General features: G+C 43.8%; 2 protein-coding genes and 1 non-coding gene across 4 annotated transcripts; 1 reads left to right on the forward strand and 2 right to left on the reverse strand.

Annotated features, from left to right (window-relative positions):
- The first annotated feature begins 12,829 nt into the window (after window positions 1-12,829).
- Window positions 12,830-12,989, forward strand: LOC127318179 (U1 spliceosomal RNA). Its single transcript, XR_007861734.1, has one exon. It is a non-coding gene; the product is annotated as a U1 spliceosomal RNA (small nuclear RNA).
- Window positions 12,990-14,680: 1,691 nt separating this feature from the next.
- LOC127311595 (triacylglycerol lipase 2) lies at window positions 14,681-17,227 on the reverse strand. Its single transcript, XM_051342038.2, has 9 exons — window positions 17,003-17,227; window positions 16,778-16,897; window positions 16,563-16,703; window positions 16,368-16,481; window positions 16,137-16,280; window positions 16,008-16,048; window positions 15,592-15,671; window positions 15,399-15,494; window positions 14,681-15,320 (listed from the first exon to the last, which is right to left on the reverse strand). The coding sequence occupies exons 1-9, from the start codon at window positions 17,207-17,209 to the stop codon at window positions 14,998-15,000; spliced, it is 1,266 nt and encodes a 421-aa protein (XP_051197998.1). The 5' UTR covers window positions 17,210-17,227; the 3' UTR covers window positions 14,681-14,997.
- Window positions 17,228-23,360: 6,133 nt separating this feature from the next.
- Window positions 23,361-27,557, reverse strand: LOC127312787 (triacylglycerol lipase 2). 2 transcript variants are annotated; one of them, XM_051343336.2, is made up of 10 exons: window positions 27,033-27,557; window positions 25,694-26,601; window positions 25,456-25,581; window positions 25,235-25,375; window positions 25,056-25,169; window positions 24,826-24,969; window positions 24,690-24,730; window positions 24,256-24,335; window positions 24,058-24,153; window positions 23,361-23,963 (listed from the first exon to the last, which is right to left on the reverse strand). In XM_051343336.2, the coding sequence occupies exons 2-10, from the start codon at window positions 25,898-25,900 to the stop codon at window positions 23,641-23,643; spliced, it is 1,272 nt and encodes a 423-aa protein (XP_051199296.1). In that variant the 5' UTR covers window positions 25,901-26,601; window positions 27,033-27,557; the 3' UTR covers window positions 23,361-23,640. The 2 variants fall into 2 exon arrangements, with proteins under 2 accessions (XP_051199296.1, XP_051199297.1); XM_051343337.2 differs by having other exon boundaries at window positions 25,694-27,557.
- Window positions 27,558-72,089: the final 44,532 nt, after the last annotated feature.

The raw sequence follows: 72,089 nt of genomic DNA on the forward strand, positions 1-72,089 counted from the left end.
CGGTAAGGACGATGTTTAAAAGATTGGCAAGGATGCAATAATGCATAAGTATGAGATGCACTCGTTCTAAGCGTGACCTAACCCCGATGATTTAGGATCAGTGAGTTGTAATGATTGGTTCAGGGTGTGTTGCACTTTTAGAGTGATTCACAAACAGGGTTCTTATTAAGGATTGGTTGATTGGTATCATAAACAGGTGCTGCAATATATCATAACCATAACACTAATAGCACACAACAATAACATTTGGTATAATCCTAACATGTAATGAATAGTGGTTGGTTTTAGCACTATATGGCATGATTAATGATTAATTATCATATACTTCAAAAGAATAACTTTTGAAGAACATGTTCTTTAATAAAGAACAAGTATGATAATTAGAGTTGTGGAGTTCTATGGTTTATTATGGTTTCATCTAGTTTCTGGAGTAGGTATTAGATGGATCTCAACATAGTTGGATTCATCAACAACTAGAGCTTGTAGAGTTTTAGTGAAGCATGCGTATCTTAAGCATTTTAATTGCATATGGGTGCTATCAAGGTTGGTATACCTTGTTGTACTAGCTAGCTAGGGTTTATATGTCCTATAAGGCAGGGTTGATGACTATTCTGTGCTTTCTTCAAAAAAATAACTTTTGAAGAACATACTTCTTAAGTAAGAAGAAGTATTGTAATTAAGGTTGAGGTTATCTTGGATTAGCTATAGGATTTCTAAGTAGAGAATGGTTGTTTCCTAAATAGGATGGTTCATAAGTATCTCACACTAGTAGGGTTTAGTGGAGTAGGGAATGTAAGGTAATCATCAATCATGGTTACTAATAGGGTTCATCACAATGGTGTGATGCTAATCATGGATAGTTAAGGATGGTGGTCTTGGAAATAGGAACTAGGGTTTTACACTTGGTTGATCCTACTAGATCAACAAGTTTTATTTAGATGAGAACATAGCAATTAACTAGTGATAGGGTTCTTACATTTTATGTGGTCATGGCAATTATTTAGTTGCTATTATTATTCTATGTTTGAAAAGAAGGTATCATGATCACATGTTAACTTGGTTTTAGGGTTGGAACCATTTAGGGTTCACATGTAATAATGGAACTAGGGTCTAAATGGCATTAAGGTTTTAGGATTACACATGAAATTATGAAACCACAATGTTACTTTTATTGGAACTAGGGTTTCATAATTACTACTTAGTTCTTGGTTAATAACTTCATTATGAAGTTAAGGTTATTAACAACTTTGAATTAAACATAAGATTGGATTTTGGCATTTTATTATTTTTAATGAATTAATAATTAAGACAATTATTAATTAGGGTTTTTAAATTCCAATAATAAAGATTTAATAAGTTCCAGATAAAGAAAATTAGTTTTAATGTTTTCTTTATTTACTTTACTGGTTTTTATTTATTTTATACCTTTTTCCTAATTATTGAATTTTAATTGAATTTAGAATTAAAATTAAAGGCTTAAATAACAAGTATTAAACAATTAAATTTTTATTAAAAATAAATTTTTTATATTATTTTTTTATTAAATAGAATTTATTTTTATGAACATTTTGATATCTCATTTATATTTTTCCGAGTTAATATTAATTTTTTATTGATCTGCAAACTTTCAGTAATTATGAAATTTGAATTAAAACATGAATCTGCTAAACCTACCCGGGCTATTCCTACCCGCAGTCACTGTTTGGTGGGCCATAGGCCAGGTCATCTGCCACGCAGGCATTGACCAAGGTCAAAATCGCCACTGTGGCATGGGGGCTCACTACCGGTGGAATTGGCGGCGATCGCCGGTGGTATAAGGTTCCCGCGGGGGTGTGTGCATGCTTGTTGGAAAGAGGACGCCGAGGCGAACATTATGGTGGCGGCGCCGCTCCGGTGTGGTCACCGGAGCTTGGTCGGTGACGACGTGCGGCGGTGGTGGTCACGGCCTACGGTGAAGGGTATGCTAGGGGACGCTAGAGGAAGAGCTAGGATGCTCTAGAGAGTCAGAGACTCACCGTGAGCACGACGGGCTTGTCGGCGAGGCGAGAGGAGGTCGCATACGCCGGGATTGCTCGATGCCGGCGCCGGAGAAGACGACCTGGCACGGTCGATTGAGGACGCTTCAGCTTGATTCTTTGTGCACGGTGACCAAGTCGAGGACGGCGGTTCCGATGGTGGTCACGACGAGGCACGGGGATGTCCCAGTCGACGGCGATGGTGATGGCCGGGTAAGCTAGGGTTTCGGAATTGGGGAAATTAAGCAGAGAGAGAGGAAGAACTCGGGCCAGTGATCGTCTCTCGGCTTTTATACGGCGTTGGAGCACGCCTCGTCACGCCGTCGAGCAAGGGAAGGCCGCCAGCGAGAGGAAGAAAGGGAGCACGCCATCGTGCTGTCGTCCATGCATGGAGAAGAGATGAGGACGAAGCCCCCCTCGTTGATATTTTACGAACGGGTATGGTGGGTTTCTGGGTTGGCTTGTGGGTTGCAGTTTGGGCCGTGCTGCTGGGCTACACCATGGCTACTCAGCCAGGTAAGGTCCAGTTAGGTTTTTCTTTCTTCTCTTCTTTTTCTCTTTTATTTTCTATTTTATAATTCTAGTTTGAATTCAGATTTGAATTCATATTCTAACTCTTTTTCTATTTTGCATGTGTTTCAATTATGTTAATTTATTGAATATGTAGTGCAATGACTATTTCTTCATTCTCCTAATTGAACACAATGTTTTATATTAGATTAAATTTCATATATGTGGGCTTATTCAAAATAGCAATTAGACATGTGTTTCTATTCTCATTTTAATTTCCCTTTTCTTATTTGTAATATAACTCCCTGTTGAATAATTAGAGTTGATTATTCTTATTTCAAATGTTCTAGAAGTTATTATTAGGGCTTGGCTTCAGATTTGAGGAATTGGTCAATTGCACATGATTTTATGTGAGCTCCAATGTATTAGGGTTTTATAGTTTCTCTCATAACCCCACTTATTAAGGGTAATATTATCATTATATTTGAGATCTAAGTATGAATTGTTTCCATCATGGTTTATCTTGGTTACAAAGTTAAATGGTTGTTAACCACACATGGGTTTAATTATAGGACTTAACATTAGGTGGCTCTTTTGTTTTATATTTAAGCATGAGAGTGCAATGCTAGGGTTCTAATTCTATGTGCTTACTGACACATGGTTTGAAACTCAAATATGGCTTCATTGGGTTTTAGTTCTGCTCACGCAAATGGTATACAAACTAGGTTGTGATATAATTCTAGGTTGTAGATATGGGATGACACCATAGTGCATTAGCTAGGGTTTAATCTCCCCTAACCATGATAATATGGTTACTTGCTTCATATCTTATGTGCTTCTCTAATTACTAAGGATTTGAGAATTGGTTTTATCTTCTACCAATTAACTTCTATTATTATCCCCAATTTATCATTAAAGTAACTACATTGGTTATAGTTCTTTTTATAGTTAACTTTGGTCATATGAATGGATGGTTTCTCACCATATTAAGTATGGAGTTTTACTCTAGGGTTTTCTTATGTTTCTTAGGTGAAGAATAAGTGGAATGTATATGTGGTAGAATTCAACTTATGATCACCAGGTGGTTCACAAGTTAAGGTTGGGATATAAGCCTAGGGTTGCTTACTAGTTACCTCCCTATAACTTCATGTGTTGAATGATATCTACTTATCTTATTAAGGTTTAACTTATCCTCATATATCTAAAGATCATGATCAGGGATTAGGCATGATCGACTTCTTCTTAATATCTTTACCTCAAGTTCTTAGGGTTTATGATCATCACTCAATTTATAATGATCAAGGTTTGGCTTCCTAAGGATCTCTCATTAAATGGATTTCTCACTTCTATGATCAAGCATTGTCTTGATCAACTAGGATGTAGTACTTCTATTATACTTTCATGGTTGGACCTGGCTATGGTTACATCAGTAGTTTATATCCCAGGAAAATGCTTGGGGTAAATACTTAGAGTTCTCTCCAAGGTATGGTGATATAATCATCTTAATAAATGGATAGTTATCTCCCTAAAGTTCAGGTGTTACCTCAACTATTTGGGTGTAACCCATAGCTTGATCTCTCTCATATAGGAATAGTTATTCTAGGTTTTTATGGTGTTCTCCTATATCTCCTCCTTACTTTATCAATTCATGGATATGATATTATTCCATGTGATATTAGGTTATCTCACCACTCCTAATGCTTTAGTTCAAATGTTGTCCTTGATTCCTTAAACAGGTAAAGCTAGGATTAGTATGATTGGTCTCTCTCATTTGGGAAGGCCTTTAATACTAACCTAAGGTTAGGCTCCATAGAGATTGATGTGATCATCAATATCTATGCTTAACATAAATGGTTTCTCTCTCTAGGGATTGTCTTAAATAACATCCTAGGGTTTCTCTGAAAGATGATGATTTGATTACATGGATGTATATCCAAGGTTTTAGCTTAAGGTTTTCCATTGCTTCTCTAATAATTATAATAGAACTCTCACCTCTCTAGGTTTGATGTATAATAATTTGGAATGTAGAAGAATATATACTTCTTGAGTGGATCTCCTTGTTATAATTCCAATGTTGAAGTGGAATGAATACCATGAGGTTTCATGGTAGGATCATGGATTAGTTTTAAGACATGGAGAAGATAAATCAAGAATGGTTTCTCCATTTTATTGTTACTTGGTTTGTAATTGAACATATGTTCTTTTGTTATGGCAATGCTTACCATATTATGATCTGTTATAAGATCAAGCAATAGATCATTGATTTAAGTGTTGTTGTGTTAGATTTAATTCCATTTGATCTAACCCCTTAGATTAAATCTTCTCTACCCAAAACAAGGTTTTATCAAAGGTCACATTGAGATTTATAGCGCTTGACTTGATGAGTTACTTCAATTCCACCAAGGTCAAGTGAAACTTCAGTTATTGTGACTGTTTTACTTTAAAGCGCGAAAATTTCCTAGATTTTCTATGCATGAATGCAATGCACACATCTGTTTCCTCTATTTTTGTAACCCCAATACCTGGGATATTACATAAGCACACATGAGGTCATCATCAGGGACAAGGAGGGGCAACGAGCGGTTTCTAATGTGGAAGAAGCAAGTGTATGAGAGTGGTGTTTTGGAACATGGGTGCATATGCTCCCTATATTTTGAAATGCATCTTACACATGTTTTAAATTTCAAAAAAATTGAAACAAAAAATCCCCACGTACATCTTTACGTGCTACACGCTCACAAAGTTGTTTCATAAAAATTGACTTATCATGTGACGTGTGTAAAAAATACAAAATTCAGTGCTAAAAATAATGCTTTTCACAAGATAAAATTTCTCCTTTTTACATAGATCACAAAAAAATTAGTTTTTCGTGAAACTTGACAAACATTCATATATTATGGAGATGTACATGTAAAAAATTTTGTTCAAATTTTTCGACATTTCAAAATATGATTTTTTGGTAGAGGGAGCATACGCACCCGGGAGCCGAATTGAATTTCCGCAAAGGCTTGTGTGAAACCTATAAGCCGGCTTCTTCATAAGCAAAAGCCTAAATGAAGTGACCCTTAGTATACTGAGGTCCAGCCCATAAGCTGGGAAAACCGGAGGAGGGATGGGGCAGGGGTCGTTATCGCTCTGGGCACTAAGAAGGAGTGCAACAACTATTTTAAAGTAAATTAGTAATCACTATTATATCAACTATTACGCCTAAAACATCAGTATTATATATCTCAAAACAATTAAAATTCTCAATTTGTAGGGGAAAGTCCATTCCACATGCTTGGTACCACATAGAAACAAACCAATCTCATCACCTGCGGAGAGTTCAGTTAGGATGCACTAAAATTTATTCGTGACTATATTTCATGATTAATTTCGTACAAGATTGTTTATTCCAGGAACTTGTCGGAACACCCGTATACATTAGATCTTAGCAAGCACAATTCAAAACATATTAATTATACTATCACTAGTAGAAAACGGATCATTAGTTTTGGTTCAGGACGGATACTAGTTTCGGTTGCCCAACTAAAACTATGGAATAATCGGGACTAGAGGCCCACATTAGTCCCGGTTGCCCAACCAAAACTATAGAATAATCAGGACTAGAGGCCCTAGTCCCGGTTGCATTATGTACCGGGACTAATGACCCTCACCGTGGCTGCTGCACTATTAGGAAAACCATTATAGGTAGGAATGTATCCTATGGCGCATCTAAAAGTGCATGCTCCACAAAAATATTTCTGTGGCGCATAAAAAAAATATGTTCCACAGAAATTTCAACTTTCTGTGGCGCATATAGCACTGGTGCGCCACAGAATTGTGGCTTTCTGTGGCGCATGTGGACAGGTGCGCCACATAATTTTTTATGGGGCCCACGTGGGATCTAGTACTGCACATGGGCGAAGAGAATTCTGTGGCGTATCTGCCCACATGCGCCACAGAAAGTCAAAGTTTTGTGGTCACATAATTTCATCTTTCTGTGCCGCATGTAGGCATATGAGCTACATGATTTTTTGTACCTTTTTAGTGTTGTAAAATACAAAATAAATAGATAGAAATTTCAAAAAATAAAATCCTTGGAGATACCCATGTATTATGTCATCTAGTACCTTTGAGAGTTAACAAACATGAATTTCGACTTAAATTGCGCTGCAAAATTGCGTTACAAAATTGCGTTGCACAATATATCAAAATGACCGGGAGAAAATTCTACATCCGAATTCACCCGGGTTTACCTGGTAAGTCAATTTTTGGAATCTCCTAATTCGAAAAGAGTAAAAAAAAATCCCTGCAAAAATAAATAAATCGAAAAAAATTCTCTGGTGCACCATATGGACATGCGCCACAGAATTGTTAGCCCGAATTTAATTTCAGAGACGCCATTCTTCTCCTACACTTCTTCTCACTTCTCCTCCCTTTCTTCCCCCCTCCTTCTCCTACGGCTTCCTCCTCGGGCGACCACCTTCTCCTCAGGCGACCACCACCACCTTCTCCTCCTCCTCCGGCAACCACCACCACCACCACCACCACCTTCTCCTCCTTCGGCGACCACCACCACCACCTCCTCCTCCTCCGGCGACCACCCACCACCACCACCTCCCCCTCCTCCTACGGTGACCACCCACCACCACCACCACCACCTCCTCCTCCTCCTCCTCCTCCGCCACCACCACCACCACCACCTCCTCCCCCTCCTCCTCCTCCTCCTCCACCACCACCATCACCACCACCACCAGCAACACCACCACCTCCTCCTCGTCCTCCTCCTCCACCACCACCACCTCCTCGGCCTCCTCCTCCTCCTCCACCCACCCATCCCACCCACCCCCACCCACCCACCCAACCACTCACCTTCCGGTGAAATTAAAAAAAAAACGGTGAAATTCCGGTGACCCCAGATCTAGATCTAGATTTGGCCACCATTAAAAAAAAATCTGTGGCGCACCACTGCTAGGTGCGTCACATAAGTTTTCTGTGGCGCATTCGACCTGGTGTGCCACATAATTTCTTAATATTTCTGTGGCGCATATATATGCGCCACAGAATTCAAATATCTGTCGCGTGACAACTATGGTGAAAGGCATATACGCGACAGAAGTCCAAAAAGATGCGCCACAGAAAAGCTTTTTCCTAGTAATGCTATCTGGAGTGGGGAATGGAGGACCTTTAGCCCCGTTCGTGCTAAGACCCAGGACTAGAGATGTCCACATGTGACAACCTAGTCTCTTACTTTTATATAAGTATGGACACATAATATAATCCACATTGTTTCATGTTCATCCTGATCACTTTTAGCTATGCTTTTTCAATACTAAGCATACGCCATGCAAATGTTGTAAACTTATTTTTGTACCCACGGTAGCTTGTAGGACACGCTTGACCAAACATAAAAAAATTAAAGAATCATGCAAACGATTCAACTTATTTACTAGAGGTTTCAATAAATGAGGTTACCTAGCCATATACTAGAAACCACTATTAACATATATGTTGGGTCATATGCCTAGGAGATTGTTAACACAAATATATAAAAAATATGTACTCTACGCAATTGCTAAAATGAGTTAAAGAAGTAAAGAATTTATAAATTGTGTTTAAAAATTTATTAATAAAATACAGAAGTTTATTTGAACAAATACATTTACAACAACGTAATAAATAATTACAACTAGCATATAACAACGAGCTATGTGGTTAACTATGCCAAGAATATAATAAAATATACTTATTGGCACGATGTGGTACAAATAATTTTCTTAAATATATAAAAGTTTAGTACAAATTTTATTTATTTTAGTTTACCTGGGGTCTATACTTTTTCCTTAACCTGTTTGTATCTAGTAGAACAAATTCAGAAAGTGACATATATCTTGGAATCCAAAGGCAGTAATGCATGAAGAACAATTTAAATAGTGCATGTCATCCTCTATCTGTGTCGGAGCCTAGTCATGGAAAAGAAGTCAAATAATCGAGGGCTCAATCGAACATTAGATTAGTATATTTGTTTGATAGATAGATTAACATAGTTAGTAGAATGAGTAATGAAATTCATTGTTTGAAAAAACATGAATTTTGTATAATTAGAAAACTAATACACAACATAACATAGTGAAGGAAATTTCGTAGCTAGATATAATGAAATGTCTCTTTTTTTTAAAACAAACTCTCAGACATAATATACAAAAAATATGAGATACAACTTAGTATTTCAGAATTTAATTAGAAATTATCAGCCTATGGATGGCTTTGTATCTGCACCGAGCATCTCAAAGCTTTGAATGTTATCATGTAGTTAAGACGGAAGGAAAAAAAAAAGGCAAAAAACACATCCAAAGGTTGCACAAGATGCGCTCCAGCTGTGGGAGGTGTAATCAAACAAATGTCGAAAAATCTTGTGCTATTGAGCAAATGTGAAATAAACTCATTTTTCGCATATACGGGACCTCCAGCGCATGTTGTTTCAGTCGAGTTTCATTTAGTCCAATTCACGTGCAATTGATAAAAATTGAACGGTACTTGATGAAAGATAGCCACACGAATCTTAAAGCATACCGCGTTGTGTGTAGACTGCACCGTGTGATTGTCATGTTTCTTGAGGGCCAGGACATATATCTTCCGCTCTGTTTTTTTCGCAGTTAAATCCTGTAGTGATGGAGCACCAAAAAAAAAGATTACACCAATGGTTAATCTAACACGAGCAGCTAGCTACTCCAGACACCTCCGCAAGACCGCAACCCTCCCTAGGTGCGACATTTGCTAGGCTCGCCCGGCACCTCCAACACGCTCACGCCGACAAGCGAGCGCGTCCTGACGGTGCGGCGAAGAACGCGTGCGGCGCTCCCCGTGATCAGTGAGTGATCACAGCCAATGATTCATGCGATTCTCCAACTCCCCTCACGTTCTTCTGCAACCACACTCTCGTATTTTTAATCCACCTGGGGATCTATCTGTCTAGCTCCCGCTTTGGTAGCCGGCACTGATCGTGTGATTAGAACAAGAAAACAATGATCAGGAAAGCGACCAGACCAGCTGTGAAACATCACAAGTACGAGCGAAACTTTGTCGTTTCGATCTGATGCGTGTAAGAGCAGGTCTAACAGACCCCGTAAAAGGGGCAAACCCGTATAATAACCGCCGATTTGAGGGTTTCGGCTCTACCCGGCCGTCTAGCACGTCTCGTAAAAACGGCCCCCGAATCGTTTTTTGCTGTTTTCGAGTACGGGGCGGGTCGTCGCCCCCTACTTGTGCGGGGTGGGAGCTGGGATAGTGGGCGAAGCCAGTATCCCAATTCCGAAAGCGCGCGCGGACATTTCAGTTCCCCCCACCCGTTTTCCCCCGCGCGCCGCCGCCGCTATCCGCGCGCCGCCGCCACAATCCGTCAGATCCGTGCCCCTCCGCCGTCCGCCCAGCCTCGTCGAGGTTCGTCGACGCCCGCCGCACCTCCGCCGCACCCCCGCCGAAGTTCCGCGTCCCTCCACGCGCGCCGCCCGCCCTCCCGCCGTGGTCTTCTCCGCCGGTGAGTATTCCGCCGCGTTCTTCTTCGTTGCCGCCGGTAAATTGGTCGGATTTAGGGCTGATGTATGGTACACCGTGGTAGATGGCTTCGGAGGATGTGCACATGGCGGATTTGGACGCGGCGTCCACCGATTGGTCGTCGTCGGATTCCGACGATTCGGATATCGACGAGCTGCTCAACGACGATGAGACGGAGATGATGCTGCTCCTGTTCGGCTTGAAGCAAACGGAGGACCGCATGAAGCTGCTGGATCAGCGGAAAGGATCCGTGATGGGGCGTATGTGCATTCCGCGGAACCGCGCGCTCGGCCACGAGCAGCTGATGCAAGATTATTTCGCCGAGGTACCGACCTATCCTCCCCGCCTCTTCCGTAGACGGTACCGAATGCGTAGGACTTTGTTCGAGAAAATCGTCAAAGATTGCGAGGCAAATTGCGATTATTTCAAGCAAAGAAGAAATGCTGCCCAAGTCATGGGATTTAGCCCATACCAAAAAATTTCTGCCGCCATGAGGGTTATTGCATACGGTATACCAGCAGATTATACCGATGAGTACCTTCGCATTGGTGTGCAAACAACCACGGATTGCGTGCGTATGTTTGCCAAGATGGTGATCAAGTTGTATGGAGAGAAGTATCTCCGAGCTCCAAATGAGGATGATACAAAAAGGCTCATGGAGATCAATGAAAAGAGGGGGTGGCCGGGGATGCTTGGTAGTTTGGATTGCATGCATTGGACATGGAAAAATTGTCCAAAAGCATGGCATGGCATGTATTGTGGCAAAAGCCGTGATGCTACCATTGTTCTTGAAGCTGTGGCCTCTCAAGACTTATGGATTTGGCATGCTTTTTTTGGATTGCCGGGGACACTCAACGACATCAACATCTTGAATAGATCCCCTTTGTTTGCAAGACTAGTTAAGGGTGATGCTCCACCTTGTAACTACAAAGTTATGAACAATGAGTACACCATGGGGTACTATCTCACAGATGGTATTTACCCTAACTATGCAACCCTTGTCAAGTCCATAAAAGAGAAAAAGGACAGGCCTTTGACAAGAAAGGAAGCTTGCTTCACCAGAAATCAAGAGGCATGCCGCAAGGATATTGAGAGAGCTTTTGGTGTCCTGCAAGCAATGTTTGCAATTGTCAGGGGTCCTGCTAGGTTTTGGGACAAGGAAACTCTTGTTGATGTCATGACATGTTGTGTGATTCTTCACAACATGATCATTGAAGATGAAAGAGGTTTAAACTTGCCATGTTTCTATGACAATGTTGGCACCCGAGTGCAGCCCGAGAGGAACCCTGATCGGCTTGAAGCTTTTCTTGCAGCTCATCGAGGCATTGAAAATGCCGAGACTCATCACCAGCTGACCCAAGATTTGATTGAACACCATTGGCAGTTGCATGGCCAATGATTTATTACATTCATTTCCCATTGTTGTATGTGTGAAACATTCATTTCCTATTTGTTGTATGTGTGAAACATTTGTTATTTGTTTAATTCTTCCATTAGAACATTTGTTGACATTTCCGAAAAACATTATTGTAATAATTAAGACGATTATTGTGTGATGTAAAACATTTATTTTATGTGAATGGTGTGTTGGTTCTAATATGCAATTTGTCAAAAAACCCTGTTTTGAGGGGTTGAAAACTCGGACGAGCTAGCAGACCCCGACCCCGTATCCCACCCCGTAAAACAGAATATTCTTCTGTTTTACGGGGTGGGATACGGGGTCTGCTAGCTCGTCCGAGTTTTCGGCCGGCGAAAAGTGAATACAGAGCCCTCTACTCGCGTTTTAAGGGGCGAAAAAATACGGGGCCTGTTAGACATGCTCTAAGGTTCTGGATCGATCGATCCCACGTAGACAGCGCACGGACATTTTTTGTTTTGTTTTAGTCTTTGGCTGCTGATAGGAGGGGACGACGCTTCTTTGATTGTGGAAGGGGCAGGAATCCATGATGATGGCGACGAGTCACAGTAAAGAATCGGCAAGGAGGCCCTTGTCATATCCTTCGCCAAGCGGCCGCCAAGTCACCTCATCTCATGTGTTCGTTTATCTGTCTTCTTCTCCTATCGCACTTGACTAGGAAGTCTGGGTCGACAGAGCTTATCAAATTATCAGATTGTTAAAGAACCACTTTGCCTTTTGTTTTCTCAGTGGGGGTTCACTTGTTATCTGTTTGTTTTCTCAGTGAGGATGTCAACTGCCAAGGAGCGGCCATTTGAAGGGAAGAAGAGGGCCGAAAGCATCCCCTGGCGACTGAAGCTTTTGGGCAATAACTGGAATAGTTAATCAAACTATGGCTTGCGAAAGTTTCTGAACTAATAGACTAGAGCATTATATTGGGAAAAAAGGAAAACCTAAGGTCAACGACAAACACTAGTCAATGCCGTTTCCTGGCCCATTTGAGTAGTCACTAGTCAGACATCACGGTATAGCTAGTTTTTGGGCGGCTCATACAGAAATCTGACTCATTCCGTTGATAATCATAGGTGCCACTCTTTTTTGACAGTTTCCTCCTGGCAACAGATTATTCTGCAGCAAAATAAGGAAACCGCGAGCAATCTTACGTTTTTTTTTCCTGGGGAGCATCTATTCGGGCTACTGGGCCTAGGCAGAGCCTCTTTGGACTAACAAGCCCACTGAAAATCTGCTCACAATTCAATGCGCCACTGACTCACCCCAGCGCCCTTGTTTTGTTTAGTACCACATCGACGCCAGAAAGAGATTAGGGATGGAGAACTGGCTATATCAGGACGGCTAGGCGCTCTACTGCAACTTACTTACCTGGACGGGGTCGACGGTTGATCAAGAAGATCCGTGGCCTAGATCAATGATTCACATTGCACATTGTGAGAGCGTTGGTCTACCATCTCCCCAAGTGGGAGAGTGGACGTCGTAATTTGTGATAGAGGGGGTACGCGTTCGCGCGGCCCCTGTCAATTTAACAATAATAAAATTTTATCTATTACTCACTCTGTTTCACTCTATAGTGCCTTAGTTTTTTGGCACGGAAATTAGCGCAAGAGTATTTTGTACACAAGATCCCTAGCTAAATGATTTGAGATCGACGTAAAATTTGGGAAATCCATATCTTCCTAACTTACCATAATAAATTTGGGAGCTGAACGATTTGGAAGCTGAACGGGAAGGGGGTAATTGAAAAAAAGCTATGCTATACAACCTTATATTCTGAAACAAATGCTAAAAATCTATAGGCACTATAGAAAGGAACGGATGAAGTACTATTCTACTATGGTATGGTTTCTCAGTTCTTCTGACTATTTCTTATGGTTTGTTCTCACTCTCCCATATTATGGTATAGAAGGCAAGCATATGGTTTAGCTAGTACTAGGATGGAATTGCCCCAACTTTGAGTTTTCGTCACCTTTGTGCTTAGAGGAGAGAACTAGAAGGTGACTAGGACTGTTGAAATGAGAGGTTTTTGTTATCTGGATTGCAGGCACAGGTTCTGTGTGCGGAAGTGTTGTCAATGACCACAGTTGTTGGAACAGACAGGCATCGCATACACTTCCAATATTTCTTTTTGTGCCAAGATTTGATACTAGGACGTTTCTTTGGTCCTGGAAGGGCCAGAGATTGACGATGAGTCACTCATCATCAAATAAAAGGGAGACTCGGCAAAGCTAAAGGTATGTCAATTTTTGTTGTTTTTATTGACGAGGCATGGCAGCTAGCTTGTCATATTTATCTGATGGGGACGTTTGGATTCTAGCAATAGTGTTTTCATCACCGGAAACGTGGCTCTCTTTTTGGAGGGGGGAGGGCCAAATACATGGGGAAGAAAGTAGGGGTTGAAACTTTCTTTTCGTTGATTGGAATAGTGTAATCGAATAAGGCTGCCGAAATGTTCTAAAACCAATTGATCAGATCATTACCGGGAAACAAAAAGAGCTAGTCAAATTCTTTTCTACACCCTTTGGGTAGCTAGATTCAGACGAAACTAAGAGGAAGTGGCTCCATCTGACCAACAATCATTAGAAGTTTAGAACCCCTCTGCGGTGTGGAATAAGAGGAAATAGCGGATAATTAAACCTGAAAAAATGGCTCGGTATGTTCTTCAGGTCCGGAAAACAGTTTCAGCATTCTAGTGTCTGCTTGTTTTGCTGACGTCATAGAGCAGACGGAAAATTTATCGGAGTTGTTTCTAATAATATAACCTACTGCCGGCAAAGAAAATGTGCTTCCTAATCAGGGTTAGAGTGGTAAGCAGCTGACAAGAAAACAGGCCCATGATCTATTGCCTGAGATTTCCATGGTAGAAACTAGGTTGGAAAATCACTCTGAATTCTATTACACTCATGTAGCTTTCAGCCGAAAATTTATGAACAGCTCAGGGGATTGAGATGCGTTGCAGCTGCTGGAGATGCTGAGGAAGGGGCATGCTGGCTGGAGTAGTTGCTAGGCCATTGCCCTTGTTGCCCTGAGACGGCAAACTATCTAATTTTAACATGATTTGCCATCTCAAAACAGCTTTTTTTTTTTTTTTTTTTTTTTGCGGGTAACACAACAGCTTTAAATATTAAATATAAACACAACACGAGCAACCAGAAAACTGAGCTTTAACAGAAAATAACCGAGAAGAATCAACAGCATATGTCTTCTTATCATTCAGAAATTCGAGACTTATTATAGATAACACAGTACCGAACTTGCCTCTCAAGGATATATATTAGGTAAACTGGATACATAAAACTGAATATTTGGCCGAACAGTCCACTCTCTCCCATGATCAAACTGACAAATACTCAAGTTAGGGGCATATACTACGAACTGACAAAGCCATATATACAAGGACAAGTAATGTGAAGTTTTTTTTTTTTTTTTTTTGAAAGTGTGGTGCCTGTAATATGAAGTTTTGATTGTATAGATTGATATAAAGGCACTGCTGAAGGCTTATCACAGAGAGACCTGACATATCAACACTCAGTGGCGTTGAAAGAAGTCAACCATTGGTTTGTACACCAACTGTGGAGCATTGAACCCTACCACAAAGTCGGCATGAGCATAGTCAGGCACGTATAACACCTCCATGTTGTCGCTGTCATGGCGTCTGACCAGCGTCCTCAGGAGGTGCCTGGTGTCAGGGACATCGCCGAGGAAGTCTTGGCCACCATGGGTGAGGAACATCGGGACATGGGTTGGAATGGATGAGAGGTTGTACAGCGGGGGGCGTGGCTGATTGTAATGCTTCATGTTTTCCTTGGTGCTGCCATAGTCGAACCTTCTTACACCTTCGCTCCTGATCACTGGTTGCAGCCAAATTGGGAAAAGGAAAGTTAAGCTTTCAACAATAGAAAGCTTAAACTTCTGATTGTGATTCTTACTCTGCGACATATGCATAAGGTTTTTGATAGAGGTAGACTGTGGAGCATGCTGCCAGAAGGCGCATACAGTTGATGTATTGAGGCAGCAGTCCGGTCCTTCAAACATCAGGCAATCGCAGCCAGATAGGAGGTCAATTTTAGCTTAGCATAATACATTGTCTGAAATATGGAAAGTTGTATACAAGAAATGTACCCGCAACAGCTGAAAACAGATCGTAGCAGTCGATTTCAGGGTCACCGCATATCAGAAGTAGAATTTCATGAGTAACTGGCCTATCATGTAGCAGCACATTTATAGCAGTCAACAGTTGAGGCTTGAGTCAGCAAAAAAGAAGTTGAGACTGGTTACCCAGAGTACCAGTATGCGACAGAACTTTAGATTTTCAACAAAGGTGTGTCATGTCTGAATGCAGGTGACTCTTGGCAACGTTGATATCACATTGATAATCATAGTTTAATAAAATGGCAACCTAATAGAAAATCTTAAGCACATGCACTCTACTCATAATCAGTAAGTTGCCGTGAGTGGCAAAGTAACAAGAAGGAACTTGGTAAGCAGGCGCACGTACTGCATTTCGTAACACTAGAAATTGCAGTAAAGATACCTACCCAATAGGATTAAACTCGCGATAACCTAGAAAGTGAAATGCCTGCACAAGACAGAGCAAAGTGATAAATTATTCTATATGTAAATTATAAATGTGATAATTGATAATAAGAGGCTTAACAGTATTTTACTTCTGCAAGGAGGATTTGAGCAGCAAGCCGGGTGAGTTTGGATTTCGTCCTACTCAGATAAGCAATCGGGCAGAGCAACACAGCTGATCTAACTAAGTGTAGTAACTTTTGCTCGGAGAAGGCAGCAAGAATAATCAATGTTCCCTGGAAATAATGAAAAAAATATAAGTATACCTCCCAAGTCCCAAGTCTCAACTCATCGAAGTATTTAAGAGGGACATCTGATCTCACCAGGGAGTGACCAATATAGTGGACTTTCTGACCTCCTGTGTAATCATAGACATACTGAAGGAAAGCAGGAAGATCATAGGCAGCAAGCTCGTCCCACGTCCAATCCCAGTAGGCCTGAAAATATTAATCAATAGTTCAATACACTGTCAGAAAAATCCAATGAAATGCGTTCTTAACCAGGCTTGAGAGAAAAACCGGATCATTTGGGGAGAGGGAGGTATGATTCCGGCTGGAATTAGTTCCACGGGTGTTGGCAAACCAAACATCAAACCCTCCATCTGCTAAAATAAATCCAAGTGATTGCTTTGGCGTGCCCAGTAGCCAAGAAACGCTATCCTGTCCAACACACACATTTGATTCAGGTATGCATGAAACAAAGTAGCACAAGGTTTGTCCAACAATGTCCTTACCACCATAAGCCCGTGGAATAGCAGTACTGGTTGCCTCGTATTATTGGTCGAGTTAGCACCATCAGATATACTATAAGGAATCCTCTTTAAGCTAAGAATATAGCCATCTTCCGTTGTAACCTGCAATAGATTTAAGCTGTATACTTTAGAAAGGGGCAGATTTATTTAGGAATAACATTGAAGTTCAAAAAGTGTCTAGGGGTACATTCATAAGAGCTCTCATACCGTGTGATCTTCACATGGATAGCCATAAGCTGCTGCTTCTGACTTGCACAGGCTAAACGGATGGTCTGAAGGTTCACACCGCTGACCAATATCATCCACATAACTCTTGTTCCTCCATGAGTGAGCTGTGCAGGAGTTGAAGACAAACGAAAGAATCATAAAGCTAATGATAAATAAATTCCGGTCCATCATATGATGTAGAGTCATATGCTACTATGATTCTGGTTATTTCTAAGAGTGGTATAATTTTCTGTGGAAGGGAAACAATAGCGTTGACACAAATTGCAGTCTAGTGCTTCCTTTGTGTCGCTGGTGTTTTGGCATAAATACTGGAGGAACGGTCTCCACATAAGGAACAGTATCCCACCTTCAACTCTAGTGCAACAAAATTACCGAAAAGAGTGTTCTAGATTTCTGAGTTTCTTTGTGGAATTAGCTCACTGCTTGACAGAGCATGGCCCCACAATTGCAAGAGAAAAACTGGAACCTTATTCTACAAAAAAAAATTACAGATTGCACGTGCATATGTGAAGTAGGTAACTAAGTAAAACAGAAGAACAACCCACGTAAAACCTATCATGCCATCTTGATGATCAGAGATGAAGACCCCTATGGTTCACTCCACACAAATTCTGTGATCCCAAAGTCTGTTTGACCTATGAGAATGCCTGAGAAGGAAACACAAGCTTTGTGTACTAGCAGCAAGTATCCGGAGAGCTGACTTATTTCGATGAATTCAAATACAACGGCATCCATCAGTCACGGAGACAACAAAAGACTGAAATGGTCTCATGGCCTCAAAAGGCGATTTCAGCATATCAAAGACGACATGGGCCTATAGCACTCATCTGTTAAACAGCTGCGGAGACTGACCACGGCGCGATCAGTTAAGTTCGTTTCCGGGAATACAGATGATTTACCAACAGATGATTTACCACAACTCATTGTAACAACGCGAAAGCGCTCAGATAATTCCAGACAAGCAACATCGTGCAGGTGTTCCGAAACTGGGTAACTCGCGTACCACCGTCCCGAGGACTCTCCACCCAATGACCCCTACTTCTTCTTCCCTCCATGAGGATCCCTCCTCTGGAGTACCGTCGAATAGGCAACGACAAGTACCTACATTGCAAAAGGATGACATAATTTGTAACGATAGACACAGTTGGAAACTAGCAATGTTGTTTCTGTTTAAGAAATTTAGAATACTATTTTGATCAATTTAAGTTCACTATGGATACCTTCGTCGTGCCGTACAGGCGCACATCTTTCTTATATTACTAGAAGTATAAAGAGAGATCTCCTAAAGTTGGTTTAATGATCTTGCCAACTCAAAATAGACGTAGGGAGACCTACAGTGTCCAACTTTGTGTAACAAAAGAATTCATAGCGCCTTGAGCCCATCAGAAGGCGATGTTAGAGTAAACAAAGAACAATGAGACTTGAGGGTGGAATTGCTCACTAAACTGGCTTTGATCTCTTCATTATGCAATTCTAGTCTAGATAAGGGCCCTTCGATGAAAAACAAATCTACTTTCCTAAACTAAGGACGGTGTACAGGGTGCTCTTGTGGTGGCGATGCACCATTCATCCATAGGGTTTACCATAATCACAAGCATGAAAACAAAAGTAAGACCTTGACAGCATGGCCCCAAAAGAGAGGGAAGAGTCAATGTGGAACAAGGTGGTCTGAGGGTGGATCTACTCACGTGACAACCGAATACTCGATCGAATAGTTTATGATCAAGTATATTTGGTTGTCACTCCGCTCAAACTCCATGTGTCGACATGAAAACTGCACTCAATGTACCATCAACCAAACCTAGATTTGCACCCCAACTCCATATAGCTACCCAAAAAAAACAACAAAACACGCGTTCCGCAGTAAACCTAACCGGTCGTGAAGGGAAAAAATCATAACCACTCTCTACGTCTAGGTAGCAGCCTTCTCATTAGCCACTGCCAACATTGTAGAATTGTGTAAATCTCACGTATATTATTTGTGAAGGGAGTATATATATAGACTCAAGGCACAAACCTACTTGGCCTAAACCCTAAGTGATTCTAACTTGTATTACAATAATAGAACTATAGTCTACCCCCACCCCCACCCCACCCGTCCACTATCAATGTAGGGTTCAACAACGTTGAGACTGAACTGAATATCCTTGAATGGTGAAGTGACGAGGCCCTTGGTGAAGATATCTACAAACTATGTTGTGGTTAGGACATGAAGAACGTGAACTTGTCCAAAAGCAACCTTCTCGCAAACAAGATGAGTGTCAATTTCGATGTGCTTGGTCCAACGATGTTGTATTGGGTTGCTCGACATGTAAATAGCCGAAATGTTGTCACACTAGACAATAGTAGCATGATGAATAGGACGCTGCAACTCAGATAAAAGTTGATGAAGCTAAACTGATTCAGCATCTGTGTGTGCAACATCCCGGTATTCAGCTTCTACAGACGCGCGAGAGACTGTAACCTGATGTTTTGAAGACCATCAAATCAAATTGTTACCTAGAAAAACACAATATCCGGACGTGGACTGACGAGTGTCCGGGTAACCGACCCAATATGAATCGGAATAACCCGTGAAGGATGTGGGGTGAAGAATTTATATGAAGACCATGATCTAAAGTTCCCTTAAGATAACGAAGAATGTGTTTGACGTGATTATAATGAGGAACATGAGGGTCATGCATGTAAGACAAGCTTGTTGAACGACATAAGAGAGTTTGGGGGGTGTGAGAGTAAGATACTGGAGAGGCCATCACCGGAAGAAGATTGCCCTTTAGAGGAGAGCTTGGAAGCAGTGTCAACTAGTTTGCGGCAGGGCAGTGTCAACTAGTTAGTGGTTACAGTTTAAGTTAGTAAAATATGAAACCGAAATTCCCTCAGTTAATTCGGTTTTAAACCGAAAAACCGTGGTTAAACCGAAATAAATCAAACGACTAGCCTAGCATAGATTCAGAATTTATAGACCAGCCAAACGCCCCCGCGAAACCTTAATCTAATATGTAAAGTGAATAATTAACACGTTGGCTGCTATACTGTGATGGTTTGACCCCTGGTTGCTCTCCCTGTAGGTTGCTAGTTCGAGTCGTACGTACCAAATGTATCATCTTGTATTTTTTTTTTGTTTTCTCTTTCCATCTTCTGTAAAACCTTTAGTATGGTCATGCAAACTATAAATATATTTTAATTTGTCCGAAATTTCCTTCTTTCTTGATTCCCTCTTTTCTAAAATCTTTAATACGATCATACAAAATACAAAAATGAAATATATGACCATCAAAAGTTAGTTCTTATTTTAAAATTTGCGTCAACTTTGGTTAGTTTGGTTATTACCGAAACCGAACCGAAATTTAATGGTTATTACCGAAACCGAACCGTATTTTTATACATAATCGTATTAACCAAAGTATTGAAACTGTATTTACCGTATAACCGAATTAATCGAACCGAATTAACCATATTAACCGAACGCGCAGCCGGAATACCAGCCCAAGATAAGAGGTCGAGGATGTATTGGCGTTGGGAGAGAAATAAACCGCGAGAGTCACGAGTGTCAGAAATACCCAGAAAGTGGTGGAGAAGACCGAGTTCAGTCATGGAGAGCTCATTGTTGACTATAGAAATAATATGATCAAGAAAACTCTAAGAAGAGCCAGTAAGGACAATATCATCAACATAAAGAAGCAAGTATTACAGAGTATTACAGGGGATAGAAAATTCTCTAAGGAGCGATGGAAATTTTTATTATTATTGGAGTGGCCATTACGTTGATGTCAAAGGTTGATGAAGGCCCGCATGGAGGAAGGTGAGCGGCGAGGAGCTCCATGAACAAAATAAATATCACCAGAACTATTTAAGCATGTGATCTCCACCTTGGCCGGGTAATCCTTCACAGATAAGCTAAAATGGTCAAATTCGAGAGAGACAAGGTTATCAAAAGTGAATTTGTAGACATAAATTAAATATTTGATGAGAGGTGCAGTGGGAGAGGGTAGTTGAGTGTGACCGGCACAATAGATGTGCATAGTGGAAGCATTGCCAAGTGCAATGGAAGAAAAGGGAGACGAAGTGAAAGATGACAACATATTACACAAATAAGACATATGACTAGAAGCACGAGAATCGAAAATCAAATCCGTACCTAATTCAGTTTCCTTGAGCAATAAAGTTGTTCATGGCGTGCAAAAAGGTATCTTGGTCCCAATTCGGTGTCGGTGTACGCAGTAGTGGTGCAGATGATGGTGGGGCGCGGTTCGAGGAGCATGCAGCTAGTACAACGAGTAGAGACCGCCACCGTCGGTGTGGTAGGGCGCTGGAGCAGGGGCGCCGTAGGGGTAGTACATCGGGGCCTGCGTAGGTGGTCGGGAGCCGAGTAGACCAGGGGTGCCGGTGTGAGGGCACATGCATGCCCAACATCCAGTTGGCGGAGTAGGATGGTGGAGCACTAGAGGGAGAGGGGGCGGTCCAGGGCATCGGGCAAGCCTAGACCAGCCCTGTCTGGGGATCTTGCATAGGGCGTCAGTTCGGTGATGCTGGAGGCGGAGGTGGGAGTGCATTGCTGGAGGAGGGCGCCAACGCATGCGTTGGTCGTAGCAGCCGACAACTGGGGTTTTTTCCGCGATGGTTCGGACTGGGACACCACCCGGTGGAGTTTTTGGACTGTCGGCATTGACGACACGATGACATGAGCTGCGGGCAGGGCATGCGGCGTGGCGACGAAGACGTAGAGACGAGCCTCCTAGCGATATTGCGCGATGTCCACCCATTGTAGTAGAGAGCGGATCTCAGCGAAGGTGGGGAGGGGCCGCATAATGGGTATGAAGGACATGTTTCTCGAACCGCTCGCTAAGCCCGACAAGAAGCACATTGATGATTTGCCGATCATTGGCGGGGTCACCGAGTTATCGGAGCTCATCTGCGATGGATTTGAGGCGTTGGTAGTAGACTCCTATAGATGGGTATGTTTACGCATGCATTGATGTTGTCCTCGAAGAGCTGGCAAAAGGGTCGTCTATAGGGCAGCAGCTGTGGCGGCGTCCTGGAAGACGAGGTTGAAGATCTCAGTGGAGTCCTGCATGTAGATCCATTGGATAATGGCGAGGTCATCTTTGACCCATTGGGGATCATTGGTGCGGTGAACCGAGTCTACGACAGCGTGACCGCGAAGTTTGCTGCCACCAAGATGAACTTCAAAGGGATGGAGCCAATGATAATAGTTGTGGGCAGCTACATCTAATGTAATTGGGACAAAAGGGAGTGACGTTAGAGTCCGTGTCTATGAAGGAGAAGGAGGAGGCCATGGCGGTAGAGGTTGTGGAGGCTGGAACTAGGAAGGTGAAGGTTTGGTTGGTGGTGGCGATAGGGGCCGCCTTTTTGGTGAAGTAGTCGGGAGGGGGAAGGGGCGGCAGCATGGGAGGTGCCATGCCCTCTGGTCTAATCTAATACCATGTACAATTGTGTAAATCTCACGTATATTATTTGTGAATGGTACAAGGAGTATATATAGGATCAAGCCACAAACCGACTTGGCCTGAACCCTAACTGATTCTACCTTGTATTACAAGAATAGAACTATAGTCTAACAAACATCACCACGAAGCAGACAACCACGAGGAAAGCAAGGTGACTCACGAGGCACTAGGGTTCTAAAAACATGCCAAGGATTACATGTCGACGTGTCGCAACTTGTTGCCCGGGTACCGACAAGCTGACAAGTCGTGACAAGTCTCGACAAGGGATAGACAAGTCGATATGTATTGGCCTGTAAGTACTAAAAAAAAATACACATTAACTATTCTACTTACTGTACTAAATTTTGAGGGCATGGGGAGTGGAGATGAACCTGATACTGTGACAAATGCGTCCAAAGGGCAGGCCTCTACTTGCAGCAGCTTGGTGAGAGGAGGCAGAGGCAGCGTCAGCGGCGGTCAGGTGAGGGGCGACGAGAGGGGAGCGTCCAGGTGAGGGTTCGCAGCTGGGTTGGAGCCTACGAGGCAAGATCTATTTAGATAGTATAGGGTTTCACGGGACAGGATGGGCTTTTAATTTTCCAGCCCACAACTTGTCGCTCGATCTCTCGAAATACTCCAAGTCATGATTAATCGTTGACTTAACTTGTTGTCAAAAAAAAAGTCATGCAACAAGTCGCGACTTGTCGAACGGCACTTAATCCTTGAAACATACTAATCATACCTAGTATAACAGTCAACTATCTAACGTTCATATGATTCGTCAAACAGACGAATGTACTTTTGGCAACAGCTTTAAATATAAACAGGACATAGGCAACCACAAAAGTGAGCTTAAATAGGAAATAAGTAAAATAATAAGCAAGAAGATCTAATTGCATTTTAAAAGAAATTGAAGACCTTCAAATAATGGCTTGATAGAGCCTAATTGGTACTTACTACATATGGTATGTCGGGTAAACTGATTACATGGTACCAAATATTCGATCGAATAGTTCACTCTCTAGCATGATCAACCTGGCAAATATAGGCATATACTACGAATTGACAAGTCATATGCATGGACACCTTATACACTAGTTGATGTTTTGATAGCATAGGGTGGTACTCAATTACTGGTGAAGGTGACCATGAAGAAATGTGTAGTAACTCTCAGTGACGCTGAAAGAAGTCGACCATCGGTTCATATACGAGCTCTGGAGCATTAAAGCCTGTCACAAAGTCAGCATGAGCGTAGTCAGGCACGTATAGCACCTCGATGTTGTCCTTTTCATGGTTTCTGACCAGCGTCTTCAGGAGGTGCCTAGTGTCAGGGAGATCGCCAAGGAAGTCTTGGCCACCATGCATGAGCATCATGGGGACATGGGTTGGAATGGTTGAGAGGTTGTACAGCGGAGGGCGTGTCTGATTGTAATGCTTCATGTTTGCCTTGGCGTTGCCATAGTCGTACCTTCTGATCCCTTTGTGCCTGACCACTGATCGGAAGCAGATCCATATAAGAAACAATAACATTGTCCCCGAGTGAGCTTCGAACAATTGAAACTTAAAGCTTATGATTGAGATTCTTACTTTGCGACAAGTGAACAAGGTTTCTGACAGATGTAGACTGTATAGCATGCTCCAGGAATGCACATGTACTTGTAACATTGAGGCAACAGTCCGGTCCTTCGAATATCAGATGATCAGAGTTATTAGGATATAAGAGGCCAGTTTTAGCTTAACATAACCGAGTGTTTGGAACATGGAAAATTGTATGCAAGAACATACCTGCAAGAGCAGAAAATACATCATGGCAGTCAACTTCAGGGTTGCCGCATACTATCAATAGAACTTCACGTGCAACTAGTCTGTCATGCAGCAGCACATTTGTAGCTGTCAAATACTCCAGGCTTGAGTCAGCACAATAGAAGTCGAGACTGGTTACCCAAAGCATACCACTCTACCAGTATGCAACACTAACTTTGACTTTCAACAGATGAACGGCAAGTCTCAAAGCAGGCTACTCCTAGTTGGCAACATTGATCCCACATGTATTGAGATTCATACAATCACAACCTAATAGAAGAGCTTAAGCTCGTGCACCTCTACTCATATCAATAAGTTGCCGCGAGATGAAACACCGCGCATGAACATGGTAATCAAGCGCACATACTGCATATGTACCTACTTAAAAACATTAGAATTCGTAGTAAAGTACCTACCCAAAAGGATTGAACTCGTGCCAACCTAGAAAGCGAGCTGTCTGCACAAGACAAAAAAAAATGGATGAGCATTCACTATGTCAACTATACAGGTGGTGATTAGCATCAAGAACAATTAGGCTGAACAGTATTTTACATCTGCCAAGAAGATTTGTGCAGCAACTCGGCTGAGTTTGGATTTTGTCCTGTCCAGATAAGCAATTGGGCAGAGCAATGCTGCTGATCGAACTAGGTGTAGTAACTTGCGCTCGGAGAATGCAGCAAGAATAATCAAGGTTCCCTGGAAATTAAAGTAAAAAATTGCTTCAGCATATCTCCCAAGTGTAAACCCATTGAAATCTTCAAGATGGATACATATGAGCTCACCAGGGAGTGACCGATATAATGGACTTTTTGACCTCCTGTGTGGTCATAGACAAACTGAAGCACGGCAGGAAGATCATAAGCAGCTATTTCGTCCCACGACCAATCCCAGTAGGCCTGAAAATATACTATTAGTGAAAATTGAAGGATACATGAGTTTGGGATCAGGCTTGAGATATAACCGGGTTTTTGGGGGATAGAGATGTATGGTTGCGGCTGGAATTAGTTCCACGAGTATTCGCTATCCAAACATCAAACCCGCCATCTACCAAAATAAAGCCAAGTGATTGTTTTGGTGTACCAAGTAGCCATGAAATGCCATCCTGTCCAATCCACACATTTGATTCAGGTATGCATGGAAGTGTAACTCAAGGGCACAAGGTTTCTTGAACAATGTCCTTACCACCATAAGCCCATGGAATAGCAGCACTGGTTGCCTCGTATTCTCGTTGTCTGTTGAGTTATCACCATTAGAAGGACCGTGAGGAATCCTCTTCAAGCTAAGAATATATCCATCTTCTGTTGTGACCTGCCACATATTTTGACTGTATACTTCACAACAGGGCAGACATTTTTTCACAGGAGCATAAACTTGAACATAAAAATGATGTCATGGAGTAAATTCGAAGGAGCATTCATACCTTGTGATCTTCACATGGATAGCCAAAAGCTTCTGCCTCTGACTTGCACAAAGTAAATGGATGGGGAGAAGGTTTGCACCCTTGAATGCCATCTTCCACTGAACTATCATTCTTCCATGAGAGAGCTGTGCAGGGGTTAAAGCCAAGCGAAAGAATCAACAAGCTAATCAGACAGAAACTCCTAGCCATCAAATTATGTAGAATCATATGTTTCTATCACTCTGACAGTTCCCATAAATTGTTTAATTTTCTGGGAGTGCGAGAACAATGTTAACCTAAATTGCAGTCAGACTCTCAGGGAATATATAGTGCTTCTTTGCGTGGCTAGTGTAGTGGTGTAAATACTAGAATAATGGTCTCTTACTACGAAACAGTTTCCTATCTTGAACACTAACTTAACAAAAATTACCCAAAAAAGTGTTCTGTATTTCTCTCTTCGTATATTAAAAACAGTTCTTGCTCAACAGAATCATGAATAGGCAACAATAACAGGAGAAAAACTGTAACCTGATGCTGACCAAAATGCATGATTACATGGGCATAAGCTAAGTAAGTAAAACAGAAGAAAGTCTGACATAAAACAATCATGCCATCTTGATGATCAGGGACTAAGACCCCTACGGTTAACTTCACACCAGTTTTGTGACCCCAAAGTCCGCCTAAGCACTAGGAATGCTTGAGAAGAAAAGACAACCTTCATTAAGGTGCTAGCAGCATGTATTCAATATGTGTACAAGCAGCGAAACGTGTGGCTCACATCAGCTTAGCAGGTAATCCAGACGTCATTTGAATACATCAGTATTCATTAATTCATCAGGAAAAATAAAAGAATGTCATGCTTCTTGCTTCCATAAGTTTACCATCTTGCACCTTTTACACGGAAGAGTCAAAAGATCTGGAGGCGCAATCTGAAATTCCCAAATTGTCAGTTAAGCAAATTATATAGACAGAACAAGTAAAATGTAACATTCTGAAGGCACAGTGCTTAGTTTGTATTTAAATGTAAAAGACACCTGAATACTATGCAGGATGGCTGTTTATGAAAGCAAAACTAACTTTGTTTTACGTTTTTTTAAACTAAGCAGCAACGAGTATACAATCCTGGAAGGAAGAACTGTTGTACGCGACTCCAGTGGTTTTTCTAAACTAAGCAGAAACGACCATAAAAATTGCTTAAGACACAGAACCGGGATAACAATTGAAGCTATTTCCCTCTTCAGTCAAGAGAATATAACGAGGCACCAGGCCCCGCGCATGGAAACTGATTTCAGCATATTCATCATCTGTAGAGAATTAACATCGCGATAGCAATTAATTTATTTTCTGAGATTTGTTTTACCGATGCGCCTGCAAAAGCATTTGGACGAACACATGGCGCGCGTCTGCGTCTGAGTCAAGGAGGATGTCCCGCCGGTTCCCTCCAACTCCAACCCCAAGGCTGCTCCATTGCGAATACGCCTGCCATGCGCGGGGGGGCATTCGTTGGTGTGGGCGCCCGTTGGCGGCTTGCTCGCCGGCGATGCGCGCCCGGTTGGCCTTGGTCGCGGACGCCGAGGCAGGCGGCGAAAGCCGAACTCGACTGACACAAATGCAAGCGGGCCAAACTTTGCGAACTATTTCCGTATTACTGGGCCTAATCCAGCACTGAATTGCGCGTCTTACAAGGTCATCGGTAACATGCGCCGGCGACTTAAGCGTCAGTGCTGTCACGCAGTCTGCTGGACCGGAACCGATCGCTACAGCTAGCGCACATGGGGGAGTTTGGTGGCTGCATCAGATTCATGGCTCACTGCGCCATCGAGGTAAGACTCTCATCTCATTCCGGACGAGATCCGCTTAACAAATCGCATATCGTTTGATGACTGGGTTGCTATCGAGTGGCATCCAAGTGATACTTTGATTGGTTGGTCGCATGATTTTCGTAGCCTCACCTGTATGGCAACATAATGACCTTGCCTCACCTATCACAAGACCACCATGACACCGCTGTTCACAAGCTTCGGCACGTCGGCGATGGTACCGCCGGTCAAGCCGGTCAAAAGTATCATCATATCGCCGACCACGAAGATGAAGAACACCATGACACCGCCGGTGACGCCGATCACAAGCATGGGCACGTCGCCGACCATAAAGATAAACAGCACCATGATACCGTCGGTCATGCCGGTCACAAATATCACCATGTCGCCGACCACGAAGACAAACACCGCCGGTCACGCTGGTCACAAGTTTAATATATGAAAATATATCTACCTAATTAGCCAATTTTTAGATTCTCAAACAACTGCTAAAGGGGAGTATGAAATTTTTCAGGTTTTAGGTTTTGCTAAAAAAAATAATAAAAATAATAAAAATTATTGTTATTTATTTATTAAAGATTATTATTACATCATTACTTTTGTTTATTAAAATAATTATTTGAAATTCAACAATAAAGAAGTGTGACATCGTGATCATGAGGTTACAAGGATTGATATGATACTAATATCAATAACATACGCGCAAAAGCACTTGAAAGTGGGAGGGACATGAGTAACTCGGAAGTTAGGCGTGCTAGTGCTGGAGCAGTGTGAGGATGGGTGACCGAACATGAAGTTTGACCAGGAGTAAGTAATTGGAATAGAGATTAAGTGTAGTTAGAGACTAAACTTTTCAAATAACTCAAATACTAGAAATTCTGAAGAAAAAAAGAAAAAAAAGAGGGAGGGAAAAAATTAGAAAAAAAATTAAATAAAAAATAGACGTAATGGTCCGTCGCCCCGGCGCGTCACCGCAACCCACATGAAGGGTCTTTTGTCCCGGTTTATAACACAAGCGGGACTAAAAGTCTCCCTTTAGTCCCGATTTGGCAGTCCCGGTTGGATAACCGGGACTAAAGGCCATGTAGAACCGTAACAACAGACCCGATTTCTACTAGTTGTTAGAGCACCTCCAACAGATTCTCTTACGCTTGTTGGAACTAAGTTATTAGTGTTTGTTTCAGTGATAAGAAAAGGAAAAATGTAGCACTTGTGGCTCCAAGGGAGAGTCTCCTGGCAAAGCTTTTTTGTTCTTTATTGGTGTATGTGTGTGTAGAGTTTCAGAGTATGTGTATGTTCTTGAGAGGAATACAAGTGAGGTTTAGAGTTGGAGAGAGAGGAAGAGGGTGTTGCAAAGTGCAGCCCCAACACTTGGTATCACAGCCTTGTTTGCCGATGTTTGAGTCTCCATCACCGTCGAGCTGCGTAGCGAGGATGGAGGAAGAGCCTTGTTTGCCGATGTTTGAGTCTCCATCACCGTCGAGCTGCGTAGCAAGGATGGAGGAAGGTATGCTTCCCGGTAAGTTGTGTCACTAGCGGAAAGGAGGTGATGGCCAATGTGCGGAGGCCATTGCCGTGAAGAGTTCGTCATTCATGTACGAGTCATCGACAAGGTGCGTCATCAGTGGAAACATGGAGGTGATTCACCGGAGAGGTGCGACACCGGCGGCAACATGAAGGCAAGTAACTGTCTATGTGCGGCAACGGCGACAACATGGATACGAGTCATCGGCGAGGTGCGGCACCGGCAGCGAACATAGAGGAAAGTCACCGACGAGTTGCGACACCGGTGGTGAAAAAGGAGGTGAGTCGCCGGCGAGCTGCGTCACCAGTGGCGTACATGCGGCAGCAAGTGTGTCACGACAACGTGTTTGCAGTGAAGGCATAGTAGTTGTGTCTCTCGATGAGGTCAGCGGCGATGGTGGCAATCGACGTGACAAGATGGCATTGGTGGCCTTCTACCTATTGCACCGATGACATCAATAACCATGGGCTTCAGGAGAGTAATAAGTAATAACAATATTAGGAATGTGATTGTTGCAACTATTCTTGTCATTATTGCTAAGTTTAGATCTTTAGTTCATATTTGTTCAGTGAGAAGGAAAGGCAGAATATAGCACTTGTGGCTGCAAAGGGAGAGTCTCCAGGCAAAGCTTTTTTTTGGTCTTCCTTGGTGCGTGTGTGTGTGTAGTGTTTCTGTGCGTGTGTGTTCTTGAGAGAAATACAAGTGAGATTGACAGCTCGAGAGAGAGAGGAAGAGGGAGCTGCAAAGTGCAGCCCCAAGACCGCTGGCTTAGCTCGTGTCCATGCACACTTCAATTTCTTACTTATGGAGTGAGCGATATAGTTTATCACCATACTTGCCATCGTTCGCATCTGCCGCCAATAAAGACTGACTTGAGTGGTCAGCACGGGAACACAGTTTGTAAGAAGGGTTAATTAGAATAAGCGTTGCAGCGAGTCACCAACACCTGACACCTAGGAAGAACTGTTGCCGCCATTCTTCATAGCTACTAATTCACCTCTCCACCATTACAAACTTCCGATTGCAGCCACCATTACTTTTCTTTTAACTCTGCCAATGCCATGCAAATTTATATTTAGACATGTGCCAAGGCACCGTTAAGAGAGCTTTCATAAAGCAAGCATCCCCCAAAGTCATCGGCTGGCTGCAAAATAGGTGACGAACCACACCGACATGTTGGTCTTCCGACATTGATGGGGCACACAGTCGAACACGAGACAGGAAGCCTCCGACAATGCCCGTTGGGTCCAGATCAGAACCAAACAGGGCCTGCGCCACCACCTCCCGAGCCTAGCTGGCTGCCTGGAGCAACGCCCGACAAGCCAACATCCCTCCGTCTGAAGCGCGAGCCGCCGCCCCAGATCAGGGCTACTTCCGCCGCCGTATGCCATGGCAACAAAGCCCGCTGCCGAGGGCTAGCTACGTCCGATCCGCCATCGCCAGCGCCGCTGCACCTGGCCTTCAACTCCACAGTCATGGGAGTATCTCCTCTTGACTACCCCACCGTGACCTTGAGAGAAGCTCCGCAGGCGCTTCCTCCGCTATCCCGCCCAGCCTAGCGTAGAGAAATATTTGAGACAGCGCACTCGTAGGTCACTTCCTATCTAGTCCGTCTAGTTTTCTTGGGATGTGAGCCACTCTAATCATGTCAGCGTCATTATAGCAAGGCAGCACACTCGTGAGCCTGATTAGGAGAAGGAGATCCAGTTCGTAGGCTCCAGAGAGCATGAAGCAGGCTGTATTTCTTTGTTGCATGCAGGGCTGCGCAACACACACACAATTGCTACAGTGACCTATAGCCCACCTCCGATTCAAAATTCGTAGCCAGCCCATAGCCTGTGACCTCCTTCCTACCACCAGAAGATGATTCAATAAATCAACCTGGGCCGACCCATATCTCGAGGAACAAGCCCTGCAGTAAACGGCCACGATAGCGAGTGACCTATGCGTACCGGGGAAAAATCCGCTTTCGTATAGGATGGCATTACCTGTGCAAACAAATTGTGAGCACACATAATACACCACCTTCGTCGGGCTGGAAGAAACTGAAGCTATGCCGAACAAGGAACCGCGGTAGGTGGCACTGGTTCCTTCCGGGATTTCTCACCCAAAGGCACTTTGCAAAAAGGTGAACAACTGTTACTACAACCAAATATTGCAGCCATGCTACACTGATGAGAATCCACGCGTGCGCGCCTGAGGAAGATACCGAAGGTGGAGCAAGTAAAGGTTGGTTCCTTCTGAGATTTTTCAGCCAAATTAAAAGCTTAGCTACAATGCGACGATGGCTGGCAGTTTGATCCCTTACAAGGCTATGTAATGACGAGGCCGAGATTATCACTACCAAAGACAGCTGAACCGATGCACTGAGGATGTGCTTATCAATTCGTTTTGGCCGTGCTCAGACTATAGGCCATGCATCAACTGGGACGGAATCGAGGGCTGAGGCAGAAGTCTACGCAAGGCTGGGGGAGACGCACGGCCATGGGTGACAGGTGGATAGGTAGGTGGCGGGCTCTTTGCCAGATGGGCTTGCGACCCACAAAGTGATCTAGAACATCAGTGGCGTCTTATCACATGATGTTCTCTTCATACTCCATCAATTCATGTCATCTTCTTTGTCTGAACCGTTTTTGCATCGCACTTTTGTTTTTTAATTTGTTCAAAAGCCACTTTGTCTCAGTGTCCTATATGTGTGTGGGGGTAGAGAACACTCTGGAGTTTGTTGAGAGCTTGGAACTAATATAGCGTCGCGAGAACTTCTTTGTTGATGCAGCTGACATTCCATGAGTCACCGTTCACAAAAATGATGGTGGATAATGTGATGCACTAATTTACAAAGAGTACCATTAGAGGATCACAATTAAAGGTGTACACGATTAATAGAGGTTGACTACGTGACAGGCATATGGGGTTTCCATGTCATATTTATCCTAGAGTGATCACAGTAGCATGAACACGGAAGATGGACAAAAATATCCTAGTACTTAGGAACTATTTTTTTTTTTGTCTTGCATGTTTGTTTAGGAATATGCACACCACAAAAATAACAACTATAATAATTTTTAACATCTCCTGGCATGCTGGTCCCGATATGTTACCACACATATATATGCTCCTAATATTGCATTTTTTCTCCATATCTTTCTGACTTACTACATTTTAGTTTTGCTTGAATTCATGTATTGTAGAAATACTTAAGCCGGAATGCACATAGTTGGTAACAAGTGCAATCTCTCGGTGGAATTTAATTGAAGTGGGAACATTAGTATTGGGATTGTCATTTTCAATAAATTTCGCAAAACAATTGAAAACTGAATTCATGAATTAAGTGCAAGGAAATTTGTGTAGCGCGAATTTGAGCTCATCTATAACATAATTCAAACTTATGTCAAATGTACAAAAACCTAATTATGATAAAAATAATACTTGGAAAATAGGAATTCAAATAACTTATATATATATATATATAAATGCAATCTATCATTTATTTACAGTGTTGTTGCCACACACACTCACACTAACTAGACACTAACATATAATAAAAGTAGAAAAAATGTTGACACCGAGTAGAACTATTGGAAACTTCGTATTAGTTCAAGTAAACATTTTTCCCATCACAAATATCAAAAAAGAAAAGGTAGAACTTCCCTTTTACAAGCATTTCGAAGATGTCTAGCATTTTCACAAGACCCTTTATGACCCATATTTGTAAAATTTTCTGTACCAACTAAGATGTTTACATTTCATTAGATTATTCTATTTTTTCCTCATAACTACTATGAAATTCCAAAAAACCATGTTTAGTACTGCTTCTGGGTTGGTGGTAGTAACAAGTTAGAGATATATGCACACACGTGGTAACAAGTAGTTATCATACTAGATATATGATACTAAATCTACAAAATAAGGATGGAGCCTTTGTAAGGTTTTATCTGATATACAAAAAATTAATTAAATTGCATCCTCAAGAAAAAATTATATTAAAAGGGTAGTCGAAATAGTTTTTAGCTTTTTTACCACTCACCTAGTGCCTAGTATGTACTTTCAAAAATTTATGAGGAACATGGAGATCAGGATAATCCACTTCAGATATGCGCTTCACAATTGTTTCCGCCACCATGTAACATGTTCACACCCTTTATAATATTATTAGGTTCATAATATTACAAATGACATGGATTACGGTAGATGTAGATAGGAAGTCATTGGGATATAATGAAGACTAGGATTTTTTAAACTCTGGGTTATGAGGTAATACCGCGGAGCATACTTGGTGTCCGAGAAAATCTCTACATATACATGGAAACATGTCCGTGAATAGATAAAAAAATCCCTACCTATACATGGCCTAAACAAGTTCATGAATCCAAGCCATCAATTTCCCTTGATGTTTAGATCAAATGATGTGCCTAAGGAAGGAAATATGATGTAAACACTTACGTTGCTACCCTGCAAACGATGGTATCTCCCGCCGAAAGATATTCATGATCATTTGCTTCAAGATATGCTAACATGCTAAAAGGACTAGCTATGTGAGAGAAGGTGTTCCAAAATATATGCTGGCCCAGGTAGGACCTGATTGCAGGTCATCTCCATGACCCCAGTCAATTTGAATAACATTCCACATTCCGCCAAAGAAGTTGCAGCAAAAAATAGATGTAGTCTATCCTCGTAAACTCTAGCTGGGCAAAGCACACAATAGGTGTCTTGAGTAACTTTCCAATTCATTCTCTTTAACGTGTAGTTTGTATTCCACCTATCACTCACCCAAGACAAAAACCTTCACTAGTGGAAAACAGGCCTTTTGATCCGGGTGGTTAGGGCCTTTTGTCGCGGGCGGCCAGCCGCGACAAGCAAGGCGCGATAAAAGGGAGGCCTTTTATCGCGGGTCGCTTACGACCCGCGACATAAGGTCCACCACGTGGCAGCCGCGGGGCGCGCAGGGCACAGGCCCTTTTGTCGCGGGCGGTATTACCACCCGCGACAAAAGGCCCACTACGTGGCGCGCGCACAACGCTTCTGCTTTAGGGTTTGAGGGGTGCAGCACCCCTCCCCCCCCACCACCGACCGCCTGTTATTTCATTTTTTTTCGTTCGAAAATAAAAGTTGCATATATTTGTACGCTACTAGAAGTTGTACACATTCATTCATTATATATATATATAGATCGATCAAACAAATATTGGAAGCAGAAGTCGATTCCCCTTACACATATTCGTAGGTTCCCTACATATATATATACATGGAGCTCACGATCGACAAACGGTACTAACGACCGTCTATTTGGAGGTAGAACAACTATTTGGACTAAACAAGCCTTTGTTGTTTATTACTTCTCTAACCAAAAGTCCCGCCAGTTCCTCCGCGATTCCTAGTGCGTGTTCCTTTGGTTGGAGTCTGTCCCGCATGAAGTCGACCTATATACGAAAATGAGATGAGTATGACTATATCAGTCTTGATAACGAAATATTGATGATAATAAATAAAGTTGTGAATGTTATTGCTTACGTCGAATTTATTTTTGTTCTGCTTCTCAGTGGTTAACATGCGAATGGACTCGCAAACGTAGTATCCACATAGATTCGTCCCTTGTGGCTGCTGGGGGCACGGTACAGGAGTAAATGTTAGCTTCTTTGCAAAGGTAATCTCCTTATGAACATTCTTCAAAGCTTGCCAAGCCCTGCCAGGCAAAAGAATGATTGAATGAGTGGATAATTAATTGATATCTCACGAAAGATAAAGCGCGGCGATGAAGGAAATTACACTTGGAGCAACTTCTGCAAGTCCTGGAACCCGTCCAGGCCTCTACTCAGTGGGTCTTTTACTTCAACTACTCCCTTATCAGGTTGAATGTCTAGTAGAATCCAGTGGAAGCTGCACATGTTATGCATATACGTCAGGAATTACACTTAACATCGAGTAAGAAAAATTGAATGTGCATAAAAGATCATTAAGACTCTCACTCGTAGTTGTAAGGAAACAATATTGAATCACAGAAATATTGCTGCCCCAAAAACCTTAGTAGGTTTCCCCCCGTTTCTTCGCGTTTATGCTTCACCGTTTCAACATGTATTTTATCTGGGTCAACAAACCCAACATTGATAATATTATTACTTTTGCATTCACTGATCTTCAGTCTGCATAAGAGAACCCATAAGATATAATGAGTATATATATGCAATGAAAACGAACATGAACTGAATGAAAATGAACTTATATGTAGTTAACAACTTACAAGCAATAGCAACTCATGAGAGATTTGTCGAGGGCTTCTAGATTGAATAACTGCCAGAGTTCATTCATCTCAATATGGATCTCCTCCTTTCGGTAGTAATATTCCCATGGTATACTCGCCACGATGTACATTTTGTTCTCCTTGCATGCATCAAGGTACCACTGATGCAAATTCCGCATATGTGTTGGCAGTTTATGCAGCTGCTCTCTGCTGACCAAGTCGGCCCCGTAGACAAATTTAGGAGCAACTTCAGCAGTGGGTATTGCAGCATCTGCTGCAGACAGCAATTCCTCCACGGTAACTGAACAAGCAGCCGCTAGCCTTGCAGCTTCTTCCATATCGATACCACCATGATGTTCCTGGTACAGCTTGGGAACATTAAGCACTTTGAGTGCTGGGATCGATTGTTTGGGCTGAGCACCGAGGAGGGGAACTTCCTTTCTCTTTTTGCCTTTTGTCGTTTGCTTGGCCTTGAGGGGTGCACTTGTTGAACTTGACTTTTTCTCATCTGCACTTCTAGCTGATGATTTGCTCGTGCCAGCACTGTCCTTCTCCTTAGCCTTTTCATCCTTCTTTTGGTCAATTACCTTCGCAAGAGTGCGTGTATAGTCATCCTTCTTCTCGTGTAACTCATACTGCGATGGTGTGTTCAGAAAACTAGTAGCATATTCTATTTGCTTCTCTGTGTATGGCACGTGCGCTGGAGGTTTTGGCTTATGGAAATGATCATAGTTGTGTTTCGCAACAGCGGCCGCATTTTCCTCGACAGTAAGATCCCAAGGACGGGGGGGAGGAACCTTTGGTACTTTTGGGAGGGGCGACCTCTTGCGGACAGGACTCTTGAAACGCTTCCGGCTGGGTGCATTCCGAGTCTTAGTGGGCGGAGGCGGCGGCGCTGGAGATGGAGATGGACTACCGATGTCGTGGTCGACGTCGTACCCACGGGGTGATGGTGGCGACATGTGATCAGTAGGAGGAGGTGATGGTGGCCTGCGATCACCTGGAGGAGGTGATGGTGACCTGCTGGGACGACTGGTACTAGGTGCTACCCAGCCTGGCAGCCTGATGTTCTTCTTTTCCCAGAGAATGATTTCTCCCAGCACCTCTCTGAGTGTAAGCCCCCATCACCTCCAGGGATATCGAGCTCCAATGTCTCCCACGACGGGACAAGCCGAATCCACCCCGACACGAGCATAGCCAGCTGGAATCGGATTGCCATGCCATGTTGCCGGCTCACCTTCAGGTCCAAATGCCGGTAAGACATAGCCGACCGCCACCTTAACAGAAACCTTCCTGAACACCTCATGGAGATCACAAGGTGTTTGCTCCTTGATTCCATCCAAGGGGTCGCCAGGACCGGCATCTATCATCATCCGTGTAGGAGGGGCCTCCGAGTCGGCCACGCTGCTGTCTCGTCGCTGAGATATGTCAGCGGTATTATCTGGCGGGCGCTGTCCTTTTAGTTCATTTATCTCCCGCTGCTGCTGCTGAAGCTCCCGCTGCTGCTGGTCAAGTCGGCGTTGGAACTCGGCCATCCGGTCATTCTGCACCTCCAGCTGGCGTTGTTTAGCTCTCGCTCGGCTTCTATAAGTCTCCGCGTCGGCCGGAAACCCAAGCGACCACGGAACACTAGGGCCGAAGCCTCTTGTTCGTCCTCCCTTCTCAGGATTACCGAGGACAAGCGTCAGCAAGTCTTTCTCTCTATCGGGAGCAAACTTTAGTTTTCCCGCCTTTATATCTGTCGTCACTTCAATCCATTTTTGCCTGGGTACCCTAACCCTGGTGTCACTTTCAACAATGTTCCCTGTCTTCATGTCATACTCACAGCCATGCGCGAGGAACCAATTTCGAGCCCTAGTGTCCCATCCTTCTCGCTTGGGTTCTGGAGTGATCCCGTTCAGCTCCATCTCAGCCTCTTGTGCATCCCACTTAGGCATGGCTCTTCCGTAGCCCCCTCGCCCCGTATGATGGTGATATTTCTTCTCGCTTGCATTCTTCTTGTTTTTCGTTGACAGGTTCACAGCCTCCTCTGATTCTTTGTACCTCACAAATTCTTCCCAGTTATGCTCCTGCTTCGCTAGGTAGTTCTCGAATAATGGAGGCTTCTTGTCTTTCTTATAATTTTTCCATAACCGGTTCTTATACGCCCGGAAAAGTTCCCCCATCTTCTTAAGAGCCCATTTCTTCACTAGCGCTCGCTGCTTAGCATTCTCAGACTCCGATCCCAAATCTGGCAAAGTGAAATGTGCCATGAGGTCTCTGAAAAGTGTGTCTTTGTACCTATCGGCAACCTGATTTTCGGACACATTCTTCGTCTTGTTCCATTCTCTGACAGTGATCGGGATACGATCTCTAACCACAACTCCGCACTGATTTTTGAACTTCACTCCGACATTCTCGGGTACCACCGGTTGGCCTTCCGGTGATATAGCTTCAATTGTGAAGTGGTCTTTTTTGGTCAACTTCTTTGCCGGGCCTCGTTTCTCTATCTTATCTTCGGAGGCCTAAGAGAATACATATAGAATTGCATTAATGCCTCTATACTAATGCCTCAATACATATGTACATATAGAATTCCATTAATACCTCGTCACCGGAGCCGTCGTCGGCTTCTCCGTCACCGGAGCCGTCGGCTTCTCCGTCACCGGCTCCGTCGGCTTCTCCATCACCGGAGCCGTCGGCTTCTCCATGACCGGAGCCGTCGGCTTCTCCATCACCGGAGCCGCGGGCTTCTCCATCACCGGAGTCGGCTCGGTCGGCTTCTGTACCATCGCGGATTATGTCCGCGAATATGTCTTCCTGTTCCAAGTCCCGTTCGAATAGATCCATTGTTTCTGCAAAAGAATTAAATCGATAAGTAAATGTTCAAACACAAACCAAACCCTAACCCTAATCAAACACAAACCAAACCCTAACCCTAATCGGCGACACGTGTTTGCGAGAGGGAGAGGGGTGTCGGCGACGCGTGTTTGCGAGAGGGAGAGGGTCTCGGCGGCGCGTGTTTGCGAGAGGGAGAGGGGTGTCGGCGCGTGTTTGCGAGATGGAGAGTGCGCGTGTTTGCGAGAGGGAGAGGGTGTCGGCGGCGCGTGTTTGCGAGAGGGAGAGGGGTGTCGGCGCGTGTTTGCGAGAGGGCGCGTGTTTGCGAGAGGGAGAGTGCGCGTGTTTGCGAGAGGGAGAGGGTGTCGGCGGCGCGTGTTTGCGAGAGGGAGAGGGGTGTCGGCGCGTGTTTGTGAGCGGGAGAGGGCGCGTGTTTGCGAGAGGGGAGGGTGTCGGCGACGGGTTTTTGCGAGGGGAGGGAGTCGACGTCGATTGTTTGCGAGAGGGGTCTCGGCGGGTGTTCTGCGAGAGGTGTGTTTGCGAGAGGGGTGTCGGCGGTTACAACAAAATTTAAACTACAAATTTGAACTAACTAATTACATTTAACAAAAATAAACTAACTAATTACAACAAAATACTTACAAAATTTAAACTACAAATTTGAACTAACTAATTACAACAAAAATAAACTAACTAATTACAACAAAATACTTACAAAAATAAACTAACTAATTACATACTAAAATGTCTATATACAACAAAATTTAAACTAACTAATTACTACTAATTATCTAACTAATTACTACTAATTACTACTTACAAATATAAACTAACTAATTACTACTAATTATCTAACTAAGAAAAAAAAAAAAAAAAAAAAAGAGGGCCGGCCGGGGGCGCGCGCAGCGCACATGGCGGTTTGTACCTGCGGAGGGCGCGGCGCGGCGCGCGGCGGGGCCGGCACGGGCACAGGGCGGCGGCGGGGGCGCGCGGCACGGCGGCAATCGACGCGCGCGCGGCAGGAAATCGACGGCGGCGAGAGCGCGCGCGGCAGAGGAGCTCGAGGAGGCCTACGGCGGCGACGGCGCGGCAGAGGAGATCGACGGCGGCGACGGCGCGGCAGATCGACGGCGGCGATGGCGGCACGGAAAAATCCGGCAGCCTGGCGGCGTGATTTTGGCTAAGTGCTGGCCTCCGGGTGTCGCGGGTGGGGGCTCCGCCCGCGGGTTTAGGTATTTATACCTAACCCCTTTTGTCGCGGGTCGAGCCACGGACCGTGATAAAAGGCCCCCCTTTTATCGCGGGTCGTGCCACCACCCGCGACAAAAGGGGGGTCCTTTATCGCGGGCCGTGGCTCGACCCGCGACAAAAGGGGGTGGGAGGGGGAGGCGGCCGATCCGCGTGAAGCGCATCCAACGGCTCCGGCCGTTTGAATCCAACGGCCTGGAGCCGTTGGACGCGGATCAGGCCTGCAGCCGTTAAACAACCGTTTTTTTTTCTGTTTTTTTCTGTTTTTTGTTTTTCTGTTTTTTTTTTAATAAAAACTATTATTTCAATAACTTTTAAATGGTAACTCAAAAAGAAAAGTTTTATATATGAAAATTGATCAGAAAAATCCAATGAACATGAATATGACATCCATATAACTATTTGCATCTCGCATCATATAAAACGCATCATATCCACTCGTGTCACGTCCCCGTGCCACGTGTCGCCACCTCTTCCACGTGCCTCGCCCCGCCGACGCCGGCGTGCGACGTGTAGCCACCGCTGACACGTGCCTCACCCCGCCGACGCCGGCGTGCGACGTGTAGCCACCGCTGACACGTGCCATGCCCCGCGTGCGCTATATAGAGCGACGAGTGCGGGCGCAACCACACGTCACCACCGCCTCCGCTCATTCATCTCCGGGATGCCTCCATGTCGTCGAGGGGCGTCCGGTTTCCGTGGCGTTCGAGTGCGTCCGAGCGGTAGGTTCACCGCCGAGATACGCGCCGGTGGCTTCCGCCTCACCCTCGGCACGTACAACACGCCGGAAGAGGCGGCGCGCGCTTACGACGCGGCGGCGTGGCGCTTTCGGCGGCCAGGGCACGACATGAACTTCCCGGATGTTGAATCGCTAGAGGAGGCGGAGTTCCTCGCGCCACCGCCGTGCCTCGTCACCGACGAGGACCATCGCCGGCATCGCCAGGTGTAGCGCAGGATCGCCATCGCCGAGCGCGACGAGCAGTTGATGCGCCAGTGGAGGGCGCGGTCCCCCGACGCGTTCTTTGCTAACCTTAGGGCACAACGAAGGTCCAACAGGCGCCACCGTCGGGCCGTCGCCGCCTTCAAGCTCGAGAACTCGAATACAACTTGGACCGAAAACGACCCTCGGTGGGATGACCTTTGGACGGAGACAACCTCCGACGACGAGTAGAGACTAGACTAGTAATTTATCTATTTTATTGTAATTTCAATAAAGTCGTTGTCGGTTCTATTAGTTTAAATTTAGTTTATAAAGTCGTTGTCGGTTGTTTTTGTTCAATAAAGTGGTTGACACGAAATTTATTACGATTGAACTGAAATTAAAGTACAGAGCTCAACTGAAAAATAAGATACATGGCCAGATTCGAATGTTGGAGCCATTCAATCATAGTCGTGCCTAGTCCTATACACGTCGCCACTGTAGTCATCAAAGTCGCCGACGTCATCATCGCTAGCATCGGGGTCGCGGTTGTCGAACCTCGGCGGATGACCACGCGTGGGCTGGGATTGAGGGTAGCGCAGGCGGGGGCCACGATAGGCCATGACACTCTGGAGAGTCCGGCCGCGCCACCACATCCGACGGCAGGCCTCGTTGAAGTTCGAAGATGGCGGGCCGTCCTCCTCGTACCTGGCAACCGCCCTCTCACGCCGATTGATGAAGAAGCTGTCCCAAGTCGGGCTGTAGTCGGGATGCCACTGGGGATTCCTCCGCTGCTCAGGCGTGAGCTCGAAATAGTAGTGGTTCGTGATGGCCATCTCGCGTGGCACACCTACAGGGATAGGAGGGACCGGTACGCCTCCGACGCTCAGCAACCAGCCGGTCGGGACGCGGTAGCCGGGCGGGCAGGGGTAGTTCGAGGCGCAAAGCGCCTCCGCCTCCCGGGGTGTTAGACATACGATGGAAGCCATGGGAGAGAGTGATGAGGTTTGCAGATATGAGTCCAAGGCCTACATATATATAGTGGAAAAATGGCGGGAATGCGGGAAGAAAATAGGCGGGAACGAAGTGGCGCGCGAAACTTTCATCCCGGGTGGAGGCTCAAACCGGGACAAAAGACTGGGGGAGGCTTATCTAGGAGGGCCTTTTGTCACGGTTGGTGGCTGCAACCGCGACTAAAGCTGTCGGCAGGATAATAAGGATGTGTCGGTAACCTTTTGTCACGGTTGGTGGCTGCAACCGCGACTAAAGCTGTCGGCAGGATAAGGATGTGTCGGTAACCTTTTGTCACGGTTGGTGGCTGCAACCGCGACTAAAGCTGTCGGCAGGATAAGGACGCGTGGGTGGACGCACTGCTCGATGAGATAAAGCATGTAGCGCACGACGGCCTGTCGAAGGAATAAGACAAAGTAGAAGCGGTGCCGTGCCTATAAAAGGAGCATCGATACGCCTTGCCAAGCAGATCAACAAGCCAGGCACAGTTTCATTCCCATGGATGAAGGAAAGGGTTGGGAAATCTCCCGTGGCGCAGCTTCTCGAAGATGTCGTTGGTGCACACGCCCTACGGCATCTTCGGAAGCTGCTCCTCGGAAAAATTTCCATGCAAGCCCGTGAAAGACTCCGTCTCCTCTAACAGTGTTGGGGAAAGGGTTCTCATTATTACATAAATGTAGAGATTGTCTTGGGAACTATATATGAAGAATACATTATTACATCGCCATCTAGTGTTGTGATCTTCTACGCCGTAGCCATGGAGAATCTTCATCATTTAGCAAGATGCTTGGGTCAATTTTCACCGTGAAGGGCGGAATTTCTTTAAACTTATTATAATCTTCTGACATGTCTGTCTTGTCATCCACTCCCACGATGTTTCTTTTCCCCGAAAGAACTATGTGGCGCTTTGGCTCCTCGATTGATGTATTCTTTTGTTGATTTCTTTTTCTTGATTTGCTAGACATGTCCTTCACGTAGAAAACTTGAGCCACCTCGCTGGCTAGGACAAAAGGCTCGTCCAGGTACGCAAGATTGTTGGGATCCACTGTTATCATACCGTACTTATCGTCAATATGTATAGCGCTGAGCTTCACCCATTTGCACCGAAACAAAGGGACCTTAAAAGTGGGACCATAGTCAAGTTCCCATATCTCCTCTATGTATCCATAATATGTGGTGGTCTGCCCATTCTCGTCTGTTGCATCGAAGCGGACACCGCTGTTTTGGTTGGTGCTCTTTTTATCTTGGTCGATCGTGTAAAATGTATTCCCATTTATCTCGTACCCTTGGAATGTACATATGTTTGAAGATGGTAACCTGGCCAACAAGTACAGCTGCTCCACCGCAGATGGGTCATTAATGAGATGTCTTTGCAACCAACTGCCGAAGGTATTCATGTGTTGACGTGTAATCAAGGACTCGGGCTGGCCCGGGTTTATTTCTCGTAAAACATTCTTATGTTTCTCGATGTACGGAGCCACCAAGCTGGAATTGTATAGAACTGTGTAGTGTGCTTGATTGAAAGAAATCTTGTCCCTCCACACCGTTGCTTTCCTTCCTAGTGTGCCTTTTCCAGTCAGCCTCCCCTCATACCGAGATTCAGGAACACCAATCGGCTTAAGGTCAGGAAGAAAGTCAACACAAAACTCAATGACCTCCTCAGTTCCGTAGCCCTTTGAGATACTTCCTTCCGGCCTAGCTCGGTTATGAACATATTTCTTTAAGACTCCCATGAACCTCTCGAAGGGGAACATATTGTGTAGAAATACAGGACCGAGAATTCTAATCTCTTCAACTAGGTGAACGAGGAGGTGCGTCATAATATTGAAGAAGGATGGTGGGAACAACAACTCGAAGCTGACAAGACATTGGACCACATCTTCCTGTAATCCTGACAAAGTTTCTGGATCCATTACCTTCTGAGAAATTGCGTTCAGGAATGCACATATCTTCACAATGGCTAGTCGAACATTTTCTGGTAGAAGTCCCCTCAATGCAATCGGAAGCAATTGTGTCATAAGCACGTGACAGTCATGGGACTTCAGGTTCTGGAATTTTTTCTCCTTCATATTTACTATCCCCTTTATATTCGACGAGAAACCAGACGGAACCTTGATACTGAATAGGGCTTCAAAAAAGATCTCCTTCTCTTGTTTGGTAAGAGCATAGCTGGCAGGCCCTACAAACTGCCCTGGATGATTGCCGTTTCGTCCTTTATGAAGTTCCTGGTCCTCCCGTGCTTCTGTTGTATCTTTTGTCTTTCCATACACGCCCAGAAAACCTAGAATATTCACACAAAGATTCTTGGTCAGGTGCATCACGTCGATTGCAGAGCGGACTTCCAGGACTTTCCAATATTCTAGCTCCCAGAAAATAGATTTCTTCTTCCACATGGGCGCGTGTCCGTCATCGTCTTTCGGAACAGGTCGACTGCCTGGACCCTTTCCAAAGATAACATTTAAATCCTTGACCATGTCAAATATATCAGCACCACTACGGGGGACAGGCTTCGGACGGCGGTCTGCCTCGCCATCGAAATGCTTGCCTTTTTTCCTTAAGGGATGCTTGCGCGGAAGGAAACGACGATTGAACGGGTACACAACTTTTCTGCTTCTTCCCAAATATTTACTTTCAGTCTCATCTAAACAGTGTGTGCATGCATTGTATCCTTTGTTCGTCTGTCCTGAAATGTTACTGAGAGCAGGCCAATCATTGATGGTTACGAATAGCAACACTCGTAGGTCAAATTCTTGCTCCGTGTGCTCATCCCACACACGTACACCTGGTTTGGCCCACAACTCCAAAAGTTCATCGACTAATGGCCTTAGGTACACATCAATGTCGTTGCCCGGTTGCTTTGGGCCTTGGATAAGCACTGGCATCATAATGAACTTCCGCTTCATGCACAACCAAGGAGGAAGGTTGTAGATACATAGAGTCACGGGCCAGGTGCTGTGACTGCAGCTCTGCTCCCCAAAAGGATTCATGCCATCTGTACTTAGACCAAAGTATAAGTTCCTTGCCTCACCTGCAAAATCCGGAAACTCTCTCCCGATGTTTCTCCACTGCCGACCATCAGCGGGGTGCCTCAACATCGCGTCTTTCTTACGTTCTTCCATGTGCCATCGCAACAACTTGGCATGCTCTTTGTTTCTGAACAAACGTTTCAACCGTGGTATTATTGGAGCATACCACATCACCTTCGCAGGAACCCTCTTCCTGGGTGGCTCGCCCTCAACATCACCAGGGTCATCTTTTCTGATCTTATACCGCAATGCACCACATATCGGGCATTTATTCAAATTCTCGTACTTCTCACCGCGGTAGAGGATACAGTCATTAATGCATGCATGTATCTTCTGCACATCTAATCCTAGAGGGCAGACAAGCTTCTTTGCTTCATATGTACTGACGGGCAATTCATTATTTCTTGGAAACAGCTTCTTTAATATTATCATCAATTTCTCAAATCCCGAGTCAGTCACACCGACCTCTGCCTTCCATTTCAGCAATTCCAATATGCTACCCAGCTTTCTATGCCCATCTTCACAACCTGGGTACAACAATTTGTGGTGGTCCTCTAACATCTTGTCGAACTGCAACCTCTCCTTATCCGTGTCACAGTCTCTTCTTGCATCAGAAATGGCCCGACGAAGATCATCATCAACAGGATCATCTGATGCCTGTTCTTCACCTCCTTCTTCTTCATTGTCGTCCATTGCGGTATCAAAGCATTCAGAGAACATAGATCGGTACTTCTCATCATTATCTTCTTCCTCATCGCCGTCTTCCATCATAACCCCTTCTTCTCCGTGCTTGGTCCAAACATTATAGCTGGACATGAACCCAAACCGAAGCAGGTGGCTCTTAATATCTCTTGAGCAAGAGTAATCCTTCTCGTTCTTACATTTTAGACATGGACAGCACATAAAACCTTGCCTCGACTTGTTGGCCTCGGCCACAAGCAGGAAAGAATTCACGCCCTCTCTGAAAGCGGGAGCACATCGGTTACCGTACATCCATGGATGACTCATCTGCATCATAAGTACAATTATATATGTATCAGATGCAATCACCTTGCTAAAATTAGTATTGTACGGACTATGCATATATATATAGTCGAGAAAATAGTTGCTAACCTTTTTGGATCAAAAAGAGGAGAAATCTTATCAAATAAAACCAAGTGGCATCCCTCTCACAAGCATTCCATCAAACACCTCTTGTGCACATGTAGAAAAAATGAGCTAGCATACACCTCCACCTTCACCACCAAGGAAAAAATGAGGTGGGGGGGTGGCTGGCTGCTTCTATATATATAGGGGGGACATTTTGTCGCGGGCCGTATTACGACCCGCGACAAAAGGGGTGGCCACGTCGCTCCTACCCCTTTTGTCGCGGGTCGTAATACGGCCCGCGACAAAAGGCCGCGACAAAAGCCTCCGCGCGCTCCACATGGTTTCGGGGCGACGTGGCCAGGCCATTTGTCGCGGGTGCAGGCGCGCCCGCGACAAAAGGCTCCCACGGAAGCCCTGTTTTCCACTAGTGCTTAGTCTTCATACGTAATATAATCTGATTTCAAAGTTGGTAAACAATTGATGTGCATATATGGTAAAAAAAATTAGCCACCGCAAACTTCTACCCTTACCGACGGGGCCAAGCAATAGTATGAATAATAACGGACCTACAGGGTAATGCCGGGTATGCCACGGCATATCCTACAGCCGTGTCGTGCAATCTTCTATGCATAGTAGAAGAAAAAGGGACGACGGATGCAACACTGCTTGGCTTAATCTCCACGAGCCGTGGATGTATTGTCTAGTAGAAAGATAGAAACACCTAATCACTTCATCCCACACTTCCTATTTAGTCTAGTATCTATCCATCCAAGAAAATTGAGGCTCTAGTGCGCCAGCAACTACGCCGCCACTGCGCCATTGCTCCCATCAGAATTCGAAACTGCGGTCTGCGGAACGGGACATCATTGTCAACGGGAGCCCGCGACATGGACACCGACTCGCTGGAACACAGTAAGGTTGAAGATTGGTAGTCCTTTCACGGCCACCATGATCCCACTCCGGCCGTCAGAGCCCATGATCAAGAGAGGGTAACCGATGCCGGGACCGGCATCATCGCACGGTAATTATTCAAGTACCATTTTTGTAGTTCTGTTCTAGAATCATATATGCTACACATGATAAATAGTTAAATACTAACCAATTGCAAACATAAATTTTACCAGTGTTTACTAAATCTGATAATGGAATTCACCAAAGTTATCATTAAATTTTATGTGTGTGGCAGACCTATTGGTAAAATTCTATATCCTCCACTGAGTCCGATCAGAGAGCGGTTGGAGTTTCAAGCAATAATCATATGATTTTATGGATAGAGGAAGATGGACAAGGTATTTATGCCTTCGAGAACATACACCTCCGGAAAGAAAATTTATCGTCTATGACAAAGGAAAACAAACGTGTCAATCTTAAATAGAGATGTTAAGTACATAACCATCATTAATCCACTTATCACACCATAATAGAATGGCATCCCGAGATCTTGAGTTAACACTAGAAATCATGCAAAAATTATCCACCAGTTTAAGAACATCCCTCCCACTAAAAATATCCACAAAGATTTCTGGCATGATGTACTATAGGGATGTAATAAGAGTGCCAAAACTAGGGAAATTAACAATGCCTATTTCACCATTATTGTCCTAAGAAACTAGGAATGTTAATAGAGACCATGATGTTAAGGTGTATCCTCGTCGTCTCTCCCTAAAGACCGCCTGCAAATTATCTCCTAAGAAACCAGGAATGTTAGACTACTCATAGTGGGAGTAACTTAGGTGGTAACATAGAACTACATGCAATGCCAACTAAGCATTTTGATGACATGGCATGTCATTAATTGAGAAAAGAGAGCAATGTGGTAACTAGCTATGTTATCATAACATCACATTTCTCAAGACAAAATGAGTCTACAACCTAATTAATATGACTTTGCAAGACACCACATATATGTTACTACCCACTATGAAGGTGGTAATATAAAGTAGTAACATGTGCATGTTACTACTCTATGTTACTCCCCACTATGATTAGTCTTAAGGTGTATGCTGGTTGTCTCTCCCTAAAGACCACCTGGAAATCCTACCTAACTAGCTTTGTTAGTCTAGGTGGAAGTTGGAGGAAGCAAAAAAAAAAGAGGCATAGAGCTCAATGCTGAATTAATCAGTTCCAAACTTGCCCCATGTGATAAGAAGCTCAAACTAGAGGATAACCTTCTTTCAATCAAGTGCAATATTGGCATGAGATCCCAAATTCATGGTGTAATAGAACCACTAGCAACCCCAAGATATGGAAAAGTCATAGATCCCACCTAGAAGCAAAATATGATCGCAACCGATAACCCAGCCATATCTGACATCAATAGGGACCATGATGAATTTATGATTTTTTTTCAGACAAGTGGACACATAATGTTTGTGTAAAAATACCTTTAGAGCAAACAATATGGTGCATATGAGCTAGAAATATCATAAGCATGTCATCGATCTCACACTATATAATAGGAAAATATAGATGATAATTGATGATAGGAAGGGTATTAGTCTCTATTTAAGAAGGTCATTAACCACTAACTAGAATGCCAATTCCTGGAAACAAAAATAAGGGAAGAGAGGGGGTACCCCAGCCTGATCTCTCTTTGGGAAAAAAATCGTTCACCAGACACACATGCAAAAATATAGCAGGTGAACTAGAAGAAAGAATGGACTTAATCCACCCACTCCATTTATTGTTAAAACATGTATCCCTCTGACTTGAAATTTTAGATTCATTTTCTATAGCATTAGAAACTTTTGGGGGAAATCAAGCTTTATGATCACAATAGGCCTCTAGCAAGCATGTCACTGAAATAGATATTAAAATTTCCAAGACTAAAATTATTCCATGGATCGGGTTATATAAACTCATATTGATTTTTATGAATGCACCTAAAATTATAGTCTTTAAGGTAGTTGGGAGTAATAATGGTGAGAAAAATGAGGTGAAAAACATTTCATATTCCGAAGATAACTTCTTAGGAACCAAGGTAATAAATGAACCATTGATATTTTTCAAGTTATCTTTCCCTCATGAAAATATGTTGCTAGGTGTTATAAATTATTTTCAATGATCAGTGAACATTTCTATATGAAAGTCCATTAAAACCATCGATCCACGGGGCCTTGTCAGGTGGCATAAAACAAAGGACCAGTCCATTTCATCTTTCTGAAATGGAAAAAAATAACACATCAGGCCATAAACAAGGTCCAATAGCTAGCCTGAAAAATTAAAGTGCATGTCAATTCCCCATGACCGGCCATTCCGCCCGATGTAACAAGATTAGATTATTCCCAACATTTCTCGATGATCATAAAATTCACTTCAATACTCATCCTGAATTAGTGAGATGCAAAAGTATGCCAATTGGGATTAGGTGCAAGACAACAAATATATCGATGATTTATGAGTAGAGATGGGTAATCTGTAAGATGAGATGAGGAAGGTGTGATATCGTAGAAGGAGACAAGATGTGTAGTATGTGCGAGAAAATATAAGATTAGTGATAGGTATCGACCGACTGAATCTGAGATAAGAGGCTATATTCATGATTGCAATATAGTGGACGAAATAGGGATGAAAAATATGAATAGTAAGCGCGAGACAACTGAGGTATGCGGGAGATGATAATCAGTGTACCCACTAGGCATGAATATTTGTTGCATGTAGAAATATGTTAGAATACACATGGGTTCCATGAAATTCTATGAATTTTAAGGAGCCTGTCAGATATAGCAAACTATGCAATTTATTTGGAGATTGACATTCCCATGATTAATCATATTACACTAGATGTAGATTCATACTACTATCTTTCCCAATTTATGAAGACGACATGTCATGATCACGATTATGACGGAAACATTAGTCGTACTCGGTACCTGACACAACCACATATTTTATGTTTTTCATGTGGGGATATCATCCACCTTCATAAATATTAATGCCATAACGAAAAAGCTTAGGTTGAGTACTAAAATAAGGTGTCATAAAATCATAGGATGAGTCATCAAATACGGAAGAAAATACTGCCATAAAAAGATTATTATCAATGAGAACATATTCTATGATATAAAAATAATAGGAAACATATGGTGAGATTTCTAGGTGATGTGATATTCTTTACTCATCATAAGAGAACAAGGATGATATATGGAAGAAAATTATGGCATGATTCCTCCAATAGTCTCTAGAGATTAGAATTTTTTTTCTAGTTCGCCGTGCTTGGTTGATCCCCTATGGTGACAACGATAAATCATTCAATAAATAGAGAATAGTTTAAGATATGAATTGATCCGTCAGGAGGTAGGCGATGCAAAGGCGGTGGTCATGGGCCAACACATGCCTAGTCATCATGTGAGGGCCCATGTGCATCGACAGTGTTGTGGGGTAATATATGGCTTCACCACATGTGCCCTTTCGTGTTGCTTCTTGATTACCTTTAACTTCTTCAATACATTTTTTCTTTATTTTACCCACTTTGAGAAAATACATCGAATCGACATACAAAAATATGGAAAACTAACTTATTGCGTAATAATTCAATCCCAATATTTATATAATATGTTAAATAACAGTGAAAATACCCTATTGAACTTCAAAAGGAGCATACATATATATGTCGTACTAACAAAGAATTTTGAGGTTTAATGAGATCATAATTCATAGACTAACATAACTGTCATCTCTAAATGCATCAACAAGGTCCTTAAGAAATGACATGAAGGCACAAGGCAATTGTCGAAAGTAATTTGTCGCACAAAATTAATCTAGTTTACTTCCTTATAAAGAACTCTTAACATGTTTTCATCGCATCTGGTACAATAATGACCCCATTACTATTTTTGGAAGTGATCACATAAGTAAGACCATAATCAATATAAAAATTGGTATCAATTCCAAATCACTCCATGTGAAGACATGCATGTTATGCACATGTTATTATTTTCCTAAACCTAATTCAATTGTGATTGTCAAGTTACGAGTTCATTTATAAGAATAGTGTAGATTTGCTCAATGAAACTGGAACTTACTCGTTTCCAAAAAGTTCAAGCAGGTGAAAAAGTGGGCGTTGCCAATTTTGTTAATTGAAGTTACACTGTCTTAAATCTACTTAGACATTCAAATTTCTTAGTCAACTTATATTTAGACATAACCAAAGCTATCCATGAAAATTCTTAAAAATTATATCCTCATTTTCATATGATTTCAATTTATCCAAAATGACATGCAAATGCAGTTTGGAACAAGATTTAAAATCTCAATCCATAGTATCTTCTTGTGATTTTGTGTCTTATCTGGGGTACCTATGGTTAAAATTGGAATTAGTTCCAATAAGTATCAAATTTGTCCTTAAACTTAGAAAGCAGTAAAACAATACTCATGGTGTGATGTTGGAGAGTTTTTGGAGCATGATGAAGTGATTATGGCCATGTGATGGAGAAATGTTTGGCATTGTGGAAGACACTGATGCAATGCGCACCACATCCGAGGCCAAGGACAAGGCGTTAGGGGGTGTCACTAGTTTCCCAACAAGATAACAAGGATATACACTTTCTATCCATGCATAGCTATGTTGTAGAGTAAGAGGAAAAGACGCATCATGTGGTGGTATAGTTTTTGTCAGCTTAAGTGTAAAATATGGGTTACTTATAGTTTTTTTGATAATCATGTTTGAAGTTCATATGATGTTTTTTGAAAGGAAAGGGGTGGGGAAGGACCCCAATATGAGTTTTCTTAAGTAACAGAAACCCAAACTTGTGTTTGAGAGAACTTGAACCAAGGTGTCTGAGTTCATAAGATGTTTAGTTTAATTAAGTAGAAATGGTCTTGGGATCTTATTTAATGTTGTCATCGTGTCCCATTGCAGTGCATAACAAAACATAAAAATAACTTAAAATCACTTGAGCACAATCAAGAAGAACACGAGGTGGTCAACCCGGTAAAACCGTCCACATACGCAGAAACATACATGTTGGCCGCAACGGCGGTTTGCTCTTGCCTCTTTCATTTATTTGAAATACATAGCTGAGAGGGAAATTAATTTCACGGGAACACTTCCACATATAATGTTTTAGTCAGTCCCAATAATATCATGGTTTGTGCAAGGAACGGTCAAAACAAGTGATATGAAGAAAAACGCTCATACATTCGGTGCGGATGTCTACTAGACTAGTTTGGAATGAGTAGAGGAAATTGAGCAGCGTGAAACATTGTGACGAAAAATGTGTAGTTGAAAATATTGGGCAATGAAGAGGAAAACACTTGTTAATATATTCGCTCCGTTAGGGGATTATGAGGCATACAAGCTTTCTAAAATGGTTAGATATTATAAGGCCACTCTAATTTATTGTCCCCTCTCCCCTAATGCATGTTCTTCTTTTTCTCTCTCTTCCCTCATGCATATAAATCTATTGGTGTAAGAAGTAATTAATGACGGGAATTATTCAATTTTTTGGTATTAGTGAATTGTCCCTGGGTCCTTATAACCCCTAATATAAGTAGTTAAGTTACTTCTAAGAAAAAAGTTTAACAAGACACTTCACTATATTGGCCCTCAATCCTTATAATCCCTAACGAAAGGAGTAGTTAAGTTACTTCTATGGAAAAAAAGCAAGACAGTAGTCGCCTCGCTCCATTATCTGGACGTACCAATCTATCACGACTCAAAGATAAATGGCAATTTTTTTTAACATGGCCCTGCCATTTAAGCTCGCCCCTGCGTTGTCCTCCTCCTAGACGGCACGGGTGAACCCATCTTTCCCACAGTTGCCGCCCCCTCGCCCCCCTGGTCCCCTACTCCGTTGTAGTCGGAGGAGGCAGTCCAATGGTGGACGGAGGCGGCAAGGCGTTCTCTGCTTCTCGTTTCCTATCTCCCTAGCAAATTCTTCAACCCCCAATTCTTATCTCGATCAAATCTACCGTCTTTTCAACAGAACATAACCACGATCATGGCACTATTCCCAGTGTAGACCATGGTGTTCGGCCGTAATCTGGTGAGGCGCGAGTCCCTTCAGCCATGGCCATCTTTACTTAGGGTGGGAAGGGGCGTGATGCATGCAATGGCCCTCCAAAGTTGTATCTTGTCTACTCGTGAGGTCCCATATCGAGCTCTTCAGTGATGCACGATTGTTTGCACAAGAGGATCACCATGACGAGGTTCCAGTGGTGGAAGCCCCACATTGCAATGTCCACCTTCGAGAGCCCTCCTCATCGGCCGTGATTTTACCATGGTGCTAATGGAGGTGGCCCTGTCAAGGTGGATCGAGGGCTAGAGGATCTACACGCTCATATTTGAGCGAGATCTCTAGGTGATGCTGGTGACGTAAGAATATTGGATTGGCTTGATCGAGAAAAGTTTTTGTGTCAGAGGATCAGCATGTCGCATCTCGGCGAGGGGGTGGCGACACTAGAGGATTTTGTCCTTAGCGGTCTCATTTTCCGGGTTTGCTCAAGGCATCGTTAGCAGATTGGACCTTCTACGTGGTAGATCTGACTATGATAGTTGAACCGGATAACGATGGTGTTTATGCACTGCTGTCAGCGTTGTTTTTGGAGAATTTTTCGGAGTCTATGTGTTGTCATCACTCTTGATGTTCTTGCTTTTGCAGCCGTCAGCACAGCTAGGACTATGCTCATTTGCCATCGGCACAACAGCCTATGCCGATGGCAGCCGTTGGGATATAACTAACCTAACGTCCGTTTGACAATTCTGGCATGAATATTTACAAAAAATACTTAAATATTTTTAATCTTTCACATGGATCATTTTAACTCTATCTACACTTAATTTTAGGTGAAATTACACTCATGGTCAAACTTCCTAGCCAGTCACCCATCCTCACACGGCAAATTTAACTTCTCTGTTCCTTCTAGTTAAGCTTTCGTGGAAGAAATGACACCTTGTTGATAATACTACCATATTAATCCTATCAACCTTTAGACAATGAAGTCACAACTCTTTATTGTTTTTAATTTAAACAATTATTAAATAAACATCAATGGTTAAGTAATAATATTTTTATGCAGAATTTATTTATTAATTTTATTTTTTTTAAAAAAATATATAAGAAAACGAATTTCTGGCAAAAACAAAAAATATTCTTGTTTTCATATTTACTTTTGGAATTTTAATAATCTTTAAAAATCAAAAACGGCCAAAGTTCGCTAAAATCGGATGTAACTTTTTCAGACGATCATTTTGATAGGTTATACATTTTTTTATCTGACGTCGGATGCAAAAGATAATGCTCTTTTACTGAGAAATAAACTTTGTTTGCAAAAAATAGAAATTCAAATTTACTAATTTTTCCTAATAGTAGGTTGTGTAACATACATGAATCTCAATTTTTTTTATCATTTTCTGCTATTCATCTGAAACCGAAAAAGGCGATCAGGGGAGGGGGTGTGGATGACCAAAAATCGGGAAAAACTATGCCTATGACCAAGCCGCCGACAAAGTTCTAACGGCGTTACCCCTTCGTCACCTGAAACGAGCTGTACCGACGGCTTGCCTGTGCCAATGGCAAGACCAGGGCTATGCCGATGGCCATTTTCATACCGTCAGCACAGGTTGGCGTACGCCGACAGTATTTCTATTCCGACGGCCAGCCTGCTGATATGCCCAGTTTGGGACCTGTGCCGACGGCCCCGATAAAATGCCGTCGGCAGAGGATGTGGCCATGCGCACCTTATGCTAGTCCCGTAGTATAGAGGATATAATTGATATTTTATTGATATTAATATATTTATGTTATCGAAGGGCAGTTAGGTGATCTCTTGCACTTGGGAGCCATCAGCAAGCAGCAGTAGGTCATGCCTCCGTGCAGCGTGTTTCGAAGCTGGGTAAATCACGTACCTCCGTCTCGATAGCTCTCCGCCCTTGACCCCATCTTTTTTCTCCTTCCGTGAGGATACCTCCTCCAGGGTATTGTCGAGTAGGCAATGACACCCATATTGAGTGAGATCTCTAGGTGATGGTGGTGATACAAGAAGATAGGATTGGCTTGATCGAGAGAAGTTTGTGTGTCATAGGATCGGCATGTCGCAACATTGACCTTGACGAGTGGGGTGGTGACACTAGCGGATTCTGTTCTTAGCGATCTCAGTTTTCCGGGTTTGCTGATGGCATTATTAGCAGATTGGACCTTCTATATGGTGAAAATCTAGATCTGACTATGATGGTTGACGATGGTGTTTATTCACTGTTACCTTTTTGCGGACATTGTTTTTGGATAATTTCTTAGAGTCTATGTGTTGTCACCACTCGTGATGTTCTTGTTTTTGCAAGCTTCATAGCTTTGACGAGGCCGCTGTTTTTTTTCTTTTGTTTTTAACAGTGTGCATTCATAATATCTGAACTTACTTTTGATATTATGTGATGCATAGACTAGGTGTGATTGATATTTTCTTAATATAATATATTTGTGTTATCAAAAGGCAGTTAGGTGATTGTGTCGTCTATTTCCTCGTACACTCACTGAAGCGATTCTATTAGATTTGTCTTTCTCTATCCCTTATCTTTTTGTCATGCGCGCGTTGGTAAGTACGACACGACTTACATGATGTCCTATTCTACGATCCAGGTACTATATAAATGCTCCGATCGAGCCCGCGATCAAATGGAATACAACAGCTTGGCCAACAATATGAAATAGGCTTCAAATTATATAGATCGACAAACAAATAAAACCCAGCCTAGCTATCAAGAATTGAGTTTCCATCAGTCAATTTTTTTCCATCACTCCTTCGGACAGTCGCGGAAGCCATGGGTCTCTGTCTCGGCAAGGCTACTTCAGGGCCATGGCGAGACCTCCCGCCAGAGATCTCCGGCGAAATCCTCTCACGCCTCTTGTCGGACAACGACTGTATCAGCTATGGTGCTGTCTGCCGTGAGTGGCGCCTCGCCACGCGACAACAATGGCTGTCCGTGCCGTGGATCAACCTCGGCAATGGCACGTACCAGAGCATCGCAAACGGCACGGTGCGCCACTTCCCCACACCCAAGTGGTACCATGCCCGCACCTCATTCGACAACTGGGTCATGTATCAACACAAGGGTTCAGGTCGATGCCTCCTCCGTGCCCATTTCTCCGCATCGACGCAGGCCATCAAGGTCCCGTCTCGCTACCTCGAACGCATGGTCTGCTCTGTCAACGACAAATATTGGGCGGCTCATGGCAAGCGCGCCAGGAGGACACAGCCGATGGACATTGACACATACAGGGGCATGAAGATGGTGGTTTGCTCGTCTCGTCTTGTCGTCATGAGACTCCACGGCTATCAATTCGGTATGACGGCGCCTAACTTCAGATTATCTAAGTACACAAACATGCTATGTTTCGTGCCAAACCAGCGGCGGCCTACTTCATGGTTACCTATCATATCCCCTTATCATCAACGTCCAAGCGAGGGCAGCATGGACATAGCCTTTTACCGTGGAAAGACATTTGCTCTTACCCTATCGGGGAAGTTGTTCTGTCATGACTTGTTTGCCGATGGCCTAGACAGCTACCGGGAGCGGCAGGCTCCTCTGGTTGACCATGTCGTGGAGGACCGACCAGCTTTGTCTTTCAATTCCTACCTAGTCGTTTCATCCGACAAGCAGAAGCTGCTGATGGTGCACTGGAGCAGAAGCATCACCGAGGATAACGGCACGACAATGGATCTGCGAGTGTTTGAGGCAGATTTCAGCGAGGGACGATGGTCAGAGGTGAAAAAGGACTTGGGTGGCCAGGTCCTGTTCCTCAGCAGGAATTGTTCCAAGGCACTTGCAGCGGGCTCAGTGAAGCACTATGATCACCGGTTCCAAAGAGGAAACTGTGTGTTTGTTCTTGGCAAGGAGTGGGCACGGACATGGACACGGCCCGCCATATTTGGAAATGATACTCCCAGCTACTGTGTATATGACATGGTTAGCGGCGAAACTGAACTAGTTTCGCTCGACGGAGCTCGCAACATGAGCAGATCCATGTCTGGATGGTTCTTCCCGTCAGAGTGAAAACCTCTACCAAAATATGCATCAGTCCATGGAAGACAGCATGTAGATGCTTTATGTACAAGAGTTTCTTTTTCGATTGTATAGTGCAAGGGGACTTTTAATTAAAGTTGTTACCAAATAAGTATGTATGGATGCTTTCGAAATAAAATAATATTTGATGGTTTTGTATTCAGATGGATATATATAGCATTATTTAGCTAGAGATCAATGAGATAGTAGCAAATGCGGTGAAGTAATACGGAGTTTAAGCTCATATCTATAATCTTCAAGATTAGGATACACGTATGCCTTATCCCTCTGCGTACTTTGGTCAGTTGTCCGGCCTTGTAAAGTGAACACGTGTGTGCAGAAAAATACATGACCCACAATTGCAATGCTACCCTCATTTGCCTCTACTTGCACGTCGATGTGGGCAATGATATACTCGGCCATTTGTGACCGAGAAGATGTACAGATATCCATAACATTTTTTTGTTGTAAAGGGGATATTCTCGGCCTTTCCAGTAGATCAATATAGAAAGTGTGTACACAAGCAATTAAAGCCACGCACAAGCCTACATAAAATATGGGGTGATCTTAGGCACTGCCTTATCCACGTATCATTGCCTTTTTTTTATTGGAAAGGGGATATTCTCGGCCTTTCCATTAGATCAAGAAGCAAAGCGTGTACACAAGCACAAGCAAAAGCACAAGCACAAGCACAAATGTACAATACTATGTATTAAGTATACGATGATGTCATTCACCATTTCCATCGGCCAACGCCAATGAAAACAAAACTGAACAGCTATGCTACCGCCAAATTATGGGCTCCCGGTCGGCCCCTTGCAGTCACACTACCAGCAATGCATACACTACAAGAAATTGAAGGCCAGTTCCTTCCGGATTCATCGCACAAAAGCTCTTTTGCAACGTATTTTGTCTAGCCAAAGCAACACGGTGTGTTTGAGTAGTGGGGTTACTTACATGACATCGATCTCCAGATGTCCGGACATGCGCTTGACATCGATCTCCAGATGTCCAAATTAGTACAATGTAACTCATGCATATACCACCAGGGAGGGAAATTGTCCAGTGCGTCATCATCTCATCATGGAGATAGAGTGTTGTGGGGGCTTTTCGGTGGATGGATCTAGTGATCCAGGAGACAGCAACAAATGCTGCTTGATTTTTTCATACCTTTATGGCCTACTAATTTAATTTTTCTCAAAATGGAAATAATTATGTATTCATATTGGCACATGAACTTGAGCCCAATTCAAACTTATGCCAAGTAAATGCAAACCATCTTATGATAAATTGAGTTATTTGAAAAGGGTAAATCCAAAGAAACTTTTTTGTATGCTAACAATCAGAGTTTTACGAGATGTTGATTGGACTGATGCACACTAAGATGACACTGAAAAAGAATTGAAAACTAAATGTTCGAAACGGAGAATAACTAATGTTAAACTTAGGATTTGTTGAAGTAAACTTTTTGTCAATGCGAAGTATCTCTAAATCAAGAGCTAACCATCTATTTTCTTCCAAACTACCGAACAAGACTAGATCTATATAAAATGTAAATAAACAACCAAGTGAGAATACTAGGATTCAAACCAAGTAGACAAAAGGGATGTAATCACCTGCCAACCAAGTAATTTTATGAATTTACTTCCCCCCTCTTGATTTATGTTTCATTACCTATCTAAAAAGTTTTATTTTACATACATACATATTTGAAGAAATTATGTGTTGGGGATATTTATTTCATATATAGTTTCATTCTGCCCCCACCACACCCCAGCCCTACAAGTTTTTGATGTTATATAGTTCTCGCTCATAACTGAACCATCTTGACAGTATTTTACCCAAACCTACTCTAATATATAGAAAGATTTTTCGAACAGCTCGAGGGATTAACCATTGATAATTTACTCTTGAACTAGGACCAAGGAATCAAATATTGATGTCTAATAAAACCACTGATCTAAAGTGTTATTAAGAACTTCAAAAGGTACACGTTGTAAGAAACAAATAGTAAGTGGTTGGCTCTGGTTTGTATCAATGCATCGAGCCACAAGCTATACATTTTTGTGAAAGAAGTGGTTAAATGTTTTTATAGTAGCATATCTCTTCTTTACAGACTATGTATGTGGTGCGTTGACATGCAAATTAGATAGATGCTTTTAGTTACTTTTGATATGGAGTAATAAATTTGCAAATTGTTATATACACGTCCAAGTTCCTCATATGCGTAATCTATACATTTAATAAGCTTGTTCGTTGTTTTTCTTGAAAATGCATATGGATTGGTGGCATTATAAATGGTACCCAATAGTCATAAATATTGTAAAACTATACCAGCAAATCTATGAAATAAAGGAAGATCTGGATATAAAATGGACCAAAAAATTATAGAAAAATAACTGATAGTTAAATTGCACCTTCTAAGGAATTCTCAATAAAAGGAGTATACCAAAAAAAAAATTACGAGACATATATTGGCTATGAACCATCTCTGAGGTAATCTATACCTTTTTTGTCAATTTTTTTGGAGTCCACCTTAGATCAGTACTTCGCAACTTTGCGCACCACCTTGTGATATCCTTTTGTGGAAAAGCAAAACTTGGATAATATTGTGGGATTCATGATATTACTAATATGGATAGTGGTGTGTTGTATGTGAGAAATCATTGACACATATGGAAGAACTTCAAAGACAAATTTTATAGGGGTTTGTTGAGACATGAAGATGAATGTTGGAGAGGATTCCACCTACGATAACGAAGATAAGAACTAGAGGGCAAGATGTGGGTATACAATTGAGAAAACATGTGGATGGGAGGAGGATGAGTTGAGGAATTAGTGTGATTTGGTAGATAGAGAGGATGGGAATGATGTGGATATGTGCAAGAAGGCAACATAATTCGTAAGACACGAGATCAGAAACAAGTCCTAGATGACCAAAGGAGAGGGAAGGCTCTAGGTGAGGATTGGAATGTATAAGAGGGAGGAAGGATGGTCGACATGAATAAAAGGACACATATGATGGGGATATATGATACCTTCCCTGCCGCCTAGCGAACAAAAGATCAGCCGACTCATCTACCTGGATGACCACTGCCTTGCGTGTTGCATCTCCCAAGAGTCCAGCTTGGGATTACCATGATGCCCGGATTGAAGAGGCTTTTTCGAAGCCGACACACATGACAACATGAGCCGTATACAAATCCACCATGGCATGACGTGATGTCGACCAAGGTCCAGCCCCACACCCCTCCCGCCCCCCCAGTGGCAGGACATGCGAGTCTTGTGACACCACCGTTGGAATGTGGAGATGTTGGAGATATGCGCTAGAGGAAATAATAAAGATGTTTCATTGTCATATGTCTAATGTTCGTAATAAGTTTTATGCCATGCTATAACTGTATTAGTCGGAAAAATTGATACACGTGCGGTATGTAAACATACCAGAGTCCCTAGTGAGCCCATGTGCGAACTAGCTCATTGGTCAACTAATGATCGAGGTTTCCCGGTCATAGACATTTATGTTAATTAACAATGGGGTCATGTCATTGAATGAATGATGTGATGAACACACACACCTAACATAAGTATTGCAATGTGATCCAGTCACATAGTTCAACATTGCCATAACTAAGAAAAAGTTGTAATCTACTCCTTAGACCGTGAGATCATATCTAATCACTATCACTGGAGATTGCCTTGACTGCATCAATGACTACATAGTATCGGGGTGATCATGGAGGTGTCTATCAGGTATTCGGAATGGGTAGGTTGAGCCGTAGGCATCAAGATCAGGATTTGTCTATTCGTGTGACGGATATGTACTCTGGACCCACTCCATGATATTACATTTACAAAGCACTAGTAGGGAAAAGCCTATAGAGGCTCGACTAATGACAGAGCGCACTTGCCAGCACACGCGGCTGCTCTTGCGAGCAGAAAAGGAACACGCGCCTAGTAGTGCAGTAGTGGCAGCGAGCGGCCCGATACTGCACGCGACTAGTAAGTGGGCCCCACCTGCACCTGGGTATAGAAATTATCCGCAGCGTGCGACACAGCCTGCATGCGACTGGTACGAACTTATCGGTCGCGTGCCCCATGGGCGGCAAGCTGCCACTAGTTTACGACTAATTGGAGCGACAAATAGTGGCAGCGTACCCCCGTTCGGCCCGCTACTGTTATATTGACTGAAACAAACATTCCCACATGCACATTTCAGTTCCCCGGCCATCAGTTCACAAATTCGCTGCATCCCACCAATCTCTCTAGACGACCGCGCACGTCGCGCCTCTGACCCCCGCCGCTCCGCACCTCCTTGCCGCCGACCACGCCACGCCTCCTTGCCGCCAACCATGTCGCGCCGTGCTCCCTCACCTGCCCCCACCCGGTATGCACTGCACGCCCTTCACCTCTTCGATGAAATGCTCGTATGAGTTGCCGATTACATTGTATACGCTTCATTGGCTGCGATGATTACGTACATAGATATGCTTGATGTTTTACAAGAATATGAGTTGTTGATGGTTTGTCAGAATGTTGATTAATTACCATTTCGACAAATTTCTAGAACTCTGTATGTCCATTTTTAGCAAATGTCAAAAATTCCCGTGATTTTCTTTTTTCAATAATAATAATTTTTAATTTTGATTAGTTAGTCATGTCATTGTGCGGAAAACTCAATGACGTTGCCGGTCCTCTTCAAGCGGTTCGCGTGGAGCCGAAGAATAAAATGCAGACACGGTCCGCACCCTCCGAGAAGAATTTAATGTAGTTAAACAACAACTGGCGACCCTGAAATAAAACATGGCCACCATTGTCAAAAACCAAGTGGAAAATAGGGTCAACGGCACCCTTCCTATCTTGATCCAGTCGATCGAAGATTGGATTGCCGGAGGTCGACAAGGGCCACATCCCAAGTACCAAGGGTCTACCGAGGCTTCTGGTTCTGTCGAGCCTGCAACACATGTGGCGTCAGATCCTGCCGCGCCCGCATCACATGTGGTGTTAGATCTTGCCGAGCCTGCTTTGAAAAAAAGGGACGGAAAAGACCTAAGAAAAATGATTATGTCGCTTGCCAAACAAACCGGGTTGTGGACAAGATCTACATGAAAGACCGGCAGTATCATGTGGCCGGTGAACCTATGTTATCGTGGGAGAAGTACCTGAGTCTGCATGACCTCATTCTGAAAGAGGAAAGGCGTCTTATTTGTATGGAATCTCCAACATACCCTTTTTTATCGTCAATGTTCCTAAGGGCTTGGACTTTATCGATAAACACCTCAGTGATGTGTTTGTCCTGAGATTCAAGAACTATTCTCCTTGTTTCACATGCATAGATTCCACCGAATTTTTTTCCGCCTATTTACGCTTACGGAGGCCTACCAGGTCACAAAAGAGCAAGAGTTATCCCCGAGCTTGGTGATAGCGGACCCCTACAATTGGTATGAGAGCTACTTGATTAACTATGAGAACAGAATCAATGTGATGTATTACATTGAAAATCTCTCCTTGGTGAATAAGTATAAAGAAATGTTTGTCCTTCCTTATTTTCCCGAGTAATTCACTTGCTAGCGCTACAAGATGATTTCGTATATATTTCTTTCATAATGTTTGAGTTTAGAATATAATGGTCTATTTGAATTGTGTTGCACAGAGACCAATATTGCACCCTCGCTCATTGTTTTGTGGATCCAACACTCACACGCCGTGTATTTTGACTCGGGGAGTGCAAAACAGAAAAACTACACCAACATCAAGAACGTTTTGGATGATGCTCTCAACCGCTACTATTTGAAGGGTAACATATTGAAAAGAGAAGTAGTCATAAGAGGCACGTGTGTATTCGGCCACAAAACGGAGTTCCCCTGCGTGAAGCAACCAAAAGATAGCACGATGAAGGCATTCTACGCAATCCATCAAATGCGTGAGTTTGTACGGGATCATCGGCTACTTGTGGAGCCATCTAGTTTTACAACATGGGTCAAGGACTTTGTGAACTGTAGAAAACAAGATTTCAGATTCGTGTTGTATCGCATTCATCATAAGATTGGGCAACTCATTAGGAAAGATGTCTACAATTCAGAGGGGTTGTTATACTATGGCACTGTAAAACCAAGTTAGTGGCAGATAGAAGAGATCTGTCATCTTGAGTGTGACCACCAGGACTTCATGACGTTTGATGGCCTCCACCCGTTCCCTCGTTAATTTGTATGATGAACTTGCTTAGGTTTTCTTTTGAATGATCTACAAGTCGTGTGTTGTAAACTGATCTTGTACATTCTTTGCGCAATTGCATTTATCTTGTTGGTTGACCTCTTGCCGCGTGTCGTTTATATTCAAATTCACATGCTGATGATTAAACTCTGGCACCGCCTAATGAAAGAGGGAGCCAATAAGATCTTGTCTATATGTCCATTCACATTGCTTGCGCATTTGACTTGGTCTTATTGGTTAATCTCTTCTATCACAGGCTCATTTCTTGGTACTTGACTTCTTTTTAATGTTATGGTAATACATTGTTTATTATGTATGAATTTGCATTACTGACGTATACTATTTATCTTATGCATAGAGATGACATCTTATGTCGTTTACAAGGGTAGGGTTTTCGGAGTCTATGCCAATTGGGAAGACTGTTGGAGGCATGTCGAGGGTGCTCCTCGGCAATGCCCTCCGATAGGGGCTTAGGGTTGATGGAATCCTGCAAGCTGACACGAGACATCGATTCACAGACAAGCGGGGAGAGCGATTTACCTAGGTTCGGGGCCCTCGATGAGGTAAAACCCTTACGTCCTGCCTGTCTGTTCTTGATTATGATGATAATGGGTTACAATGGGGTGCCGAATAGTTCGGCTGAGATCTCGTCGAGATAGCTAAGTACTAGGGTAACCTAGGTCTAGGCTTCTGTTGGCTAAGATCGCTAAGATTGATTGTGTCCCTCGATAGCCCCTCTCCTGGCCTTTATATAGGAGGCCAGGTCTCGAGAGGCCTAATCGAGTACGTCTAGGTTTACAGTAGATCTATCTCTAGACTTTCCTTGTTCGGCTCCTTCCGTGTCTTGTACTTCAAGGAACCTTCCGTTGCACCGTCCTAGTGGCCCATGTTGCCATCGAGTACCTTCGTGGGCCTCCAGCTGGACCGTATAGGGTAGAGCAACATTGGTTATCCGAAGGGTAATGCCCACGTCAGTAGCCCCCGAGTGTCTAGCCGAACATAGTTCGGGTAGAGACTAAAGCATGTCTTCTTCCGACGTTCTTCTCCTTGATCATTCTTGTTTTCCTTCTGTCTGCACCTTCTTCTTCTATCGGGTGCGCGTCAGCGCTCCCGATGGGATTAGCCCCCGAGTCTAGGTACGGGTGCTTGCAATCCGTGCGTAGACTCAAGTTGTATCACTCGAACATTTTTCTCTGTCGAAGTCTTCATAGGTCTTCCGATATATTTTCTTCATGCAAGGGATAATGAGTAACGTGCCCAGCTTTTGCTGGTTAACTATCGATGGAAAAACAACGTTACCCTACACAGAATCAAGTCCCCGGGCATGATCCTGGAGTGCGAAAAAAGTTCTGTCAGGTGCGCGTCCAGCGCTCCCGATGGGAGTAGCTCCCGAGTCTGGGCACGGGCGCTTGCGTCCGGGTGCAGACTCGAGTCGAGTTTTTCCTTCGAGTCCTCATTCTGTCGGGTGCGTGTCCAGCGCTCCCGATGGGAGTAGCCCCCGAGTCTAAGTGCAGATGCTTTGCAATCTGTGCATAGACTCAAATTGAGCATCCGATAGCTTTTTATTCCTTCGTATGCAATCATTCCACATGACGTCATTGATGACGTTTTACTGGCACCTCGATTCTGACTAATAAGACGCGACCCGCCGGCCCTTTCTTCGAGCAATTCCTGCTCCTCTTACACAGTTACCGAGGTACCTCCTCGATTTCTGCATCTATTAACTGAAGAAAAAGGTCCACTAGCAGTACGGGGCCTTCCTTAAATTTCCAAAGGATAAAAATCCCTAATCTTCCCCTTCATTCGTTATAAGCTTTTCTTCGTCGTTCTTCCTCTTCTCCCTTTCGCAACTGCTGCGCCGCCACCACTGCTTTCCAGTTTTTCCCCAGATCTCGCGATGGTGAAATAGAAGAACCCTAGCGCCGCCGCCAGTTCCACGAGCGGTGGCGTCGCCGCCAAATCTTCCTCGATTCTTCCAAAGGAGGGTGCCCCAAACGCTCCTCCCCCAGCTCCGGCGCCACCAAGCTCAGTAACCAAGCCTGGAGATTGGATAGCGTCAACCGTCACCAAGCGTGACGAGAAGAGATCCCGAAGCCTGGGATTGATCTCCTTCGATGAGGGGAATGTGATCTTTCCAGGTGCGATTTCTCGGCCTAATCCCCCTGCTGGCTTTACCGTGATGTTCTTGTCGTTCTTATATCGGGGTCTTTCTCTTCCCGCTCATGAATTCCTCCTCCACCTTTTGCGAACTTACGAGATCCAATTATGGCAACTCACTCCCAACTCAATCCTCCACGTTGCTGTGTTTATCACCCTTTGCGAGGCATTTCTGGGCATTAGTCCTCATTTTGGGTTGTGGAAAAAGATCTTCTATGTGAAGAGATACAGTAGCAGTAATGGATCCTTTGTCACCGGAGGAGTGGGATTTGTAGCTCGTTCGGATGTTAACTACTTCAATTTCCCAATGAGAGAATCCGTGCAAGGGTGGAGATTGAAATGGTTTTACGTCAAGGATTCCTTGTCACCCGAATCCCAGCTTTCTCGCTTTGTCGATGTCCTTGAAGCCAAGCCTAAGAATTCCTGGAAGAATATCCTTTCTCCCGACGAAAGAGTAGCAGCCGATGAATTATTTGCCAAATTTCTTCGGATCAAGGAAGCTGATGGCCAAACCATGGTCGGCACAGAGGTAGCGGCAGTGTTCCTAAAATGTCGAGTCCAACCAGTCATGGCCAGAGTTTGCCCGATGTGGTTGTATTCAGGTCCAAAGGATGAGACCAGGATTAATGCTGCCGAACTGTCGGAAAAGGAACTGCTTGATGAAGTCCGTCGCCTTACTTTCTTTATTCAGGAGGACTCGATCCCATTGACATCTTCTTACACTCCCTTTGATGCCGAACATTCACCGCCAGAGGTAACTTCCCCTTTCAAATTCTTATTATGTTATTCTCAATTAGTCAACATAAGTACCATTGTTCTCATTTATTTTTTTCCTTCGACATACCGACATAGCCTTTGGGGATTCGCACGATTCGCCGAACGACATTTCTGAGGGGAGAGGCTCCTCAGTACCCATTGATTTTCAAACTGTCGAGCATACAAGCCCAGAAAGCGATTACGATGATCCAATAGATTCAGAAACTGTTCACACCAATCTCCCTCCTTCAGCCGATGGCGCTTGCGACACAGAGGGATCAGTGCGTGATGATGACGCTGATCGTGACACCTTTGTTAATGCAGCTGTGGAGGAGACCAGGGCTTCGCCCGTGAAGAGATCAATCGGCGGCTTTGCTGACGAAGACGATCTTCTCGATATGTAAATACCTTCTTTTTTCCACTATATTTTGACCTCTTGTTACTCGCATTCTCTGCATAACTTCCGTCGACCGTTTCCTTTTTGTAGTGACGAAGGTTTCATCGAGCCTCCATCCAAGAAGGCCAGGCCTAATGTTGTTCCGACGGCCGCTGCAGCTTCCGAAGCTTCGGCTCCTAAGGCAGCTCCCACGGCCCAGGCATCGACTGCTTCTTCCCTTTCCAAGGGGAAAGACATTCCTGTTGCCACCGCGATTCCTCCTTCAGTACGCTCTTTTTGAATACAACGCGAATCTCTTGGAGTATACCTTGCCTAATAATTCTTTGTAAAACATTCTTTTTTCCCTTAAGGACCTGCGAGGTGTGATATCCTCTTTAGAGGCCTTTGCCTTTCAATTTACCTCTCTGGAGGCGGACAACGTCCGTCTGCAGGAGGAAGTTAAGTATTCCTCTTCAAAGTTGGACGGCGCCATTAAAAAAGCTGCCACAGCTCGCCAGGAGGTCGACTCCCTGAAAGGGGAGCTGAGCAAACCGAAGGAGAGGCTGAAGGAGGAGGAAGCTCAGGCAGCCGAAAAGGATGAACTCCTTCGTCACTCTGCTTTGGCTCTACTTGGTAAGCTCTTTCATGCATCTCTGTTGATTATTACTCTTATGGATGCGTTTCTTTATCAATGATTTTTTCCAATTCAATTTCTTGCAGAAGCCGCCAGCATCCCTGCTACTGTCTTGGACAAAGTTCCGAGCAACTCTCTGGCAAATGGTGTGTCGATGGCTCTCGCCTCCCACCATCTTACCCGGGAGCTTCTTGAAAAGGGAAAGGGTGCCCTAGCGTGGATGCACTCGATGATTTTCCCTAAGATCAAACAGGAGAGGACTCTGGGGCAGCTGATTGATGCCTTCGCGGTTGACACCAAGGAGGTTATCGAGGTATTCAAGCGTACTTCGCGTACCTATGGTGCCCTCCTTGCCTTCCAGCTTATGATGGGTTACAGCTTTAAGGCTGACATCGAAGAAATGACTAAGGAGCTGCCGAAAGAGCAAGATGGGCGATTCGTTGACTTAAGCGCCTTTAAAACGTCTGCCCTTATTTGTGCTCGTTGATACGTCTCCGACGTATCGATAATTTCTTATGTTCCATGCCACATTATTGATGTTATCTACATGTTTTATGCACACTTTATGTCATATTCGTGCATTTTCTGGAACTAACCTATTAACAAGATGCCGAAGTGCCGATTCTTTGTTTTCATTGTTTTTGGTTTCAGAAATCCTAGTAACGAAATATTCTCAGAATTGGACGAAATCAACGCCCAGGATCCTATTTTGCCACGAAGCTTCCAGAAGTCCGAAGAGGAGATGAAGTGGGGCCACGAGGTGGCCACACCCTAGGGCGGCGCGGCCCCCCCCTTGGCCGCGCGGCCCTGTGGTGTGGGGCCCTCGTGCCGCCTCCTGACCTGCCCTTCCGCCTACTTAAAGCCTCCGTTGCGAAACCCCCAGTACCGAGAGCCACGATACGGAAAACCTTCCAGAGACGCCGCCGCCGCCGATCCCATCTCGGGAGATCCAGGAGATCGCCTCCGGCACCCTGCCGGAGAGGGGAATCATCTCCCGGAGGACTCTACGCCGCCATGGTCGCCTCCGGAGTGATGTGTGAGTAGTCTACCCCTGGACTATGGGTCCATAGCAGTAGCTAGATGGTTGTCTTCTCCCCATTGTGCTTCATTGTCGGATCTTGTGAGCTGCCTAACATGATCAAGATCATCTATCTGTAATTCTATATGTTGCGTTTGTTGGGATCCGATGAATAGAGAATACTTGTTATGTTGATTATCAAAGTTATGTCTATGTGTTGTTTATGATCTTGCATGCTCTCCGTTACTAGTAGATGCTCTGGCCAAGTAGATGCTTGTAACTCCAAGAGGGAGTATTTATGCTCGATAGTGGGTTCATGCCTCCATTGATATCTGAGACAGTGACAGAAAGTTCTAAGGTTGTGGATGTGCTGTTGCCACTAGGGATAAAACATTAGTGCTATGTTCAAGGATGTAGTTACTAGTTACATTACGCGCAATACTTAATGCAATTGTCTGTTGTTAGCAACTTAATACTGGAGGGGGTTCGGATGATAACCTGAAGGTGGACTTTTTAGGCATAGATGCATGCTGGATGGCGGTCTATGTACTTTGTCGTAATGCCCAATTAAATCTCACTATACTCATCATAATATGTATGTGCATGGTCATGCCCTCTTTATTTGTCAATTGCCCAACTGTAATTTGTTCACCCAACATGCTGTTTATCTTATGGGAGAGACACCTCTAGTGAACTGTGGACCCCGGTCCAATTCTCTATACTGAAATACAATCTACTGCAATACTTGTTCTACTGTTTTCTGCAAACAATCATCATCCACACAATACGGTTAATCCTTTGTTACAGCAAGCCGGTGAGATTGACAACCTCACTGTTTCGTTGGGGCAAAGTACTTTGGTTGTGTTGTGCAGGTTCCACGTTGGCGCCGGAATCTCTGGTGTTGCGCCGCACTACATCCCGCCGCCATCAACCTTCAACGTGCTTCTTGACTCCTACTGGTTCGATTAAACCTTGGTTTCTTACTGAGGGAAACTTGCCGCTGTGCGCATCACACCTTCCTCTTGGGGTTCCCAACGGACGTGTCAACCACACGCATCACTCGTCAGCTCCTCGAACTAGTCTCGTCAAGGAAGACATCGGCTGGACCTAGTTTGTCGAATCAGACCCAGGCCCCTTGATTTTTGTAACTTATCTTCGAGCTGCTGTGAAACATTGTTCTTGTTGCAAAACTTTATGTTTGTAATGAACTCCGTGCTGGCAATGTTGCTGGCACACCTTTGTCATAATGTTTTCACTTGCACTTCTCCCGATAGTAGTTACTTGCACTTCTCCCGATGGGAGTTACGTTGGATGTTCAATTTGGCCATATCCGACATCCTTGTTAACGCTGTTTCCTGCAGGTTTTCCCGGTGCCCTCATTTGTCGACGACTCGTCGGGTGTTCTTCCGGAAGGTGATCGGATCCAGCGGATGAAGGATCGGATCACCCAGATGGAAAAGGATCTGCGCAGCACTTACGCCTTAGCTGCTATTGTCAATAAGAAGAGCGAGATTGCAGCCGACGTGGAGCGGTACGCTCTCACTGAGCTGCATAAAGCTACCGAGAGTTTGAACTGTGAGTTTCCTGATCTCTGCGCCCTTTTGTCAACAACGCCTTGTCTGATCCTTCATTTATTTCTTTGCCAGTCATAGCTCTGAACCGTGCGGAAGAAAACAAACGGATTCACGAGCGTGTGCATGCATTAACCCAGCTATCCTCAACCGAAGAGATTTTTTGGCGGGAGCACTCAAAGGCTTCGGCTGTCGCGCAATTTCAAGATCGGGTTCAGCAGGTCCACCACTTTTTCGACAAGTGCTACAAGGCTATGAGGGTGGTTTGGAAGACAATGTTCCCTTTGAACGCAGTTCCCCCACGCTCCTGGCTTTGATGTCTGAGTTTGGTAATGCCAAGAAGATCCGAGACTTTGTGCGTGCACAAGTTTTCGCAGGGGCCAGGTTTACACTTTCCCTTGTACTCGCCCGTTATCCCTCAGCAAGTTTACTGTCGATTGCCAACGCAACTGGAAACTTGGAGTCACTGTATCCGAAGGTATTGTTGCCCGCCAATATAATTGTCGAAAGACTTGAGGGGGACTCGAAGGTACCTGAGGAAAGAGGAACTCCGCAAGGGTGATTTCAGGGATTAAAGGTTTGTTTTGTAAGTAGATAATTTGGCTACTTTATCCGAGCGTTTGGATTATATAATGAGGCCCTTTTGTTCGGTAGATACATGCGTATGTACTTTTACCGTGCTAATGCCGTTGGCAGGTTTTGACTGAGCGAATCTGAGTTGCTCGTTTGAATGTATGTATATTGGTTGGTTAGCAAATCATTTGAGTGATCAGCTCGTGTTGCAGGTTTTGCTAAACCTGTTGTATGCGCAACTTTGCTTTCAACCGATGTATGTTTCGGCAGTCACTCCCGAATATTTCGGGTGTAATGATGCTACCGATGAGCCCGTTGTCCATTGATATTTCCATAAGTAAAATATCGAACGTGGTTTGTATGTATTTCCAAACTCTTGCTATTTGCGGCACTCGTAGAGGCATCTATAGCAAAGGGAAAGGTTAATGTCTTTTAGCACTCGTAGAGGCTTTTCTTTTAGAACACGATCTTTTGCCTTGTACTATGTTTGCATAGTGATGTGGCTTAGTCGTTTTGGATTACTGCAATGCTTTGACAAAGAATCGAAGCTTAAAATCTTATTGATAAGGTAAGGATGAGACTAGAGGGCGAAAAAAGGAAGGCCCTGTTTAGAATAAAAGGAGAAAATTAAATGCTGATAAATTGCTTAAGCAAGGAAGGGGTTCTTCTCTTCTTCTGGCTTCTTGACGACGTTAGTGGTTGCTGCAGCGTTGTTGGTTTCACCAGGGGTTTGAGCAGTGGTTGCCAGCGTCTTGCTGTCTCCTATGCCTTCTGCGCCATCAACTGCCGAACCTTTAGCTGCCGAGGCTTCTGCTGTCGAATCTTCTCCTGCCGAAGCTTTGGCTGCCAAAGCTTTAGGGACAGGATCAGCTGGCTTCTTCTTGGTTTCCCTGACATCTTTCTCCTCCTTGATTTCACGTAATGACAGCTTGGGTAAAGGGTCGACGATTTCTTGCTGTGACCCGAACTTCGCAGCGATCCTCTGAAAGTCGCGATCACAATTGTCCGAGCGTGAAAAACTTCCATAGACTGTGATGTTTGTCCCGTTGTTCCCAGGCATTTTCAGCTTGAGGTATGCATAGTGCGGCACAGCCATGAACTTGGCATAAGCTGGTCTCCCGAGTATAGCGTGATACTGTGACTCCCAGTTTACTACTTCAAACTCGATCTTTTCCTTCCTGAAATTGTCGGCTTTGCCGAAGACGATATTCAGGTAAACTTTGCCAAGAGAGTAGCCCGGTGCGGTTGGAAGGATCCCATGGAAGCAAGTGTCTGTTTCTTCTAGCATCCGCATGGTGATCCCCATACTTCTGATTGTGTCGCTGAATATCAGGTTTAACCCGCTTCCACCATCCATGAAGACTTTGCTCATCTTGAACCCCCCGATTTGTGCTTCGACTACTAAGGCAGCGTGTCCTGGTTTTGGTATGGTCATCGGGTGATCTGCTCGACTGAACGTAATGTTCTGAGAGGACCACTCGACATACTCGGGGATGTTCGCCATGATGCTTTCTGCCAAGTTGATCTCTCGGGTGAGCTTCTTCATCTCTCTTCTCGAGACACCTGTCCTATGGATCATGCTCATCTGCCCACGTGGTGGTGGAAACGCCTCGTTGGGTTGATGACACTAGTAGGAAAAGCCTCATCAGTGGCGCACCAAAAATGGATTCTGTGGCGCATGGGAGGTGCGCCACAGAAACGTCGCCACAAAAATAAGGTTTCTGTGGCGCACCTTCCCATGCGCCACAGAATTAAGGTTTCTGTGGCGCACGTGTTCCTAGGTGCGCCACAGAAAAGCGTGCGCCACAGAATTGGTTTTCAGTGCGCCACAGAAATTGCTTGTATTATACTCGATTTTGTGCTGCCTGCTATACACATGCAGTTTATACACAGTAATATACAGAGATACAGGTTATATACAGCAACATTCAGATATAATATAAATATCATGTACATTGCACAGATATAACATAGACATCATCATCACATTACTTAGAGCCCGATCGAGATACATATATAGTGGTAATTAAGTGTCAAATGTTTTGCATACAACTCTTAATTCATACAAATTTCACAATTTCAAGATACAAAGTAGTCTTCATCCGGTTCCTCCTTTGCTCCCTCATCTCTACCCACCAGGCTCGCTTGCATCGGGGTCTTCATATCCAGTTCGTACTATGATGAAAATGGAAGAAAGTGAGACCAACAAGTCCGATGCACAAGAGAAATGGAATAAATGCCTCATACATTGTTGGTCAACACAAATATTAACATTTAGGGATGGCGTAAGTGAGACCAAGTCCGATGCACAAGAGATTGATATTTGTGCTATCTTACCAGGCTCACTTACGACACCCCCAAGTGTACGGGGACCAAATATTTTAATCATCGGCATTTTAAAAATCTCAAAGAAAATGGAATGACAAA

This window comes from Lolium perenne, chromosome 7, assembly GCF_019359855.2.
Source record: "Lolium perenne isolate Kyuss_39 chromosome 7, Kyuss_2.0, whole genome shotgun sequence".
Classification (NCBI taxonomy): domain Eukaryota; kingdom Viridiplantae; phylum Streptophyta; class Magnoliopsida; order Poales; family Poaceae; genus Lolium; species Lolium perenne.

Coding starts and splice junctions, on each gene's coding strand:
- LOC127311595 (XM_051342038.2), bottom strand. CDS start 17,209: ATGACTCTACATCATATGATGGACCGGAATTTATTTATCATTAGCTTT. Junction 16,482..16,562: donor CCCTCTCCCCAAATGATCCG/GTTTTTCTCTCA, acceptor TAATATTTTCAG/GCCTACTGGGATTGGACGTG. Junction 16,049..16,136: donor CTCAAATCCTCCTTGCAGAA/GTAAAATACTGT, acceptor TGTCTTGTGCAG/GCATTTCACTTTCTAGGTTA.
- LOC127312787 (XM_051343336.2), bottom strand. CDS start 25,900: ATGATTCTACATAATTTGATGGCTAGGAGTTTCTGTCTGATTAGCTTG. Junction 25,376..25,455: donor TATTCCATGGGCTTATGGTG/GTAAGGACATTG, acceptor TGGATTGGACAG/GATGGCATTTCATGGCTACT. Junction 24,731..24,825: donor CACAAATCTTCTTGGCAGAT/GTAAAATACTGT, acceptor TGTCTTGTGCAG/ACAGCTCGCTTTCTAGGTTG.